This window comes from Choristoneura fumiferana, chromosome 25, assembly GCF_025370935.1.
Source record: "Choristoneura fumiferana chromosome 25, NRCan_CFum_1, whole genome shotgun sequence".
Taxonomy (NCBI): Eukaryota; Metazoa; Arthropoda; class Insecta; order Lepidoptera; family Tortricidae; genus Choristoneura; species Choristoneura fumiferana.
Genome location: NC_133496.1, coordinates 9,871,305 through 9,943,393, shown reverse-complemented (window position 1 = coordinate 9,943,393; position 72,089 = coordinate 9,871,305). Strand labels below are relative to the sequence as shown.

The 72,089-nt window shown below is 35.8% G+C and overlaps 6 protein-coding genes across 6 annotated transcripts in view; 1 reads left to right on the top strand and 5 right to left on the bottom strand.

Annotated features, from left to right (window-relative positions):
* LOC141442180 (uncharacterized) overlaps positions 1–938 on the top strand; it is a 1,424-nt gene extending 486 nt beyond the window's left edge. The window contains exons 2-3 of the mRNA XM_074107088.1: positions 1–219; positions 447–938. The exon at positions 1–219 is cut by the window's left edge and continues 37 nt beyond it. Of these exons, the coding sequence (XP_073963189.1) occupies positions 1–219; positions 447–808 (581 nt within the window). The 3' untranslated portion in view covers positions 809–938. The remainder of the gene's footprint in view (positions 220–446) is intronic.
* A 9,214-nt stretch (positions 939–10,152) lies between these two features.
* Positions 10,153–12,547, bottom strand: LOC141442347 (uncharacterized). The gene is made up of 3 exons (XM_074107311.1): positions 12,346–12,547; positions 11,728–11,974; positions 10,153–11,300 (listed from the first exon to the last, which is right to left on the bottom strand). Exons 1-3 carry the CDS (start codon positions 12,481–12,483, stop codon positions 10,954–10,956), a joined length of 732 nt encoding a protein of 243 aa, XP_073963412.1. The 5' UTR covers positions 12,484–12,547; the 3' UTR covers positions 10,153–10,953.
* An 824-nt stretch (positions 12,548–13,371) lies between these two features.
* On the bottom strand, positions 13,372–15,346 carry LOC141442200 (uncharacterized). Its single transcript, XM_074107113.1, has 3 exons — positions 15,141–15,346; positions 14,487–14,739; positions 13,372–13,818 (listed from the first exon to the last, which is right to left on the bottom strand). The coding sequence occupies exons 1-3, from the start codon at positions 15,273–15,275 to the stop codon at positions 13,484–13,486; spliced, it is 723 nt and encodes a 240-aa protein (XP_073963214.1). The 5' UTR covers positions 15,276–15,346; the 3' UTR covers positions 13,372–13,483.
* Positions 15,347–26,884: 11,538 nt separating this feature from the next.
* LOC141442481 (uncharacterized) lies at positions 26,885–32,128 on the bottom strand. The gene is made up of 3 exons (XM_074107495.1): positions 31,950–32,128; positions 31,122–31,374; positions 26,885–27,768 (listed from the first exon to the last, which is right to left on the bottom strand). The coding sequence occupies exons 1-3, from the start codon at positions 32,085–32,087 to the stop codon at positions 27,449–27,451; spliced, it is 711 nt and encodes a 236-aa protein (XP_073963596.1). The 5' UTR covers positions 32,088–32,128; the 3' UTR covers positions 26,885–27,448.
* A 15,486-nt stretch (positions 32,129–47,614) lies between these two features.
* Positions 47,615–54,208, bottom strand: Osi9 (DUF1676 domain-containing protein Osi9). Its single transcript, XM_074107493.1, has 3 exons — positions 53,997–54,208; positions 53,658–53,913; positions 47,615–49,509 (listed from the first exon to the last, which is right to left on the bottom strand). Exons 1-3 carry the CDS (start codon positions 54,144–54,146, stop codon positions 49,184–49,186), a joined length of 732 nt encoding a protein of 243 aa, XP_073963594.1. The 5' UTR covers positions 54,147–54,208; the 3' UTR covers positions 47,615–49,183.
* An 11,282-nt stretch (positions 54,209–65,490) lies between these two features.
* Positions 65,491–72,089, bottom strand: part of Osi8 (Osiris 8) — a 7,822-nt gene continuing 1,223 nt past the window's right edge. The window contains exons 2-3 of the mRNA XM_074107494.1: positions 69,546–69,832; positions 65,491–65,897 (exon numbers count right to left, since the gene is read on the bottom strand). Coding sequence (XP_073963595.1) covers positions 65,849–65,897; positions 69,546–69,832 — 336 coding nt within the window. The 3' untranslated portion in view covers positions 65,491–65,848. The remainder of the gene's footprint in view (positions 65,898–69,545; positions 69,833–72,089) is intronic.

Below are 72,089 nucleotides of genomic sequence, written 5' to 3'. Positions count from 1 at the left end.
CGAGAAGCATCACGATTACTGATGGCATCATCCTGAAGGGATCTCAAGAAATGCGGGCTCCTAAGAAGCTGGATGCTCTTCCCGTTGACCCCTCGGCTCGTGATGCTGAGGTCAACTACAGACTGATGGACGGAGTCGTCAGCTTGTTCGAGACACACGCCGTCGAAGTCAAACTGAATCCCGCCGACAAGGAGACCCTGCAGAGGTCACTCGAAGAAGGTATTCATTCATGATCCACGCAAAACTAGTTTTAACGCAAGCCGCTTTAATAGGAATCATAAATTACTTAGCAAAACTTGAATCGGAGTTAAACTTGGATAAATATAAACGTGTTAAGTGAAAGCTTAAAGTAAACAACATTAATCGGAGATCATTGACCAAAAAATCTACTGTAGGCACTTAGAAGTGATTAAGTCAGCCGTATAATTTAACTTTTGTTTATTCAGGTCGTGGTAAGAAGAACAAGGGCGGCGGTATGATGGCCATGATGGGGCTCCTGGGAGCCAAGGTCCTGCTCGGAAAGCTGTTCATCGTTAAACTCATCGCCCTGAAGGCTCTCGCCACCGCCAAGATCGCCTTAGTCCTTGCTGTTATTCTGTTCGTCGCATACTGTTTCAAGCATGATCACGCCAAGACCACCTATGAGGTTATACCCCATGCTCATCACCATGAAAGCCACCACCCAGTCCACGTTGAGCACGCCCATGGTGGTGGCGGTGGCTACTCCAGCTATGGCTCCGACTGGAATAAGAATCTCGATGAGGCCCAGAACCTAGCCTACAGCGGCTACGCCGGCCACAGCAAATAGATAGAAATTTACGAAAACATTACGTGAGGACTCAGTCCTTCAGACCTCTGTTGTACAAAGACTTATTTATATTATTTATTGATTAATTTATTTCTATTAACTTATTGAATGAATAAACCGTTGTGTTGAATTTGTGTTTATCATTTTTTCGCCAAAAATTCTAGAGAAACGCATTGAGTAACTCTGTTGTAATATGTAATAAAATACAGCAGTCCAAAAAACAAATGACACGAGATGAGTCTCAGTGATAAACAAGTACATGATCATCTAAAAAAGTAGAAACTGCCGGACTCAATCATGCGTAACAACCTGTAACCATTATAATATGTTGTGGCATTTGCCAGCAAAAGGAAGCCAAAAACAACTGCGGCCGGCTCACCGACACTTTAGAAAACAAAAGTAATTGGTTTATAAAACCGCAATGCAAATGACCGACCATAACATCGATAATATCGTACAAGAGACTTTAAGAGCACACAATTAAAATCGCAAAAAACGAGAGACAAATCCAATTATCAATTCTATTTTAAGCATCTGTATTTAGTTCCGGTGTTTTATCTGTTACTTCATATCCGACATGCCTTAAATCCAGTTTCCACTCTCTCTTATATATTATATTTACGTACGTTCTACATATTTATATATGTATGATTATTAGTCGAGAAATCTCACCACATACCGTGCCAACGGTTAACGAAGCCACTTGTCTCTGGACTGGGTGGAAACGAAAACAGGTTTAAAGTAGAAGACTATACATTTAAGGTTAAACTTTCTATAGATGGGATTTCTCATATTTTCGTTGAATTTCAACTTCAAACCAACAAAAAATGCTAAAGGTTACGCTTTGCATCTAAATTTGAATAGAAATTACGAATAGTATCCTGTTGTTTTGAATGAAACTGCGAGTGTTAAAATAGTAATAATTAGCTGTATAGCGGAGGTATATGAGCATCATGTAATAGATATTGAGGAATAGGATATGAGACCAACGAGCGTGAGAGCAGCAAAAGTGAAACGCTGAGATTTCCGAATGTTACTCAATCACTCTTTCATGGCTTGCCGGATCTTAATGAATGTTTGACCAAGTATGGACGTGACTCCGGATATAAAGCATACGTCGTTTGGTAAAAAGCCGCTAGCGATTTGCAAAGAACGGAATGTACCAGAAAATTCTGTGAATACGACATAAATCTGTGGCCAATGGTGGTTAAAGTACCAACCCTTTTTTAACAAAAGACCGTCAACGTCTATACTAGTGATGTCGATTGCGAAAATATAAATACCTTATGTTTAGTGGCATAAAGGTGTATAGATATTTTTTACGTCTTGGTAACGTATATATTTAATTATGCTTTTGACCGTACTGGATTACTAAAATACTATCGCTGAATATAGATAAACATCTCATTTTTTTACTATATGCCGCTAACGTATGACCTTAGATTGACAGTTGAAAGCGTTAGGTAAATTTTAAATATTTGAAAGTCATTTGGATACAGGCAAACGGTATTTTGCAGTTACTTACCTTTTGAAATTTTAGTTATATATTTACTAAAATTCTATACAAAGAATCTATTTTAAGATCAGTTGAAATCATAGGAGTTTCGATGTTTTCTCAGCTGATGTCAGTGAATACGGGTAGGAATATTCGGTACATCACTAGTCTCTACTGATTCGTCTTAAACTATGTTACGGCCACTATTTACTAGCAGATTTCCTTTGTCCGTGTGAAATTTGAAACGAAATGTTCACATTCATTAGAAGTTGTTCTACCAGGTACGTTGAGATCAATTAAGCTTAATACCAAGATAAAATAACAGAGGAAAGTAACAGAGTTAATTGAACAACAGTCCAAATTGACGATGCGAGCGTGAGACCGTTTGTACTAGTTTGTTTTTCTGGAACAAAATGTGGAACCGCTCTTTTTGATGAGTTTGTATAGTGCTCGATTGTGTTTTGTTTTTATAAGTCTGAGCTTTTGGCGTAACCTTTAAGATACGCTGAAAGGGAAAGTGCGTATAGTACGAACCAAAGCTTCTCAATTTCACTAGAAGTTAACTAAAGGACGTAAAAGAAAGGCTTTAGGAATAAATATTCTTTAATAAGTATAGGATTTTTTAGCAAAAATCAACCTGGCTAGGTTTTACTTCTAGGAAAAAGTATTTAAGTAAATATTTCATTAAAATTTGTGTAAACACACCGAATAATATGATCTTGGTCGACAGGCGCTATTTAATACGACAATCTCCAACTTATTTTTAAAAAATATTTAAAATAAAGCTTTTGCTCCCAATAAAAAATCCTCTGCAAAATTAAAATCTAAACTAAAAACATCACAAAATGTTAAATGCAAATGTTATTTCGGTGTGTCTTTTGACCAAGGCCTCTTCCAACTCCTTCCACTGCTTTCTGTCTGCCGCTATCCTTATCCATTGGGGTCCTATGGTCAACCTCAATTCATCCTCCCATCTTTTTGTTTTGCGACTTTTAAAATTTACTAATTAATTATTCTCCTACTTTTTTTATTAATATTTGTAACTTAATGTGTTAAATTTTAAGTTGCTATTTTTTCAGTTTAGTTTAGGATAGTTTTTACTTCAATTGTACCATTCAATGCTTAATTAAATAAATCACCGTTTCTTGAATTATTCGTCACCAGTCATACATTGAATGAAAATGACGCACGTTTGCTCTAGATTGAAATGCCAAATTGATTTTAGGGCCGCGGCAAAACCATAGCCCAAACCTCCTCATTCTGGGAGGAGTCTTATTCCCAGCAGTGACATGTATAATTACAATGGCAGGAAATTAGATCACAGAATGCATTTACTGCAATACGAACACTATTCGTTGACTGGTGTTGCAGATGTTTATAGGCGGTGGTGATCTCTTACCATCAGGAGACCGACTTCCTGGTTTGCCATCCAGTCAAATAAAAAAAAACCTTTATTGAATGCAGACCACGAACCGGAAGACGAAGCTTTGGCAGGCCTCTCACCACGTGGACCGACGACGTCGTGAGAGTTGCAGGAAACCGGTGGATGCAAGTGGCGAGTTGTCGTTCACTGTGGCATTCTAAGGTGGAGGCCTTTGTTCAGCAGTGGACGTCTTCACGCTGATGATGATGATGATGATGTTGAATTCAGATAAAGTTATCGATGAATCTCAATTAGCCTTTATCTTCTTTATGATAATGACAATTATAAACTGTGATATGCACAAGACGGAGACGGCTGTCCGATCAACAATATAGCTGTATAATAACCTGTGTCTAGAAAGTAGAGACAAAATGGAAACTCTACCTTTAATACGGTATAATTTATAGATCGACGACAAAAGTAGGTTCCTGCTATATCATCATCATGAGACTGGGTTTTTACTCTTCTGTGGAACTTTACCAACGTCTAAAGTATTTGAAACTGTGTCGTAATAAAATTGAGTTTGTGATTTACCCTTAATTGTGTTTATTAAACTTCTTATCTGAATTTAATTTCCTAAAGTGTTGTTTCAACCTTTTACTTGTTAGTTTTAAACTTATTTACTCCTTGACTTTATTTACTACTAGTGGCAACCCATGTGTACTTTAATAATCTCTGGAACTGGAACTAACGGATAAAAATGGAGTTCAAAAATAGCCAACAAATTTTTTCTAGTATAGCAATTATAGGTAGAGTCTTTGAGTGTTTTGTCCTTGCCGATGTTACTTGCTAGCAAACTTGCAGCTTAAAAACAAACTAACATATACAAAACAATAAAAAAACTGAAAGTAATATAAACTTAAACTACATGGTCATAGTAATTAGGCAAGAAAAACACGGGTAAGATATTTTATAATTTGAATTCTAAATATAGAAAACTTTCCATTGTAATATCATTAACTCGTCTTACTGCGCAGGCGTGAAAACAATTACCAGGGATAATTTTGGATCCGGGCGTGTGGCTAAATGTAAGCTTGATATAATGCACTTCAAATGAATTGGCTGTTTTATTTAATATTTGAAGTGATAAATACTTACGAATATATTATAAATACGAAATTGAGAGTGTTTTTTGTTTGGTATGTTCTTACGCCTAATTTATTCAACCAATCTTGATGTAATTTGGTACGACGATAGTTTGATTCCGAAAAGGATATAAAATAGTTTGTCCTAAAGAAATATGGTTCCCGTGGGTATACAGACAAATTTTTCGCAGTCAAAGTCGCGGCCTACAGCTATTTGGTATTTAATTAGTTGGTCCCCTTAACCAAAATATATCATTAAAAATTATAGCATAAGCGATAAGGCCGCTTATTGCTTACTTTGTAATTTTCCATGTAGATACAGTCTAGTGTAAAAATAAATATGAACTTATTCAAAGTTTAAAAAATAAGTGCCACAGACTCTTATTCCGACGCAATAAGGCCGTAGTAACATATTTTTGAGTGGTGAGAAAAAAGAAGAAATATAATCATTTATTTATAACAGCAGTGACACATTACACAGGTTAGAAATAATAATAATAAGAAGTGTTGCCGCTATAAAAAGGTCCCGGCTCAGCATATCGAAGTTGAAAACCAGCACTGGTCTTCTGCCGGGCCACACAAGAGTGAAATTACTGAGTCACACAAAACAGACACAAAAATAGCTACGAGACTAAAATATTACTTGACTGTATAGCCCACACTATGATGGCCACAGTACATGTAAATGAAAAAGATAAGAATAAAAAAAATACATTGACATATGACAATTATGACATCCAGCAGACAACATGCGAAATAAAACCAAATCAATGTAGGTAGAAATTAACTGTAGGTACCTATTTTCTGTATCGTTCATTATTTCTGGTGTACAATAAAGAGTCATTGTATTGTATAGCTTATAAATTTGTACGGAGATTTGGGTTTGTGTTCAATCTTTCAGGTGAATAATTAACTAAACTCTCGAAGAAACTGAACAATCGCGCTGGTTTTTTTTTATTCACACTTTGTGTGAAAATACATAAAATAGAAAGAAACAAAGATACCAATTCAAACCAACCTCACCACAATGTAGTAGCACATAGTCGTACAAAAGGTAAATTACCATAATTCGTTTCTTACCTCACTTGAGTGCGTCTGTTTTTGTTATTAACTAGAGCCCTGTTATTACAAGAAATGTGGCCGTGTTATCGTTTTATTTTGAGAGTAGTCTACCGTAAATACTTAGAATATGGAAATAAACCAGAAACAGCGAACAATATATTGAAAATATACAGGTTGATTCTAGGAACCTAATTTGGAACACAAGTAATAGATATCACTACTAGGCTTTACCCGCGGCTTCGTATGCGTAAACCATTAAATCTGGCAGTTGAATTTAAACTTCGAAATTTTATGAAATTCCCATGGGGATTCCCAAAAATTACATCCCGAATTTCATTGACGTTGCACAAAAAGCAACCGTGCCAAATTTCATGATGCTAATCGGAACAGTTGAGTTTTTGAGATTTTAACTATCAAATTTCAACCAAAGCCTTCTAGCCGGCTTAGCGTGAAGAAGTGACATAAACAGACACACACACAAACACACAGCCAAACAAAGCACACACAATACCTACTAACAAAATGCCCTATTTCACGAAGCTACAAGTTACAAGCGGCAGTCTATGTTGAACAGTGTGCATTGAAAAAGTTGAACCGACTACAAAAACCATGAATATAATTTTCTATCAGTGTGAAGTCGGTGCCTCAGCACGAGCCAGCAGGAGTGGACCTATAGCCGTCTACCACACCGACATACCTACTATGTATAATAATATTGGGTTGCAATCACTCCTGCTGGCTCGTGCTGAGGCACAGACTTCAGACTGGTAGAAAATGATTTTCACAGTTTTTTTAGTTTTTTTTTAAATCGGTTCAATTTTTTGTTATAGTTTTTTTTCACGCGTTTTAGTGTGAATATTCTAAGACACAATTAATAGTTTAATGTCAACTGTTCGTCACCTTTTACGAAAAATTGCTTTTTCTGATGCAGAGACATTCATTATTGAGGAGTCCTGGTCCTGGTGCTTCATCACCCGTTTCATTTCACCATATACATTACAACGAGCTTAAATTGCTTAGCAACTGTGGTAAAGTAATTGAAATTTAACCCATGAAGTAGTCATTGAGTAGTCGCTCTGTTGGTCAAATATGGTCCTCATCATTAGTTCCACTTTACCAAATGATGATTTTCAAGAGCAGATGCACGAGTTACTACTAAATATGTCGAAATTACCATTAGGTGTCCCTAAAATATTGAATCTTGAAATCTTTATTGAATCATTTATTTATACTTAACAGTTAAAACCAAAAAAATCAGTTGAACATTTAATTGACTATGAAATAAAAGTTATTTATAACTAAATAATTACTCCTTTATTATAATCAAACACAAGATACTCAGGAAAAAATATCGTAGCGCCTGCTACACGGAAATGGTAATGTTTTTCGCTAAAGAAATTTCTCTTGCGAAATACGCTTTGGTAAAAGCAATGGGAGCTTTCTATTCAGCCTTAACGCGACTTTCTTCTAAGATGGTTGGAACAGGCGCTTGTGTAAATTTCAACTTCATCGGCGAGCGCAGTGTAGGACGTCCACCAACAAGATGGACGGATGACCTGGTTAAAGCCGCGGGTTCAAGGTGCAGGTCATTTCCAATCGAAGCAACAGGAGGTCCATGGGCAGGCCTATTTCTAACAGTGGACGTCCTACGTCTGATTATCGTGATGATGATAATATCCTATAATGCTAAAAGTCCCTTGTTCCATGAAGCTAAGGATAATGTGGTGATGACCACCTTCAGGAGGGGGTGATGGCTAACTTTGCTGATGTGAAGTTTGCAGTGCATGGTAGTGCGACGCACATCATAAGTGATGTTGTGCCTGTACTGCTATGTAGGGTCAGCTTTACAAGAGGTTGATTATAGTACACTTTTGTTTTTTTTTTTTTAATTGCGCATACCATAACCAAATATCGGGTGTGGCCTGTAATATGAGCAAATAATTAAAACATAGATCATACTCGTCAAAATGAACAACATTAGTTCAGCGACTTTGCAAAATAATTAGTTTCTTAATTTTTCTTAAAGTTTATTCGAAGGAGCAATGTAAAGCAAAATGTTTGATGTTTGTAGCGTGACAGGTGACGTTGTGTTCTAGGATGGCGTACATTGATTGCAGTATTTAATTTTTACGAAAAAAGGAAAATCTAAAAACTCCATTATTTTTTAAAGTGGCTGAACTAATGTTGTTCAGTTTGACGAGTACGATCTATGTTTTAATTATTTCCTCGTATTACATTACAGGCCACACCCGGTATAGATTTCAACAGACCCATCTAAAAGTGTCCCCATGGAGGCTAGTTTCAGTGAGTTTTTTTAGCTTCCGGACTGCGGTCTAATGAGATAGCCAGACACGTAAGGGCAAGTTCCCACAGATAAATAAAGCTCGTCTCATATAGCCTGCAGGTCACCCTAGCTGGGTTATGGGGGCATTTGTTATAATCCTCACTTAGGCAGGTAAGTCCTAACCTCAATAGAAGGGAGGAAAAATATTGTTGTCTTTTGTGCTTGTTCGCTTTAGACTGGTAACCTACTTAGGTCCCAGATTCAGTGTACGGTCGGGCCATAAATTGTAAGAAAAACATGAATATGAATTTTGAATTATGAATTTCTTGAATTTTGAATGGGTCCATATCGGCTTGTATACTTATTGAAAGTCCGAATGCAATGTTTGTCAGAACGATCGTTTGTCATAACATGTTTTTCTCTGAATCTAGTAATTGTTCAGAATTGTCATAAGACAAACCTAACCTTACCTATAGTTTTCAATAGGATGACCATTTAAAAATTTCAGAAAAAATTAAGGTTTCAGTGGAAAAAAAATTATGACAAACGATAATTCGGACAAAAATTACGGTATGAGTATGCGAACTTTGGCGCTCCTAGTTAGGTATATAACGTACGACTTCGATTATTTTTTTGTAGGTTGGCTTTTGTTTGTTTTGCTTATTTGCAGATATGGTCTTCGCGTGCCGATCAGGAACCGGAAGACGAAGCGTTGGCACGCCTCGTACTAGGTACTACAGACGACATTGCGAGAGTTGCGGGGAACTGTACCACTACCACGAGTTTACAGTGATCGTACTCGATAGCGACGGCATAAATTATTTGTATGGAGAATTGTACAAATAATTTACGCCGTCGCTATCGAGTACGGTCACTGTAAACTCATGGTAATGGTACTGGTGGCTTGTTATTCGTTGTGGTGTTCTAAGTGGGAAGCCTTTGTTCAGCAGTGGACGTCTTCTGGCTGATGATGATGATGTTTATTAGATATTTATGCTTTTATTATTGTCTGCGCTTGCCATCTTTTTCTACAACCAACACTGGTTTCACCAAACAAATCCGCCCATCAATTTTATGGCCTACGCCTTATGAGGCGTATATTATGTATAGAGATACGAGTATTTCCGATTTCCTAGAAACTTTCCAATATGACCTAATTATGGCCATGTTTCGTGTCAAGAGTGGGTGTAAGAAGAGACATTTAATTTTGGATCTTAAAAGACATCGAGTAAAATAGCGATTTTTTTTACTTTTTCCTAAGATATGATCATAATTATGAACTACAACAAAATACTGGGTAAAAATTGTAATTTTTTTGAGCCTTTATAATATCGTGTCGAGTTTCTTTTTTCTGTCATAACTCAGACTAAATCGGGTATATTTCAAACAAAAAGTATACTTTATTCAAGAACTAAGATTGTCATTACCGAATTCCTTTGTCTAAATTTGTGTAGATTGTTTTAAATCTTATCCATAGGAGATACATACAAAGTTTTGTAGATAAGTCTAAGTAGGTACTTTACTTTTACCGCTATAGCTTAACGGTAATTTACTGGAAAGAAAATTACCAAAATCGATTTGATGCTTACTTTAGTTAACTAGTAGTGTACGATATGGTTTAAGGTTAACCAGTGACTTTTAACGACTACCTACCTATATTTTTTTGATAGCAAAATGGTCTTAGGATTTTTGGTTTGTATAGTATTGGGGCCCGAGCCCGAAATGATTCCGAAATCATTTTGATTTATTTATACATTATGAATCATCTTACAGTTTTGTTTCTTATTTGGAAACGTTGTCATTGTATTATGATCAATAACCTTTTTACTCGACTACGGCAAAGCCAAAAGGAAGAGTAATGATCTCAGCAGTCTCTGTATTTAGAATAAGAGTTAATTACTTACATTACGTAGATGTAGCGGTTTTAAATTTGTTCAGGACTTAAAAAAACACACTTTGTTAGAAGGGATATGTAGGAATAATGAAATGACCATATAATTTAAAAATGCTGTTTGGTTTATTTGCTTTTTCTATCTTATCATGCACACTAAATAAATACTCAGTCACAAATACATCTTAAAATAATACATTTAATAGTCGTGATACACGATACTACACAAATCGTAGATATTATGTATAAAAAATAATTTCTATTTATAATTACAAAATAAATAAATACGTCCTCAGTTAAAAATAAATAGGTAAAGGAGATCATGATAACGATACTTAAATTATACATACAATACAATTAAGATTAATAATCATAAACAATATACAAAGTAGTAAAACAAAAATAGTTAATAGTTCCCAATCCGCACGGGGCCCGCGTGGGAACTACGGCCCAAGCCCTCTTGTTCTGAGAGGAGGCCTGTGCCCAGCAGTGGGACGTATATAGGCTGGGATGATGAAAACAAAAAATAAATAAACAAACTTAATAGAAGCAAACAAAATTTCTAACAATATTATACATAAAAAGTTACCAAAAACCAAACCAAATAAAAAAAACAAATATCTCAAAATAAAATATAAATTACGATTTGAAGGCAATATCTTCCTTTTAAATCAAATTACTACTAACGATGAAACTGTAGTTTCAGCGTTGCATAAAATGATAGAAAAGAAATTGAAAATAGGCAATATAAATAATAAACAAACACTCACACAGTCACACAAAATAAATAACTGGCAATAAATTATGGCATTAAATATTTGGTTCTAGCCTACTGTCTGATGATCGTTTAGATCCTTTAACCGGTAAGGAACTATTTTACGAATCAGGAGGCCATAATAATAGGTTTACTGTTTTTTGTATGCGGCATAGGCCATGTCTGCGGCCTCATTCCTGGAACGTCCCCAGCCCTGACTTTCCCAGCCACCGTGACCGTGACCGTGCTCTTCAGGAGCGGGGGCCCAACCGTGATCATCGTGGCTGTGTTTCTTAGCCAAAAGCATCTTGATGAGGGCAATGATCTTGGCGATGAAGGCGATTTTGAGGATGACAGCGATCTTGAATAGAGAGAGTGCCATGATACCGAGGAAGAGGACGACTAAAGCGGCGGCCTTGGCTTTCAGGAGCAACAAGATGGGCATCAGCATCTTCATCTTTTTCTTGATGTCTTTCTTCTTGCCACGGCTTTCCTCAGCTGCAAAATAATATTTTTTTATAAAAAGTGCTGATGGTTTTATTAAATGATATTATAACGGATACCTCTCGTCTTAAATCGAGTTTAGCTCGACATGTCGAACTTAATTATGACGAGCTAAACTCGTTTTAAGACGTGAGTTATCCGTTACAATATCATTCAATATGAATAAGTCTCACGGTAGTTTTATGTTCAAAATTGCTGATGTTTTTTTTAAATTTTCGTTATCGCTTGTCATGAACATAGCTTGCATAGACATGTATCTGAAATATTATTACCTAATTTTACTTATTGCACAGTAATTAGTTGTTTCAGTTGTCTTATGATTAGCCAAGTTAAATTTCAATATCTTTAAACTGTCAAATAATTCTTAAAATAAATATATATATTTTAATATATATTTTTTTGTTTTTAAGACTTGACTTACCATCTCCAAGAGCCCTAGATTCTTCATCTTCACCACCGTAGCTGAGCTCCAATTCGCTGTTTTCCAGCAGTTCCGTGCCCTTTTCCCAGAGTCTCTCAGTCACCTGCTTGTTTTTGATGATAGGGTCATCAGAGAGGGGTTCCAAACTCTTAGCTTCTTTAGGACTGTTGTTCAGGATAGTTACTCCTTCAATGATCTTGAGTTGACGAACGGTTCTGAGCCTTTCAGTTGCACGGAGGGCGTGTTCCTATAAAAGATGATATTTTTAAATTCCGATTAGGGATCATTTTATTAAAAGAGTATTAGCAATATGAGATTTAGGAATATTTTTAAATTGTATTATAATGCGATAATTTGAATTTAATCAAAATGATTTTTTTTTTGCACTCGATTACGATGCAGGTGTTGATACTAGAGTAAGTTATAAAAATATGTAAGGAAGTAACGCTACAATTGCTAAAAACCACGAAAGATATAAGTTAAAATTAAATTCGGTTCGAAACACTTGAATTTCACACTGATTAATTTATATGCATCTAATAGGTCACTTTGTAACTGCTAAACACTTTTCCCGTCATTTTACTAACAATGAATGTCCGATCACATCACTCAACATACCTTGAGGCACAAATTCAAATCACTGTTCATGCAGTTCACGAAATTGCCGATCACTAATTTCAGCACTGATTCTTCCTGAGGCACTGGACTCGAGTAAGCCAAAGCGGCAATACTGAGGAACACTAGGAAAAACTTCATTTTGAAGATGCTTGGAGCACTTGATCCACCGGAAACGATTTGATTGTGATGCTGAATCGAAAAGTCAACAGTTTTTTATCCATATCTCCCCCACTCCATTCATTTGGCGAATTAACATTTTTAACTCGTATAGTATTTTATCGTAGAGTTGAACACTATGGTCCGTGTGACACACATATTCGGGTCATCAATATTAATTTTGTTTTGGATAGCACGCTTTTTCTTTCTTTCGGTTGTGATGGGTTTATGCGATATGTCTACCATTATAACAACATATCATACTTAAATCATATCATAATGAATATTTTTTACTCGCATTTTCTGTGGCTAAATTATACTAAACGTGAAACGTTTTACAAAGTTTCATAATTTCAACGTATTATGAAACTTGAAAAGAAATTGATCTTTATTGCAATTTTGATGTAATTTTCAACTGCGCCATTGTCATACCTATTACTCGTTTTACAATTTTGACGGCAATCGACAGTCAATTACAAAGAAAATTTATTTAAAGGACTGAATATTTTTAATCTATATTCTATATATAAATAATCTACCTATATCTATTTATATTATTATTTTTATATTCGACTGGATGCCAAACGAGCAAGTCGGTCTCTATTCTATATAAACAAAAATGAATCGCTGAAATGTATGTACTTACGCACATAACTTCCGAACGACGACACCGAATTGGATAATTATTTTCTTGTTATGTTCGTTATTATCGGGACAAGGTTTGTACTAACAAAATTTAAAAAAAAAGACTAGAACGGGGGCGAAGCCATGAGCAACAGCTACTATTTTCATAAATAACCAAATTTAAGACTTTTAATTAAAAATATTGCGTAAATTAATAAGCAGTCTCAAATAACAGTTAATAAAATAAAATAAAATATATTATTTTTTATTTCGTGTAATAAATTAATTACTGAGGTACTTAAACATGGCAACGGCAAACACAATAAATAAACACACACACACAATCACATGAAACTACTTAATTTAACTGGCCGGCGTACGCCAGAGTTTGGGCATCGCTCGCCTTCCGGCTCCAACCTTGGGCAGGCTCGTAATTGTACCCAGGGTGCTCCTCATGGTGGTGCGCGGGAGCGTAGCTGATGCTGCTGGAGGAAGAGTGGCTGTTCTTGGCCAAGAGCTTCCTGATGAGGTTGAAGGCGTTCATGGCAAAAGCGATCTTGCCGAGGAAGACAGCCTTGACGGCAACGAAGGCAATGATACCAAGGAACAGCGGTATGAGAGCAGCAAGTTTCAGCTTCAAGAGGAGAAGGAGGGGGATCAGCTGCTTGATCTTCTTCTTCTTCTTGCCACGGGCTGTAAAGAAGGAAGTTTTATTAGAGTTAGAAAACTAAGTGATTTCATATTTTGGGCTCGACGACGACTTTGAACTAATAAAATTGAATCAACACTTGAAAAGCAAGCATGATGGCGTAATAAATATAAACAAAAATGAAATGAGTATTTATTTTTAGTCATTGTTGTGTATTATTTTTAGTCTTATTGATTTTCTTATGAAAATTTGTGATGATAACAATGATGATTACTCAGTAATAGCAGCTTATTCAGTGCCTAAACAAATTGCAAGTGTCGTGTCAACAGTCATTTTTCTCCAAACCTTTATAGACCTAGACGTCACGTTTGTCCAGTAACACAATCTCTTAGGATCAGATGTTGACTATGATGTAAACATATGGAAATGTGAAAGAGAAAGTCAGTGTTTGTCGTGAGGTACGTGACAATTCGAGACATTGACAAAGGGACGTCTGCATGTAAATATTATGTTCGGAGAGAAATCCATGTCGTACACGAAAATTTAATGGTTGTTTACTAAATGATCTTCAATAAGCAAACGTTTAAGATAAAGTTAATTCTTAGCTTTGATGAGCTATCAAACAATTTTGGTTTTGATCAATCAGATGTTTATGTTTTTTAACACTCATCAAACTAATGATGTTTTTTTGTTATGTTATTAAAATACGTACCTTCCTCATCCAGGCCTCTGGATTCATTGTCAGGCTCAGACAGACGCAGCTGCAGTACGTGATTGTCTAAGAAGTCTCCAAGGTTATTGGCAATTCTTTCTTCTATTTGTGATTCTCTGAGTTTCGGCTCTTCAGCTAATGGTTCGTAGCTGCGGGCAGAGCGGGCGGTTCCACTGTTAATCAGGGTCATACCCTCGAAGATACTGATGTCCTTCGTGACTGCCAGCTTCTCGGTGAACCTCAGAGCTTTTTCCTGAAATATTAAAATCAATGTCATAAATTGGTTTTGCAGTAGTTTTTTCAGATTATTTTCTAAATCAATTTAACTTTAACGACGCTTTAATGCTCTCAACACAAAAATTTAAATTTTAATCCATAAAAACTTCGTTTCGACAGTGAAGCGTACATTTTTAACCTCTTAACGCCCAGAATCCTTTATAAAAAGACTTATTGTAATTTGAACATCAAACTCTATCATAAATGACATAAAGTTTGATGTTCGTAAATCAAAAAATTGACTTGGGCGTTAGGAGGATGACATGTCATTGACTTTGGCTCTCAAAAATTTGCAATGCAAATCCCGCATTCACTTGTTTTTGCACAGTAGGATCCTCGAACACAATCACTTCACGAAACACAAAAATTCGCAATCACCTTAAGGCACAACGACGTGTCATTTTCTATGCACTCCGAAACCACATTGACTAAATTCTCCGCGATGCCACTTTCCTGCACCGGACTGCACTTTGCTAACGCCAAAACGGCTAAGATTGCAATTTTTGACCACATGTTGCTTTTTTGCAAGTCCGTTGCACGTTGTACGCCGCTGCTGAGCAGGTTATGATGTTCTTCCCAAAAATGTGATGGATTTTATCCTTCGGACCCCCACTACATTGACAATGGTGACGTAAAGTGCGTTGTTTGACGTCGGCACGCCTCTGTAAGGGGTAAGTAGAAAAATAAATATTGGATCTTAGAAAGCGAAGTTTTCGTTTACGACACCCAAACGCTGTTACGCTGTTTGATATGCTAGTGCAAATGAATGAAAGAAAAAGTGCGAATATTTGTATTTTCATTCTAATCGATGTGTGAAGTACGTAACCGAAGATAGGAAATTTTTGTGGACGACTTTATCAGGTGGCAGAGCGGTTGTAAAAATACACTACAGTGTTGTATTGTATGTTAATGGCTGTGTAACAGTCAAACTTGGTCGCGCCTTTTCGATATTTAATATTTTATTTTATGCTTGCTCTTGCATGAGTTCTACCTTATTTAATATGTAGCTATTTTTTAATTCTTTAAAATTTCGAGGTCATTGGTTCTAAAACACGAAACCGGTAAGGTTTGGGTTCGTATCGCACGGCCTCGAAAGCGAACTTTCTGTCACAGTGAATTCCCTTTCTATCGTTTTTGGCGTTTTTCACTGAATTATAAATTTATATATTAATTTTATTAAACCAAAACGGTAGTTAACTCGGTTTTCGTGTCAACTATGGGAGATACAACGGTGACCTTTGTGACCCAACTAAATTAATAATTTAAAATTATGCTCTGTTTATTAAACCAAGATACTGAAGTGACAGTATAAAATGTCAAATGTAAAAATAATGTGACCAGCATATAATACGAATAGTGCTGCTCTCTGATTACGGTTTTCGACATAATTGCAAATAATCGATAAAACATCATATGTTTTATGGAAACAAAAATAAAATTAAAGCATTCAATATTTAACTTTCCATAAGCATTGAGTTTTTAAGCAGAACATGCTTACAATCAAAATGAAATTTAAACATCAACCTCTACAAAAAGTCAAAATATCTCCTAAACGGTGGCATTTTCATTAGACCCATTTTACCATTTATAGAAGGTCTTAAGTGCCCTACGTGTGTTTTCGTCACAGATCCGTTCATATCTTAACATTTTATACATATAACATAGGAACTTACCGAAACTTTTCGGTGATTACCGGTTGTGGCACATCGCTATTTATGAGATGCAAAAAAAAACAGTCAGCCAAGGAAATGTTTTTTTGGATTATTTTGTACCTAGTTCCCTACTATACTTGAAAGGTAATTGTTTTTCCGACTGAAAAAAATATGTAAGGGCGTACGATAATAAAATTTATTGCTTCATTGCGTGACCAAATCTGATAAATATATGGAGCTAGTTTATCGTAGAAGACACTACAAATAGATTCAGATGTTAAATCTGATTTAAGCTTGACTCTATTAGACTAAAGTAAACACTGAGTCTAGATTTTTTTTTGAAGAAAGTGTTATCTTTTTAATTAATGCACTTTCAGCGATAAGGTAAAGCTATTATATACAATATTCAATAAAAAAAGCTTTTGAAGTTTTTGCAGTTGGTCTTGGATATAGTAGATTGTACAACAAGAGCATAAAACGAGCCATTTTACCCGAGACATTCATATAGCCACCCGAGCCAGTGCGGCGAGGGTGGATAGACACGTCGAGGGGAAAATGGGTTTAATGGTTGAGTTTTACACTCTTCTTTTCACTTTGATTGCGAGGAAATTAAAAAACAACAGTGGAAACACTTACTAGGTACCTTTTATTTTTCATGTATTGCTATATCATTATACATTTTTAGTTTTATTGATTTATTTTGATTAATGTGATTGATTTTTAGCTTTAAATAAAAACTTTTTTGTTTGTGGATACATTGAACTACAAAAACTTTTTCACTTCTCAAGCTCGTAAAGTTGGTATTTATGCTGAATCTAGGTGACATAAAATAAATTATTTAATTTTTATATTCTAGTACATAAAGTAAGCAGTTACAATCTTTAAATCGGGCTTAAAATGATTATTTTTGGATGTATGCCTCAAAATGCTTTTGCATTGCTGTCAGACCTTTAAACACCTTAAAAAACCATTTTATGAGACATATCATAAAATAAATAGCTTGTCAATAATTAACTTGTTAATTAAGAGGATGATAATTAGCAATTCACCGCTTACTATGTCAGTCATCGTTGCCTAGCAACACGGCAAGTGGTCGACTAGGCATGAATAACTTAGAAAGAACAAGAAAGTCAACGTTATGTTCATAGACTATTAAATTTAGTGCCTTTAAGTAGTTCTTTACAACCTACAACTAGTTACTACGTGCCGCAGTTTGAAACAAACTTTAACTATAGTTTAGGGTACTTTTTATAGCGGCAACACTTCTTATTATTTTTTTGTTCTAACCTGTCTAATGTGTCACTGCTGTTAAAAATAAACTATTTTCTTTCATTATTTCTAATGTTTTATTCCTATGTACAAAATATCACAAAAATTGTTTTTAGTATTAGAAATGCGATATTTTGTGTAATATGTGGATTGATTTTAATAAAATTTGGTACGTCTTGACTGGAATCGGGACGAAATTTAAAAATCTCAACCGCTAGGTTTAAAGACTGAAATTTGCCTAGGGTTTTTTTTGCAACGTTAATGAAGAGCATGATGTAATTTTTGAAAAGTATCACAGGAATTTTTGGTAGATTCCTGAATTTAATTCAAGAATCATGTTTTATTTAGCTCATGGCTGCCATGAACGAAGGTAAAGGCTAATTGGTAAGAATTAGAGTATTTCTTATCTGTGGAAACCTTTAACTGGCTCTATTGTTACATGTTTTGTATTCCACCTGTATTAGTTAATTTAAGCTGTTGGTTTTCCTATTTTTCAATCCTATTTTTTGTCAAATTTTATAATTCGATAGTACCTTATTAGGTTTGATTACCCCGGTACGAATTTTATTTTAGGAAATTACATTTTTGGATTGCTTGAATTTTCTCATGACTGCATACGATGGCTAGCATAGCATTTGATTATTATCAATTGATACTTCCATTAATTTCTGAAAAAAAGTTTTCAACAGACTGACCGACAGACAACGAACATACTAAAATATATTTATTGCAGCGAATAATTTATGTTCTTTACTAGTCCTTCGGCCACAATAATACTATTAATTGAAAATACTAAATATATATTATTGCAGCGAATAACTTATGTTCTTTACTAGTCCTTCGGCCACAATAATACGATTAATTTTCATTAATTTATTAGGTAACAATATTACATCCTAAACGTCTCTCCATTCATCGCACGAACAATTGCGGTCAAAACGTCCATCTAGCGATTAAAACCGCTAGGAAACTAGACTTTCCTTTAAAACTGTAGTTGAAACCGGACCGTGCGTTTGACCTACTATAGTTGCATAATGACTCAATAATTCAGGCTGAGTGCATCAGTTGTTACTAATCTGACGCAACGCTGCTCATGAGTGAAAGTATGACTGCTTTTCGTGAATTCGTCGGTAAGTGCATGCCCGGTTTTATCTGAGCTACATTGAAGAAATTGAGGTATAAAATCTTCACATCAGCAATGCACAGTGACTCCCATGTAGTCACTAGTGGAAATAGAAAAATCCAGAAAGGAAATTCTGGAGCACGGAATTAAGCACTGGTCGGAAGTGAATCTGTGGTGGTGATACGCGTCCCGGACTGACGAAGAACTGGGTTTGATTCCTGACTCTTAGATTTTCTCTACTGTTTTTTTTAATGCTCCAGTTTAGTTCTACAATTTTTATAAGAAAAATACGTTATGTTCATTGGATGTCAAGTGCTGTAACAAGGTCTAAAGTAAAAAAAAAATCAAATGCCTCACCAACAAAGTAAAAATTCGCAGTCAGCTCCACATTTCTCATTCGGTCTTTTGCCAGTCTAAAAAGCTCCGTGGCGTTCTTAGTGCACATCGTTTCCCGGATATTACGAAAACGACTTCTTTCTACGACCTGATACTACCTTTTTTCTTTTGATGAGACTTATCTATCTATCTATCTTCTATATAAATAGAAATGAATCGTAAAATGTGTTGCTAAGCGCAAAACTCGGGAACGGCTGGACCGATTTCGCTTATTCTTATTTTGTTGTGTTCGTTATTGTCAGGAGAAGGTTTTTGTGGAAGAAAAACTTAGGAAAATTACAACGGGGGCGAAGCCACGGGCAACAGCTAGTTTTGGATAAAAAATGGTAAAAAAATAGTTTTATCTTGGCAGTCAATGGGCGATGTAGCACGCGCCACCGGATGCGAAGCGAGGTGTAAATTGATTTGTGAAACATCTCTGTTGCAACATCAAGTATTTGTGAATGGGAATCATCATCATCATCATATCAGCCATAATACATCCAGTGTTTGACATAGGCCTCCCAGAATCTTCCATTTGCTTTGGTTGTAAGCGGCCTGTACTCACCGTGAAAATTTAATAAGTACCTTTAAAGGAAAAAAATCGCATCGCGTCGCGTTTGAAAACTCATTTCAGAGATTCCGGAAACTGCTCCATTGCTTTCAACGAAATGTGACCGCTTACGAGGGCAAACAATTATTATGGATATACACGTAAAGCCAAGTTTAAACTTGCAAGAAAGATCATGAGAGTTGCATTAAACTGCGGCGCTCGATTGGCCACTACAAACTCGTTGGCTTTACGGCCTTGCAATGTAATGCAACATGCACAATTTTTCTTGCAAGTCAAAACTTGGTTTAACACACTCGTACAAAATGTAATATAATTTTAGTAGGATTTAGAATTAGTTCATGTACAGGGGCATCGACAGCAAAATAAAGATCATAAATTTATTGAATCAGGCGTTACTTTGCGTAGGTCCATATCAATTAACTAAAACAATTAATTTGCTCACTCGCGACTTAAGATCATAAATTACATATCGCGTCGTATAATCAAAACTAGATTTTACCCGCGACTCCATCTGCAAAGAATCACTTTATCGATATCTCGCGGTAACTAATTTCCCGAAATGTAACTCTAAGATCTCAAACTATCCCCATACCATATTAAAAGCGGTTTAAGCGTGAAGAGGGTTACCTCTTGCCTGCCTGCTTGCTTGCCTGTTAAGGCAACAAGACAAACAGAGAGACAAAGAGAGAAGATGACCTATTTTTGAGTACCACTGACATACATCACCAGTACAACCAAGGAATGCGTAACCACGTGACGCAGGAAGTCGCACGGATCCCGCCCGGGCGGCATTCCTTCGAGAAGAAAGTGTTGGGTGAGTCAGGCTGAGAATGGTGACCTTGAACAACGGTTATTCGGATGTTGTGGGCCACATTAGGTGATTTTGAGTTTCTGTATATTTGGCGATTTATTTGTATTATTTTTAAGACAAGTAACGAACGTTATTGACACATGAAATGAAAGAAGATTAATGTATTAAAATAAGTTTAAAAAAAGCCCTCAATTTAATACATTTTGAAATCATCTTGAATTGCACGTACATTAATATTCCATTTCATTATTATGATCATCGTCCTAGCCTATATCTGTCCCATCGCGCCCAGGCCTTCGTCCACAATTAGATGACATTAATATTTATTAACGTAAATTTTAGTGAAATGGCTGATAGATTGGTTTAAAATATGTAGTGCAAACCTGGTGTATCTGAGTAACGCATGTATCTTATTTTAATAAATGACAGTGTGGTGTTTCATTTCCTTTTCCTCACGCCCGTGCGGGTTCCTACCTGCGGGGCTACTACGAAATTCGAAAATCGAAGTTCGTGTCTTTTCGTCCCTCTGACACTTATACTATTTAATAAGAGAGTGGGAGGGACGGTACGATACTAACTTCGAATTTCGAATTTCGAAGTAGGCCCTCTGGTGCAAAGGTTATCCATGGCCATTCAGCGTGGTAACACGGCCAGTTTGATGGGTACCTTTGCGCCAGGGACAACTCGACTCGACTTTTTACTTGTAAATGTGCTGATATTCCGAGAAAAAAAAGCAATAAGTTTATTTGATTTAACTAAGGTTACCGACATAGCCCGAAGAATTGCGAAACTGAAGTGGCAGTTGGAGGGGCACATTGCTCGCAGGACTGATGGCCGATGGGGTCAAAAGGTTCTCAAATGGCGTCCGCGGACCGGGAGACGAGCTGTCGGTAGGCCTCCAACAAGATGTAGCGACGACCTGGTTAAGATCGCGGGATCGCGGTGGATGCGAAAAGCACAAGACCGGTCTGAGTGGAGAGCCTTGGGGAGGCCTATGTCCAGCAGTGGACGTCTTTCGGCTGATGATGATATTTGATTTAAACATACAGTCGAGTTCGTAAATTTCTGCGCAAAAAAAATATATATTAATTATTTGAACACGCTTCTACGCCGTTAGCAAAAGAGTCGTGTTCACATATTTTTGATCAAATGTTTACTTAGAAGTTGAAGATTCGACTGTACAAATTATTATGCACATACATTAAAAAAAAAATCTTTTCTTTTTCGAATGTTGTCACAAATAAAATAAATGTTTTCTTTCCAATAGTTTATATCAAATTAACTTAAAATATACGTATTTATAAATTCCACGGCTGCTATAATGTCATGATCATGACGTTGGTATTTTTATATACTTAGGTAGTGATTTCATAACGTTTTACCGTACAGTACTGATTATTGTCAATTCTCATAAAAACTTTTAAAACATAGGCTTTTCTTCACAGTCCATACAGTAATTAAAGTTTACGTCATTTCACTTGATTGTAATTTCATCCATCAAAAAACCAACCCGTGTATTCCGATGCGCACGCACCTGGGCGCAGCCGCGGGAACTTTCGCGACGCGCCCAGCGGCGCACCTTGCGGCCGACAAATGGTCAAGTGTCGAGTCCTAATTTACACACGATCCCTTAGTAACCCTTCCAGTGCTCGCTCCGTTGTCCGTCTATACGTCTTCCCATCCATCTTTTGAATCGTAATTCTAATCTAGTAAGTGATCTAGTTGTAGAAGGCGTATCGGCGAATAAATATTAAAGTTGAGCATTAGTATATAGAACTTTGATTGTATACATAACATAGATTACTTAAGTGCCTACTAATCATAATCAACTGCGTTTTTTTTTTAATAAATGACATAGTAATCTACTCAACTTATTAAACTAGAACTTTGGCAGTGTGTCAAAGAGTGTGACTGCTATGATTATTACAACGAAAAATAATAGAACTAAATAAAAACAACAAAAAGTTAAGTTAATATTTTTCATAAGTTAAGTCATTATTTTCAATAGAAATAAAAGATTACAGTGTTTTTGCAATGTCTTTAAGTCTTCATTTCAACATTTGCTATTTAAACTTCATCAAAACTTTCATCTGCATTTGTTTTTTGTAAGCGGTCTACTATTGAACCAGAAGCTTCCCCTGTAGAACACCACAATGAACCAGCCAACGCTTTTCCTTCCGGTTCGTGGTGGTCACTGGATGACCTTTCTCCTGTACCTAATGGTTATCTGTTTTTCGAGCGATGTGGCCCCCTTCCACTGCCACTTCAACTTCCATATTATACAAGCTTCCTTTATATTGAAATAATTTAAACATGCTAATTATCAAACATTAACCCTTTTCGCACCGAGCAAACTACTAAGACGTGACCTTCGCTAAATAAATAAGGTGTTCATAACTCATTATATTTTCATAGCTCATTAACTGAGCAGCCATCATTGTTGCTTGCACAAGAAAAGCTTTTTCGCGCAGCTTTCCACGGAGCACACTTACAGCACAATGACCTCACGTATGAGAGACAGGGAAATGTATTTTTCCTTTTCTGTCATTCACATCAGATTAATAGTTATTTGTGTCGCAAGGGAGCAAAATGGTGTATTTACGGCAAGGGGGTACATTGAATCCAGAATGTAGCGAAGGATTCTACGATAGAATCCTGGATGTAGCGAGGGATTCTAAAGTAGAATCCTGAGCGTAATGAGGGATTCAAGTGTTAACGCCCAAGATGAAAATAATTTTGCTCCCGAGTGGCTCATACAACTTTTCAGACCGAGCATTAAGAAACTTGAAAAAACAAATTCTAAATATTATTAAAGAACAACCAGTATAGAAAATGGCGTGGCTGTACAATTATCAACTTCAAAAATGGCATTTGCAATAAAATACTTCGAAAAGCCTTGAACACAAAAATTGCACTTTGCGACCTCTAGTCAGGGAGCAAAAAGTAACTTTTCTGAAGGAGAGATGTGAAAAAAATATCAATGAAAACATATATTTTTAATCAGTCTCGCAGTCTTTCAGGGTTATACATCGGTTACACGCCATCTTTTTCCGAATGTCTGAACTATCTCAGGAGATATTCTCTCAATGAAACTTTCTGTGACATCCATATTGGTGCTAATATCGTCTATTTTACAACTATGATATTTGAGTCACCTTCGTTACAGAGCTTAATGAGCCAATCACAAGCAAGGTTGAAACGTCAAATGGACTTCTCGATACTAACGCCATCTAGCGACATTTCTCTTGTCAAGAAATCGTCATCAATCTAGGAGGTGAAGGAGGAGGAGGAGGGAAGCTTACAATAAAATATGAGCTCTCACGTAAAGTTATGATGGGTACTCAGAAGCTCCCGAAATGACCATAACAGTCATCAAACCGCTTATGAACATGCAGCATCAATAATTTACGGCGAATGATCGAGAGGGTCATAAATAAGAGGAGTGTCTGCGCAAGCGTCCGGTTTGACCGGTACAGTCAGCCTGGGTTTGCTACCGTGAAAAAAAATATTCACCTTCTGTCTATACGTTTTATTCATTAAGAATTAAAAACTTAGTTGTCAGCAATAAAATACATAAATATAAATACCTAGGTAAATCAAATTTACGTAAGTTCTACAAGCGCATTGGCGCACATGAATTTTTATCAAAAAAAATATAATATTAATTTATAGACTTCATTTATTTTAAACTAGTCTTAACCCGCGGCTTTGCCCGCATTAGAAATAGCTTAATGCTGTCTTAACTGAACTGTTGTATGTTATGCTCGTGCAATTTTTAAAATATACAACGACAACCGTTTACTTGCACGATTCTTGTTACCATGGCAACGCAATAAATAAATGTCTTAGAGTTTGGTTTGAAAAAAGGTTACGGTAACAATTAGAAAAGGCAACGTTCGCTCGCACAACGCCATCTATTGATTGCGAACGAAGTTAACACGTCATCTTGAGAGCCGAGGTCCGTCACCGTTTGAGAAAATCACCGTTCTACCGTTCTGGCAAGTCGTCCTTTGATTATTGTTTAAACTTAAAATATTACTGATATATCATGTATCAATGCAGACCTTTGTCTATCTGTCCCCAAGTTTCAATTAGGTTCAGCGTTATTGCGTGATTGTAACAAAAAGCAAATTGCACAAACTTTCACATTTATAATATTAATAGGATTGCACCGTTTATAGATTTGGAAAAGTCGTAAATTTGATTATATTTTTAAGAGTTCCGTGAAATAAAAACTAAAATGTCAGTTTCTCAAATTTTAGGAAACTGACACAGAAACTGAACGCGTCCTTTTGAATTAGGACGGCAGTATTGTTGGAGTGCTGTTTTATAGCGAATTGAAACTGAGGCCAAAGGTGTAATATACCCTACGAGTATTCACTCTAGCCTTGAAGATTTTTTTAACCACCGACGCAAAACGTGAGTGTTAAAAGCTTGACACCAATGTCTGTCTGTCTGTTTGGAACATTGTAAATTTACAACTATGCTTGATAATAACCTAACCAACAAAAAGTTGGAAAACCCCGACTTTGTCACTTCAAAGTTCAATATCTCAAAAACGCCTGAACCGATTTTGATGAAACATGTCTAAGAACTATTGCTAGAAAACTTGATTTCAAATAAAAAAACCTGCATTCAAATCGATCCACCCGTTTAAGAGCTACGGTGCCACAGACAGACACACATAGCGGTCAAACTTATAACATCCCTCTTTTTGCGTCGGGGGTTAAAAATCGGTCAAGCCGTTTTAGGTAGGTACCTATTATTGCACTTTGTAATAGCAATATGGAGGGAACTTCCACTTTTCCAAGTTGGTTAGATTATTTTAGTAATGCACGGTTCGCAAAATATATTATGTAGCCGACTGTACTTTGGTAAACTTCCCACAAACATCGCTAAATTAAAATAAATGTTTCGTGTAAGTACCGTTGGTGAATCTGCAGCGAGGTTTTCGCAGAAACTGCATATCTGACGGCTTATTCCAAATTATAACTCTTTAGTACTCGTATTATTTACTGTTATATTTCTTAAACAGGTTGGTGGCAGGCAGTATAAACACGGTATTGTTGTTTGAGATAAGCTTGCAGAAGTCTCATAGGGACTGTGTTAAAATTATCCTGAAGCCGTGGTGGCCTAGTGGTTCGACCTATCGCCTCTCAAGCAGAGGGTCGTGGGTTCAAACCCCCCTCGCACCTCTGAGTTTTTCGAAATTCATGTGCGGAATTACATTTGATATTTACCACGAGCTTTGCGTTGAAGGAAAACATCGTGAGGAAACCGGCACAAACCTGCAAAGCAATTCAATGGTGCGTGTGAAGTTCCCAACATACCTAGACATAACCATCGCTAGAAAACCTGCTTTCAAATAAAAAAAACTGCATTCAAATCGGTCGACCCGTTTAAGAGCTACGGTGCCACAGACAGACACACATAGTGGTCAAACTTATAACACACCTCTTTTTGCGTCGAGGGTTAAAAAAATGGGTTATTGCTATCCCGCGGGAACTAAAAAAATTTCGGGGATAAAAATTATCCATGTCCTTCGAAGTATTTTAAACTATCTTCATACCGTGTTGAAAGCTTGTCTTTAGAATTCAAAAGCTTAATGGTTACTTATGATTGGTATAGTTCTAATCGCACAAATATTATAAATGCCAAAGTTTGCAAGTCTCTTTGTTTGTTTGTTTATTACTTCATCACGTCTATACCAATGAACCGATTTAGATAAAATTCGGTTTAAGTACAGATAGTTTGCGTCCCGGGAAAGGACAAAGGATAGTGCTTATCCTGGAAAATTGCATAGTTCCCGCGGGATAGTGAAAACCAAATTCTACGCAAGCGGAGTCGCGGGTAACGGCTAGTCTATTATAAAGTTCACTACGTCAGATCGTCAACTGTATTATAAAGTTCACTATTATTGAATCGTTCATTGTTCACTGCGTTCGAAAGAGCTTTAGGTATCGAAATGTATTGGTACTCTGTGGTCTAATTAGCAGTATGGACGTTTTGTTACAGTGAACGTATCAGTAGAGTGATTATTTTGGAAGAGTGACCGTTTTAGTATCAAAGTCATCATCATCATTTTCATGTCAGCCGAAAAACGTCCACTGCTGGACATAGGCCTCCCCCAAGGCTCTCCACTCAGACCGGTCTTGTGCTTTCCGCATCCACCGAGACACGGTACTCTTTAAATTATTATATTTTAAGATGTTTTTGTTGTAATAAATATTATTATCGTTTGTTAATATCACGCAATATAAGTTCAGTTGACTTTGTTTATTAGGTAACTGTAAAAGGTAATAAAAATAAATAAAATAATCAGTTTCTTTAAATAATTTATTGTCGGTTTACGTGGATCCATCGTAAATACATTTTACCTTCAACTATTCGATAACCTGCTTACAACTTTACCATTCAATAAATAAATGGTTCGGTAATAAATACACCATAAATGGCTCATCACACACACGCCTAAAGTTCACATAAAATAATAAAAAAATAACTAAAGAAATAAAAATATCTTTGGAAATAAAAACTTAAAATATTTGGTAAAAAAATATACTAGATGCCACTTTTGCTCTTTCATCAAAGAACTCCATAGATATACGTAAATATAATAAAAATTAAACTAAAAATAATAAGAAGACTACAAATATATCAGTCATCACTTAAAGTGAACACAAAAAACGTAAAAAAATACTGTTGTGTAACTTTCACACTAAAACACACAATCAAATAATTATATAGACAGTAAAACGGTGGTTACTTCAGAAATAATTGAAAAATATATAGGCTATAATACAAGTAAAGATAATCGTGCATTCATCATCTTTTAACAAATCGCATCATTGAATAAGTTAAATAAATAATTTCGATAGGATTCTACTGCTGCTTGGCATGAGCGCCATAAGCCAAGTTCTGGGCATCCTGGGACCTGCCCCAGCCGCCGCCGCCGCCACCAGATTCCCAACCGTGCTCCTCATGAGCGGGCTCAGACCACCCTGAAGATTTCTTTGATTCTAGAAGCTTCTTGATGGCACCGAACGCAGCAGCGATGAAAGCGATCTTTCCGAGGAGGTAGGCCTTGAAGACGGCAAAAGCGATGATCCCAAGGAAGAGGGGGATGAGAGCAGCGATTTTTACTTTCAAAAGGGCGAGGATGGGGAGGAGTTTCTTCAGCTTCTTCTTCTTTTTGCCACGGCCTGGAAGGAATAATAATGCACATAAATTACTCAAGTTTAATACTGGTTTGAGGAGGAGACCTACGTCTAACGGTCAGCTGATAATTATGACGATGACGATGAATATTGAGTTGAAATTTAATTTAATTGCGTAAAACGATGGTAAAGACTATGGGGCTGTTTCACCATCCATTGATTAGTGTTAACTGGCGGTTAGGTGTGATGCCGTCTCTATTCGTTTTGTTCGAATAGACGGAGACGGCATCACATTTAACCTTCGGTTAACGCTAATCAATGGATGGTGAAACAGCCCCTATGTATAGTAAAAAAATACAAACATTGGAACATCGAACCTCCTCCTTTTTTGAAGTCGGTTAAAAATGAACATTTGCACGGGACATTTACATATAAAATTTTCTAAAAAGCTTGTCTAAAAAATAACTCAAAACATGCCTACAGTTCTAAAACTGGTTCAACAGGAAAGACAAATATAACTCATCGCCTTATTGAGTGAGATTATTCTGTATTAGGCCAACTTGACTTCTATTCGACTTTGGCTGCAGTAAATACTACTCGTTCTATTAACAGTGTAATTGCCCTCGTGTACTAAATGTAGAACATTTATCTTTGTCTATGACTAATATTTTATTAGGCAGTTAAACTTCAATCTCAACGTATGACGTTTTACCGACAGTATTTTCATTTTCATTAATGCTCGGTGGTAGGTTGTCTATGACTTCAATTTTGACAGTGATTGATGAGCTAATAAAATGCCGACCCCTCCGGAGCTTGGTCCAATCATTAACTTCTACGTGGTTTTTAAAAACTTCAACAATAGTTAGATACAACAAAGCAACCTGTAAGGCCGATACTTTGAATTGCAAAAAAAAATATATCCTTGTATCTCTAGATAATAATGTCTATGGTAGAAAGTAAAATTATGCAGTATTTTTGTAATTGTGATCAGTATTTCAAATATTGCTCACATTTAAAACGATTTGTTTGATTCTTAAAATCGGCCTAGTAGGCACGATGCAGCTATTTTACAACCAGTAGAAGCAACAGGAGATTTACGTAGGACTAATTTAAATGGTATTAAACTTCAATTTAATCATGACTGTATCTAATTTGATGGTACTAAACTGTTTAGCTGGAGAACAAATATCATACGTGATCGCAGAAAATAAGTGTAATAAGCTCTGTATCAAATCGTGATAAGAAATACCATATTATTAGTTAGTCTCTGCAAGACGTGCCTATGAATGCTTGCAACGTATTAGTAAGTGCAGAAAACGCTGAAGCTTTCACACTTGGCAGTTTTTTTGTAATGATTGGCAGAAAACTATGCCTGGTATTTCAACAATTTATCTGTGTAAGTTACCAATATCTGTATTAAAGAAAATAATGAATATTTAAAGTAAAATATGAATATAAAGATGATTTCGTGAAAATTAATTATGTTGAACTACTCAACTTATACCTTGGGGCAAAACTTAAGTAAAATCCGCGATTGCTGTAAGAAATCCAAGTCATCTTTAGCCTATTACCAACTTGAACTTTGCACAGATATGCACAAAGATGCCAATGACCTTAAGAACAACGTGAGACGAAATATAGAGAAATGGAATGACGATGACTGGCCATTGCCAATACAGTTTGTAATATTAAGTCGTCAACATAAAACTATTTCCTTAAGCAACAGTAAGCCCCCATCGCGTACAATGACTGCGTACACAACAGAAACGCGTTAAAGTTTTAGTGAAGTGAAAATGGTCGTGGAGTGTTTGTTGGCAGTACTAGAGAAGTTGACTTTAGAGAAATTTGTGCACACATGAAGGCGTAGAATTGAAAACGTGTGAACTAACGGCATGATTTTCCATGTCAATTGAAATTTCACAGTTAGTTATTGTTTTTGTGCATTAATTGGATGTTAAAGCTTAATGATTGCAAAAAGGTTTACAATAACGTGGGAAGATAAAAAATCGCCTTTGAGAGCTTGTTCTATGGCTGTTCAGTCTCTGTCTTCTTTCACATACAGGGATCTGCATTTGATGTTATTAGATTTCAAATGAAGAAAATGTTCCTATTTTTTAACGTCAGTTCAGATAATTTTTACCCGACTGCGAAGAAGGAGGGTTATGTGTTTTTACCCAAACGTGAAGAAGGAGGGTTATGTGTTTGACGCGTATGTATGTTTGTACATACATATACAAACATAGGTATCATCGTTGATACTGTAATACCGCGTAACTAGCTTTTTCCATAAGGTATAATTTTCACTGTCAGAACAGTACTAACATTGCACTGATCTGACAATTAAAATTGTACCTTATGGAAAATGCTAATTACGCGGTATTGCAGTATCACCGACGATATGTATGTCTATTCCTATGTCCTCTTGTAACTACTCAACGGCTGAACCGATTTTGATAAATAACTCGTCATTGGATTTGTCTTAATGACGCGAGTGACACCGGGTACATGAAATTCTTATAAAATCAAAACGGCGAATTTTTGGCGCCAAATTGTAAGTTTTCAAAAAATATTTTTATTCAAACCTATCGAGTGGGGTATCAAAATAAAGCTTATACTTAGCCAATTTAAGATATATACGGGTTATAATACTTTTAATATACCATTTTCACAGAAAAGTGTGAAATAAAATAATAAATTAAAAAAATCAAAAAACCCGAGTGCCTTAAAAAATACTAAAAAGAAGAAAACAAGTCTAGAGGGCTAGAACTTTGTTAAGTAGCTAACTTAAAGTTCAACAGTCGGGACCCATTTAAATCGTGGCGCTCAAAAATTTTTACCTAGGTTACCACTGTTGAACTTTAAGTTAGCTACTTAACAAAGTTCTAGCCCACTAGACTTATTTTCTTCTTTTTAGTACTTATTTTTAAGGCAGTCGGGGTTTTGATTTTTTTTTAATTTATACTCGAAAAGGTCGAACTTGCTTTTGAAATGTAAATGCATGTTATAATTATGTACATGTTTGTACAACCTTTTTGTACTGCGCTGTACAAATGTTAACAGAAGTCAAACTTTACCATTACAAAGGACCTTGTAAGTACAGGAGACATTGTCATAAGCCTAATATAAGCATTTTCTTTTTGACTTATTCATGAAGAAACCCGTGTCATATGTGTTACCTAAATAATACAATTACTTGCACTTAGCATAAGATGGTTCCACCTTATACAAAATTACTAAATTTTGGAGTACGGTAAAATAATAATTTGCCACTGCTTTTCAACAGTCTGAAAATGTTTTTTTATTCTTTGTGTCGTGTCGTCGTTTCTTTCTAGTAAATCTATTATTCTGCGGAATTTAAATTATAAGTTCTTTTTTAGACCCAAAAATGCTTTACATACCTTCTTCTTCCACTGAGTTGTCTTCGGTGAAGGATTTCGGCATCCTCAGAGTTAGAACATGTCCATCAAGGAAGTCTACGACGTTGTCCAGGATCCTGTCTTCGACCATCAGTTCCCTGGCTTTAGGGTCGTCGGGCAGAGGGTCGTAGCTGCGAGCTGACCTCGGGCTACCAGTTCTGGAGAAGGCGATGCCATCAGCAACACTGAGCTCCTTGGATACCGCGAGGTTTTCGGTATACTTCATGGCTTTTTCCTGAAAAAATTGAAAATATGCTTTAGAAATGAGTCTGCGTATAATTATTTATTATGATAAAGACGTTGCTTTGCCGGTTATGTGATTGATTTTGGATAACGGCGTTGATTTATTTCTAATTGTTTCAATTCTTTAATGTATGCATCCGCTTAGTTGCCTAAAGATGCCATAAACTCTTAAATGTCTGCCAAGTGCCAATATACTTGGCCAGAATTTGCAAACTACAGGTTTGAATTAAAATCACTTTTAACTGCAGAGAAATTATAGCTTAAACGATTACGTGAGCCAAATATCGTTCACTCTACCTATGGGTAGTACGTATCGAATGACATATTTTATTTTGTACAGTAGGTGTTCCAGTACTAAATAGCCCCAAATTCAAATAATTGAACTATAACTTTAAGACGCCAGAATTCACATTTAACCCTATTATTTGAAAATGGTCACTGAATCATCAAACTAAATTGTGAATATTCAATCCTTTGATTGTCCTAATATCCCAAAAACTTTGAATGATAACGTCTTATTCCCTATTCAAGTTCACTGTTCACTTCACTTCACAACACTTCACACACCTTCAGGCACAGCAGGGTGTCGCCTTCCACGCAATCCCTCAGGTTGGCCATGAATTTGTCCACGGCACTCTCCTCCTTGGCCATGGGAAGGCCATTGGCCACAGCCAATGCCACCACTAAAACCACGAATGCTTTCATCTCAACGACAGCGAATGTACAATTGTTAGGAATTGCCTTGCACCCGTCAGTTTTATTTTCTGTCCCCCCTCCTGCGCGGATGTCTCATATGTCACGCCGGGTGGGACGTATGACGAAATGTAAATAGTCATAGTTTGGGCATAAAGCATATTAACACGCATATGCGAGATTTTTTTATGGACGAAAAAGGGGGTTAGCATAGCGGACTTTAGGGTCACTGGTGTTTGAATGCCACCATTTTGAAAGCATTTACTTATGTTTAGAGTTAGCTTTCTTGTTTTTTTATGCCAGTCAGCTTTGAGTATAAATTTTAATCTTAAGTGTCAACTTTTAAGTTTTTGTTACCGTAGCAAATTTTAAATTTGACTATTATATTTTCAAATTTACAAATTCATAAACGCTCTAAACACCTATTTGAGAAATGTTCCGTCTGTAAGTATAAGTACTTATTCGACTTTAGCAGCAAAGCATTTTGATATAGAGCAATACAGGTACATATATCTAGATTACTAGTTACATTTATCTACAATATCTTAAACTCATAAAGTACATAAAGAAATTGTTCAGTGACCCGGTTTTACCTTAATTGTGATAATTTAGGTGTATCTTTGAAAGAAAGTATCATAATGTTCTTTAGCTTAACAGCTTTTTAAAATAACCTATAGAAAAAGGATTCTATTACAGTTTCGTTTTTAGAATAGAAATGATTTCGGTTTGTCGAAAAGAGAACATTAAAATGACTCTTGGTGCTCAAAATTGACACAATAGTAAAACTATTGCGTAATACCATTTTAGCAATATTCCTAATTTACAAACCTTTGAAAAGACGATCACCGCAAAAAAATCTGCCGCTTTCTAAAGTCATTCATATTATATCCATCACACTTGACCGTACGTGAAGACCAAAAGTATAAGACCATTTAGAGTATTTTCTAGAAGCGAAAGTATCTCAGGATACGCATATAAAGAGACGAATTATGTTAGTTCGTGACGCGTAGGAACTTTAAAGAGGTCACCGATGGTGCTTCGAGCAATGATGTAAGAAGACTTTCTTCTGTTACCCAAGAATTTGGCATTCGGATGACTTAACACACATCCTGTCGCGAATTTTTCGAATTTGAATCATGTAGATTTTTCAAAATTTGGTTTGTAGATTAAAATAATTTTGTGTGCTTTTTTGCTTATATTATCTTATATCTCAGAAAGTCTCTGTGTATAATAATATGTCGGCGGCCGATCCTAAAATCCGCCAAATCACGAAATTCCTAGGCATATCGTGAAATGGCGCCATTTAATGAATAGGCCAAGGGATATACGTCACATCGTTAAAAACTCACCGTTTAACGATTTGCCTAGTGACGTTTAGGCAGATCATGAAACGCCACCATTTCATGATTTGGCCAGTTTATGCAGATCATGAAATTCCTAGGCATATCATGAAACGCCGCCATATCAGTTCTGACACTTCGCCGGCCGCTGCCGCGGCACGCTCGCTTCGCTCGCTCGGCTCGTGCGTTGTGGTCACAGTTCATGCAAACCACTCCTCGCTTCGCTCGTCGTACCTAAATTTTTCCTTTTTTCGGCATATCACGATGTGCCCGGTGTAGAGCTAGGAATATCGACGAATCGTGATATGCCTGGCCAACTTTTAGGCATAATATCAATGAAATTGCACCATTTCAGGATATGCCTAGGAATTTCGTGATCTGGCGGATTTTACGATCGGCCGCCGACATATTATAACTGCGTTTTCTGTACTGCTTGTGCTGTCTGTGTGCCGGTGTGCAATAAAGAGTTATTTTATTGTATTGTATTGTGCATAAATTTGTGCGCACTTAAGTTTTGATTTGATTTAAATTTAAATAATACCTTACACGATTATTTCAAATTATTAGGATGTGTGAATCATCATCATCATCATTATCAGCCGGAAGACGTCCACTGCTGGACAAAAGCCTCCCCCTTAGAACTCAACAATGAACGACAACTCGCCACTTGCATCCACCAGTTTCCCGCAACTTTCACGATGTTGCAGTCCACCTGGCGGGAGGCCTGCCAATGCTTCGTCTTTCGGTTCGTGGCCGCCACTCGAGGACTTTTCTCCCCCAAAGGTTACCTGTTCTTCGAGTGATGCCCATTGCCACTTCAATTTGCATATTTTTCCAGCTATGTCAGTGACTATAGTTCTTCGACGAATTCCCGTATTCCGGATTCTATCGCGCAAAGAAACTCCAAGCATTGCTCTCTCCATAGCTCGTTGCGTGTCTTTGAGCCTCTCTAAGTGGCCAAACAGTCAAGGACCACGTCTCAGCGCCATAAGTCATCACTGGTAACGCACACTGGTCGGTAGGATGCGAATACGCAATCAAAATCCAGAAACATACGGATCTCAAAAACTTTAACGAAAAGCGCCAATAAATACTTTTAATCGATAAGGAAAAAAATCATTACAATATTACCCTGAAAACACACTCCTTCAAACGTGAAACATCAAAGCAATTTCATTCGAGTCTTTAATCAAAACTATCTTTTAACTAAACTATCGTTTTTATTTCTAGTTAAGTATATGCATTTTAATTAATGAAATGACATTGTATAGTTTAATTAAATTAAATTTTACTAATTGATTTAATTTAGTTGATTTAATTATAATTTTATATCTCCTCGGTCACCGATCCCCGGTCTGGATCGTGGCTGGTTCAACAGGTGTCCATTGCTGTACAGAGGGGATATGCTGCCGGGATAATGGGGACTTTGGAACCGGGCACGATGCAGGGAGGGTATTTTTAGTTTAGTTTATTGATTTTTATTCTTTTTGACTACTTATCCTAAAATTACATCGTGGTTTTCATTGACGTTAAATTAATGCCAAATTTAATGACTCTAAACCCAGCGGTTATTATTTCGAGATTTTATCCCTATCCCGTGGGAATATCGGGATTAAAAGAAGCCTGTGTTATTCCAGACGTCAAGCTACGCTACCTACACACCAAAATTCATGACTCTAAGCCCATCGGTTGTTATTTAGAGATTTTATCCCTGTCCCGTGGGAATATAGGTATAAAAAGTATTCTATGTTTTAATCCAGGTTATAAACTAACTTTTTGCCAAATTTCATGCAAATCCGTCCAGCTGTTTCAGCGTGAAGAAGTAACAAACATACTCACTCACTCACTCACTCACAAAATCACATTTATAATATTATTAGGATTTAAGTATTTTGTTAATTTAATGAAACTGTTTAGTTTAATTTTATTTTGTTTTATTTCTATAGACTTAACTAGTTACTTACTTAATTTTGATACATACTTAAATAGATGTTTGTCTTATGATGCGAGCTTGAATGAATTAAATAAAGATATACTTAGCAAATATTTTGTAACTTTACATGTATTATTATATTCATTGTAATGAAATAAATAAACTTCTAACTGTAGATCAACTGTGAAAAAGTATAGTAGGTCGGTACAGTTCCTATTTGGTCGACACAGTAAAGACCAAATCGTAATCTTTACGAAATCAATGCGTCAATCCAACACTTAAGAGCTCACCTTTGTCTAAATCTAAACTGCATACGAACAGACAATCAGTCTTCAACCGCAAATACAAAGCCCTCAATGCCATATAATTGCCGGCGTCACATAAAAGGTACTATTGACAATCATGCACAAACAATGAAACTAGAGAGAGTTCATCGTACATATTCATCGAAGATTCTTCAAGGGATTTTACGCCTTAACCCTTTAGAGGACAGGTTTGTTATTGGCGTATAAGATCTCAGGTTGCAAAGCTTGGCGGACAGACAAATCCGTCTATCGCTTCTGGGCACAGTCTGAATGTAAAATGTAGGGTTTAAATGGGTTTTCTCCTCATTGGTAAGATCTGTGGGTATTTTCTTTCCGGGGTCGTTCGGTTGCAGTGGCAGTGTTATGTTGCTTCCGGTCAGCTTGAGTTTAAAACAAAGCGATATTATATAGTCTTACGTTAGCCTGTCGCAGGGCATTACATTGTTGCAGTTTGACTTGTTAACAGAAACACTTAACTGTTAAAGAGGTAAATTTTAAGAGTTTTTTAATGATTCATTGTAAGTAGCTGTTATCTGTGACTCTGTGAAGAATTCGTTTATCGCAGTCTCGCGGGTACTGTGCAATTTTCCGAAATATGAATTAATCCTATGTTATTCCCTGGATTTCAAGCTATCTGTATTACCAAATTCATCTAAATCCATACTAATGTTATAAATGTGAACGTGTGCGTGTTTGTATGTTTGTCCGCCTTTCACGTCGAAACGGAGTGATGGATCGACGTGATTTTTGGCGTAGAGATAGTTTTTCGGCCAGAGAGTGACATAGGCTATTTTAAAATTAATGCACAGTTCCCGAGGGAACAGCTCGCGATAACCAAATTCCATGCGAACGAAGTCGCGGGCAAAAGCTAGTCATTATAATAAACAGGGCGCAAGGCAGACGAAGTTACTCTTGCATTTATAATATTAATAATCATCATCATTCCAGTTTATATACATCGCAATGCTGGGCACAGGCCTCCTCTCAGAATAAGAGGGCTTGAGCATTTGTTTATTAGGGATAATTATAATCATCATCAGCCGCAAGACGTCCAATGCTGAACAAAGGCCTCCCTCTTAGACACACACACAACACACACAAAAAAAACCACACAGTAAAATTGTTTGGTCGAGGAGTGAGCGCAGGAGCGCAATGGCTCTTGTGCCCAAGCACCGGACTGCAGCATTCCGCGGAAGTTTTAAGTTTGCGGCGTCCAAGTGCTGGAATGATATTCCTCCCCCTATCCAAGGAGCGTGTAGTGGGTATACCTTCAAGCGCAAGCTGAAGGATTACTTGTTGACGCTCCAAAAATCCTTTCCCTATCCAGCACTTTGACATGCCAACCACATTAATGTGCCGGCCTGATGTTTTTAAACAATCCATTTTTTCTTCTTTCTTTAATTATTGTTCGTTGTAATTTATTTATTTCTTGGTTTGTTATAGTTATTATTATTATTTTTTCTCTTAAGTTTATTTGTGTATGTATAGATAAGTGGTTTATTTATTTATTATATTTGTGTATCGTTCCGTGAGTCACAGACGGTTCTGGCAGAAAATCAGCGCTGCAGGCGTTTAACGCTTCAGCATAATGCTGAGTCAGCGACCGTTTCACTTTCGCGGGGACACACAACATTGTGTATATTGTATTTAATGTTTTCATGTGTTTTTCTGTATTTTTTTATTTTATTTGTGTTAATTTTGCTGTATATGTGTGTCTTCTGTGTAAGTGAATAAATGTCTTCTTTCTTTCTTTCTTTCTTTCTTTCTTTTAGAATACCACAATGAACGACAACTCGCAACTTGTATCCACCTGCTGCCCGCAACTCTCACGATGTCGTCAGTCCACCTAGTGGGAGGTCTGCCTACACTTCGTCTTTCGATTCGTGGTCGCCACTCGACCAATGACTATCTGTACGGATATTTTTATTTGATGTGATTTGATTAACATAATATCTACCCTAAAGTTATGCAATATGAATTCGGTAATGTTATAACTATGCCAAGCGAAAAGAGATTATAACAAAGAAGGAATTTTAAAACATATCGACAAAGACAAGGTACAATAAACCTGTAGGTACCTACGAGTAGATAAAACCCTGCTTTCAAATAAATAAAACCGCATTAAAATCGGTCTACCCGTTTAAGAGCTACGGTGTCACAGACAGACAGACACACATAGCGGTCAAACTTATAACACCCCTCTTATTGCGTCGGAGGTTAAAAAGTATGAAGTGCCTTGTGACTTGATCTGATGAGGAGAAAACGGAATTAAAGCCGAGAACACATGAATCATAGTTTGTAAATTATTTTACAAGTAGGTAGCTTGCATGCTTCTGCCCCATCTGTATTAAGTTTGATGTATGTGTGTATGTACGTTTGAGGCGTGTGTGTTATTGGCCTAATACAAGTATGTGAAGTCCCCAATTCCCACCATACGCTTGGGAACTGTTACTCGGTCTATTTTATAGGAAGTTAGATTCAGTGTAAACGAATTCGATGTATGAAACAAAGAATGTTTAAATGAAATAAAAAAATCACACAATAATCAACATCATATTTGACGACCGGAGGGCCAAGTGGTTAGAGAACTTGACTACGAAGCTTGAGGTACCGGGTTTGATTCCCGGCCTTGGCAGATATTTGTATGAATAATACGAAATTGAATGTTTGTTCTCGGGTCTTGGATGTTCAATAAATATGTATTTAAGTATGTATTTATCTATATAAGTGTATTTTAATAGTATTTCTTTTCTAAATTAAAATTAAACTAGTAAACTAAAAAATACCGGCCACGTTCGAGTCAGACTCTCGAACCAACAGCTCCGTACAAATTTTTATAAGTCGGCGGCCGATAGTAAAATCCGCCAGATCATTTAATTCCTAGGCAAATCATGGAACGCCGCCATATATTATCGGTCGTCGGACGCTGCCGCGGCACGCTGGCTTCGCTCGCTCGGCCCGTGCTTTGTGGTCACAAATCATACTAACAACTCCTCGCTTCGCTCGTCGTGCCTAAATTATTCTTTTTTCTGCATATCAAGATGTGCTCGGTATAGAGATTCCTAACTCTTACGTACGAATTCGTTGCTCTAATCGATCTGCCGTATTGTTTTTCAGGCACATCGTGATATACCTGGCCAACTTTTAGGCATATCATGAATGAAATGGCGCCATTTCACGATATGCCTAGGAATTACGTGATCTGGCGGATTTTACGATCGGGCCCGACATAAAATTCTATCAATATTCCGTGTCAGCAGACCCCTGGCTCCTAAGCATTATATTAAAATCACTTTAGATTGGTAACGGACATACCTAGACCCCTATCAATGCTGGTTATGTAAGATGGTCATGTACGGGAAACAAGGAAACATTTTGCACGAGAGTTCTTCTTAAAACGTTTGTTTGTTTATTGATCTTCATTATACAAAAAGGTCACATAAAAAGAGCGCTAAATATAAAGGCGTACTTATCCTGATGGGAAAACGTAATGAAAACTGTAATTTTCGAAACACACATGTACGGAAATTTGGTAAAATATTTGGTAACATATGGTACACGAGCGATGCTGCAGGTAAAGGCTAGTCCAGAACAATATTTATATGACAAACAAACAAACAAACTGTTGTGTGATAATTCAATTCTCGTACAACAGTTTTTTGCAGTTGTTTTCCATTTACAATAAGCCAGTTTCTCCACGTGCACCAAAACATGTTTCAGTATTGTTCACTGTGACAATCCCAAGATCCGGTTCCGCCCATATTAAATACTATGAAGAAAGTAACATGTCATAACTAGTAAATACTACTTAGGTACAATTGTAAGAGTAATTCGGGGGTTAAGTCATGAGCAATAGCGGTCTACAAAAACAATACAATACAATACAACTATTATTTATTTACAAACCACAAATCAGTACGAAAATGTTATACTTACTCGTATTAACAAAAATTTTAGGGTAGACCATGGCACCATAGCTCTTAAACGGGTGAACTGATTTGAATGCGGTTTTTTTATTTGAAATCAGGTTTTCTAGCGATGGTTCTTATAGACTACTCATGGTGGTAGCCTAGTGTTTATGACGCGCAAAATAGGTAGGTCGACTGGCGTAATCCTTTTACGGCTTCTTTGACCAATTATTTGTTTATCTATTACTATCAGTTTCTCGCGACTTCATCTGGGAAAAATTGGTTTTCCTATCCCGAGAGATCTTTCTATCTTTTCTAGATAGATATAAACTATCTTAAGCCATTCCCAGGAATTTTAATTATCTCAATTCCAAATGTCTTCCTATTCGCTCGATTACTTAAAGCGTGAAAGCTTTACAAATAAACATACAAACTCACTTTCGCATTTACTTTACTTAGAATTTAATTGTAACTCAGACTTTATTACAAACTTATACCGCGACTTCTCATCACTTGTTATCACAGAGCATCACTGTTACAGTGATGCTAATAATTCGTGAATGCAAAAGTGATAATCATGACTTGACACAACTCTGTCCTTTGTTTTGTTAACGCTATGGACGTTATATTCTGATTTTTCTTTACACTAGCCAGGTTTTCTGTTGTTGCCAACTCATTGTGAGATGTTGTGATAAACCGTAAGTGTTGTTTCTCAAACATGCAATGAAGTGTTTGTTTAAACTTGTATATTTTTAGTTTAATTTCTAGTCACAGGCCCGCGACGTCGAAGTTCCCAAGAAAATACCATAAGTAGGGAAATATTTTTTTAATATTAGAAAATCATTTTGAAAAAAAAAAACTTTCTGCCAAGTTTCTTGCGGCGCATTCTTCTTGGCAATGATGGTCTTTCCGAAAGCGCTGGTACTCGTAGTTTTAAAAACCGGCCAAGAACGTGCCGGACACCCCCAATATAGGGTTCCGTAGCCATTACGAATGAAATAAGTAATATTTTTCTAAGAATTTCGTATTTGATACGGAATCTTCCAAGTTTAGGTATATTTTATACCTAAAGCTGCTATTTACTCTTAAACTACTAATAGTTCTCAAGCAAACTTAGCCGTTATAGTTTTCCTTGAAAGTTTGATAAACTTACTACAATTCTGAATTTTTCCAAAATTTTCCACCCACCGGTTTAGATTTTAGAGGGGGGGGCGCTCGATTTTAATTAAAATTTGCACTTTAAAGTTGAATATGTTGCAAACAAATCACAGAATCGAAAAATCGTTTCAGCAATCCCCTAATGATTTTGAAAGACCTATTGTTATTGGGGGCTCTCATACAACAAACTTATACAAGTACTACTACAACTACTAGTAGTACTAGTAGTACTTTATACAAGTATCTTAAAGTTTGTCAGTTGTATTTTGTTAATTTTCTTTTGTACAATAAAGAGTTTACATACAATACATACTTATTTTTTTGCCGTTTTTTACTAATGTCTAATGTTGTATAGATAATGATACGGAAACCTTCGTGCGCGAGTCCGACTTGCACTTAGCCGATTCTTTATATCGCTTACCTACTATTGCGGTGTTCAGTAAACAGTAATTGGGGCTATCGCGTATAAATTCGCCACTAGAGGCGCTAGTGTAGCGTGAGGTCTCCGAAATGTCAAATCTCATAGTTTTTGGGTGAGCTACGCGGGTTTACTTATAATTAGAATAATTTTGTGAATATTTTGCAATATCTGAAATTAATTATGGCAAATATGCGTTCCGGGGCAATGAATGTCTGTGTTTTGAGACAGTTTTGTCTTTCGGAAACCTTTTTCCTCCCTTTTTTCCGAACAAAACGGGGACTATGCAACACTGTGGCATGCTCGATATTTTCATGGTACGGTTTTAAGGTGTATTAAATATGATTTTAATCTAAACTTTGTTTTCACGCCCGTAATAGTAGACTTTGAAAGCCATACTTAAAAACCTCACGCAACAGTGCGCCATCTAGTGAGACAAAAAACGATAGCCCTCATTGTATTGCATTGTATCCTGCAAGTTTTTTTTTAATGCCGCGTAGTCAGTTATTTTTTACACCGGGTCTTAATGATATTTCATTTAATAACCTCTGCAACTACAAAAGAGTTGATAATATTCAAATTTTCTTAATTCATAGCTAAGAACACTGCCGATTAAGACTCCTTACAAAGTTCTTGAGTTTCTTGCCGGATTCTTCTCAACAGAGGCTTTTCCGAACCGGTGGTAGATTTTTTTACGTTCATAAGAACTTGATTAAAAAAAATGAATAAAAATGTTGTGACTTATAAAAATAAATTCAATGTTGCCACTAAGAAATCACCAGAGTATACATTTATGTATTGGAGGCTATTAGAGGGCTTGAGCGCCTACACTGTGTTTTATAGCCAACATTCGTTCGAATGCAATTTTATTAGAGCAGTGAGAATTTAATCGAAGGCAAAGTGTAAAGTGTTAATTAATATGGACTGCTGATGGCGTGTGTTTAAAAGAACATTGTTCAAATATGTAATGACAAAATCATAATAAAAATTAAGTGAAAAAAAAAACTAGAACATGACAGGTCGGGGCAAGTAAAATGTATGAAATATGGGGTGTAGTTAATGAACTTGTTAATACACAACCTAATACAAATCTATGGTCATTATCACTACGTACATTACAGCGCGCGCAATATTTTGTACGCCCAAATAATGCATGATAATCGGAAGTCAAAGTCAAAGTCAAAATATCTTTATTCAATTTAGGCTATAACAAGCACTTATGAATGTCAAAAAAAATCTACCACCGGTTCGGAAAAACCTCTGCTGAGAAGAATCCGGCAAGAAACTCAACGAGGTATATATATATTTTTTTAAAACAGATTTACAATATTATTAAATGATATGTATACATCACAAGTATTTAACACAACTTTATTTTTAACACAGTAGGTTCGCTATTTGAAGGGATCGCTAATGCAGATCGGAATTATTTCCAAATATCCCTGTCCATGATATAATCATTAACTTTATAATACGCCTTTGATATAAATGTCTTCTTGACAATAGATCTGAATTTTGTATCCGTTTCATTTGTAATATTTTTTGGAATTTTATTATAAAAACGTATGCAATTTCCAGAAAAGACTTTTTGGTTTTAGCCAGTCTGTAAGATGGAACTTTAAGCTTCCCTGTGTTTCTAGTAGCCTTTGGCTTATCGACGTTAGTGGGAAAATCACATATGTTCTTCCTAACATACATGATTATTTCAAAAACATAAAGCGACGGCAGGGTTAGGATATCTGTTTCCTTAAAAAAAGATCTTAAAGATTCACGCGTCTTCAAATTATAAATTGCTCTAATTGCTCTCTTTTGTAAGATAAAAATTGACTCAATGTCTGCAGCAGATCCCCATAAAATAAGGCCGTACGAAATAATGCTATTAAAGTAAGCAAAATACACCAACCGTGCCGTCGCCACATCGGTTAGCTGCCGTATTTTCCAAACTGCAAAAGCAGCAGAGCTCAATCTACCCGCGATTGCTGTGACGTGAGGTCCCCACTGTAGTTTAGAATCGAGCGTTATTCCTAAAAATACTGTTGATTTTACAAATTCAATAGTTTGAACATTTAACTTTATATTAGAAACTGAATTCGAGCTAGATGAATTTATCAACGAGAATTTAATACATTTGGTTTTCTTAGGATTTAGTAACAAATTATTGGCAGCAAACCATGCGGATATCACGGACAGGGTTTCATGGGGTTCAATGAAGTTGGTATCTTTTCTACTAACCTTGAACAGTAAAGACGTGTCGTCAGCAAACATAACTATACCCGACTTTTGGCTTACCATATAAGTAAGGTCATTTACATAAATAAGATACAGGAATGGGGCAAGAATGGATCCTTGAGGCACTCCCATTTCGACCACAGATCCCTCCGATACCGTTCCGTTAATCGCTACCTTTTGCTTTCTTTGTGTGAGGTAAGATTTAATGAGTTCTAAAGCGAGGCCACGAATGCCATAAAAATTTAACTTACAAATTAAAGTATCATGATCCACACAATCAAAAGCTTTCGAAGGGTCGCAGAATACACCTATAGCGTCATGTGATTCCTCCCAAGCTTGCAATATGAATTTAACTAAACTATGACCCGCGTCTGTAGTAGACCTGCCTTTTGTGAATCCGAACTGCTGTGGATGCATGATTTTATGCGTATTAAAATGCGAGATCATTTGCGTCAGCATTATTTTTTCGAATATTTTGCTAAACGCTGATAGGATGGACACAGGACGATAATCAGAGGGATTATCTTTATCACCTGATTTGAAAATAGGAACTACTTTACTATATTTCATCAAATCTGGAAATACGCCTTCATCTATACAGCTATTAAATATAAATGCTAAAGTTGGAGCAACGACATCTAAAATGGAATGTAGAACCTTAACTGAAACGCCCCACAAGTCTTCGGTTTTTTTTACTTTCAATAATCTAAAAGTCTTAATGATGTCACAGGGAGAGACATGCGTGAATTTAAAATTACTTAAGTTTGGAATAGATACATTTTGTTTTAAGAGCGATTCAGCTAACTTTGAGGAAGACGCGAGACATTTTGTCGTTTCGATGGGGATTTTAGAGAAGTAGGTATTAAACTCGTTAGCTACTTTAACCGCGTCCGTTTCTAATACGTTGTTAATCTTTAACGATATAGAGGACTCCGCGTTCTTACGTCGACCGGTTTCAGTATTTATAATTTTCCAAACTGTTTTAATTTTATCATCAGAGGACTTAATTTTATTAGTTACATGGGCTGCTTTTGCTTTATTACATATAATTTTGAATAATTTTGAATAATCCCTGACATACTGGTGGAAACGTTCATCAGTGGTACACGATTTCATATCATAAAGATCATATAAGACGTCCCTACTCCTACGTATTCCGGGTGTAGCCCATTCATTGAATGATAGTTTGTTTCCTATTTTAATACGTTTTTTACTACTCGTTTTATCGTATTCCTCGCATACAGTATTTAACAATATCTTGAAATTTTCGTTTGGATTTTTAGTATTTACTTTTAAATTGTTTACTTTTTGCGCGATGTTTGTTTTGAGACGGTCAAGTCTTTGTTTGTTCAACGGCCTAATTTCTATGATTTGATTAACACCGCCCCTAGCCCGAGGTAACTTCACTGTTTGAGCTTTGTGATCCGATCGTACTCCACTGATAACAGCTTTTTCTAAACACTTACAAGTTAACCAAATGTTGTCAATACATGTGGCCGAAGTGGTTGTGACTCTGGTGGGTTCATTAAATAAGAAATTTAAATTAAAAGATTTTAAAACAGACCAAACAAACTGGTCCAAACCAAATAAACTGGTCTTTTTCAACGGATTGTGATAAAATATCGATATTAAAGTCCCGCAGACCACCAGCGCTTTATTACGTTTTACTGATTTCCTTAGAACATCTTCCATAGTATTTATAAACAAAGGAATACTCGAGTTTGGTGGTCTATATATACATAAAATTAAATACTGTTCCGTTTCCGCAGAAGCGATCTCGCATACACGTTCAACAGAAAGGCTGGACAGGTCTTTGCGTTCTTTGAACTTTAAACCATTTTTCACTAATATGAGAGACCCGCCACCTGCTGCAGATTCTCTGCAGAAGGCGCTGGCTATTGCATAATTATGTACATTAAATTGCATTGAATCTTTTTTTAGCCAGGTTTCTGTTAAGCAGATAATATCTAAGTTTAACTTTTCAGAGAGTAATTCTAAATCTAATATTTTGCCAGTGAAGCGATTTATATTTGATGTAGAAATGATAGACTACTTTGCAGAAAGCAATAATGCTTTGGATTATCACGTTATACATTATTGCGCGTACATTAGGAGTATTACATTATTGTTTCCCTAAAATATGTTCCTGTCTTTCAGATAATCCGATCCGATATCGTATCATATTTCATACATTTTACTTGCCCCGATATCGTATTGGCGTCCGATACCGATATCGGATCGAATAATCTGAAAAAGCTCTTAGATGTGCCAATCGCCTGTCAGTGCCAACCGCCGCCGAAGTTTGAATCTTCGCACCGCTACTTTTGGATGCGTTCTCAAAACCTATTTGATGAAGTATTTTTTGATATATTTATCAAACTTTGTTGTTTTTACAGTGGACTTTAATTTAAAAGACACAATAAACATTCGATACATTTTTGGACTCCGCAAGTACGACCACGTGTCTAATTTCAGGGTAAGGCTGAAGTGGTTGCCTTTGGGATGGTAGGAACATCCACGTTCTATCATTACTTTTCAACACAGTTTTTAATCCTTCTGCTCCCATATACCTTTCCGAACGTTTGATCTCCTTTTAGCCTGTCCTTCTACCTCATCCAAAACATACTCTAAATCCTTAAGAGTGCAATCTGCCAGGCTGTGGAATCGGCTACCGATCTCCATCAGGCAATCTCCCACCGTGGGATCATTCAGGGAAGGCTTGAGAAGGATGTGACTTACACCTTCTCCTTATTTAATTTGTTTGTTTAATATGCTTTTATATTATATGTATTATGGGATAGGCCGCCTTTATACAAGAATCTCAGTTTGTCAATTGTATTTTGTTCATTTTCTTTTGTACAATAAAGAGTTTACATACAAACATACACAAAGAAACAGGGTTTAGTAGTAGGTAGTAACCCAGACGATGCCTAGACGCCAGTAGATCGTTACCTAACTGGTTATATCGATCAAGTTTGAATGTGACCTTAGCCGTGACTGCTGTTGTAACACGAGTTGCTCCTAGATGGCGTGGTCGTGTGCAAACTTTAAAATTAATTGACCGACGTGAAGTATCTTTGACTTCTGTTTTTTTACATCCCACTGATCCCACAATACGAGTATTATAAATGCGAAAGTTTGTAAGTCTGTTTGTTTGTTACCTCTTCACGTCTAAACCGCTTAACCGATTTAGATGAAATTCAGTACACAGATAGTTTAAGTCTCTGGAAAAGAGAGAGAGAGAGAGAAACATTTATTTACACATATTCGATACACATAAAAATACATTAGATGGAAAGAATAAAAAAAATCACATCGAATAGTATAAAGTGGGCCCCACTCAGCATAATGTTACGGCAAGCCGCAACGCTGTTTTTCAGTGGGACCCATTTAGGACATGGAATAGTTTTAATCCCGGTGAATGATATAATTCCCACGCTACAGGATAGCTATAAAGAAATTCTACGCGGACGAAGTCGGGGGCAACAGCCAGCAGTATACAATCAAGTCGTTTCCTGCCTTCTATTCCTCTGTATGTATGTATCTATCGTCATACGTGTATACGAATACAGACGGACAGAGGGCTGGAAGTGATTTTGTTGTATATTATGCATGTAAAGGAAAAGAAGGTTTATAAAGAAAGTCAAGAAGTTCATATTATACATAATACGTATAACAAGCAATGTGCTTCGGCTCGTCGCAATTTTAGTTTCGGTAAATGGAGGTGAAAAACGTGAAGTAACTTTAATTACAAACTTCTTTTGTTTCTTCGCCCCTTTTTCAAAATTGCGCCCGTTTAAAGCTGGAACTACAAGCTGGAAGACGAAGCATTGGCAGGCCTCCCACTAGGTGGACTAACGACATCGTGAGAATTGTGGGCAACCGGTGGATGCAGGCGGTGAGTAAGGGGGAGGCCTTTGTACAGTACGAGTAGTAGACGTCTTCCGGCTTGATGATGTTGATGATGATGAAAACCGGAGCGGGTCGTTAGCGGGTGTTTGGCGATTTCAATACAAATTCTTATAACTGACATTTATGTAAATTATAATGTAATAATGTTTTGAATTAATAAATAAACTAAATTAAACTAGTAAAGATTATTGTGAAAAGGAAGACAAGGTTGATTTAAAATTCTGCGAGTCATTAAATAAACGTGACAATGGAAGCGCATTTCAAATAATGGTACCAAATGAAAATGTAACTGGGATTGTTTGATTCCAAAAAAAGGAACATAAAGAAATAATTGGCTGACTGATTACGGTTTTAATATATTTATTTATTTAGGGTTTTTTATGTCAAATATTTTTACTTAAATCGTGTAAATCAACATTATTAAGATTACAAGCCTGATTCAATTCAACGTCCTTACTTTTATCCTACCTGTTTGCTACTGTTCATTGTTAATCCTTCCGGATTAGCTTAGATTAGATTATATGAAGGATGAATAGAAAAGAGGAAGGAAGAGAACTCATTGTAACAATCGGATAAAAACCACATAAATTATAAGTTTACACTATCATTAACCTTTTACTGAAAGCTGTCTATCATTATGTTATTCTGTGGTTGGTCAGACATAAGTGCCTATCTTAAATTAAATCTTCACAAAGATATCGGTGTTGCGGTTTTTCCCAGATAAAACGGTTTTTTTCTAGATGGCTTATCTTAAGTAGTTAGTTCAATGGTTTCAGATAATGATTATTTGATCGTATTCCGTACTCAATACTTGGTAAACTAAGTTTTCTTCTGTGTTTGTAAAATCGAAAAAACGCGTTTTCCCTAAGATGAGATATATTTTGATCTAATTTTCCTTAATCATAACGTAATCGCACAACCATAGTTACAATATAAATTTTTAAAAAAGTTTTAGGGACCTATGTTGTTTAATAAGTATAAGCCTGTTTGTTTCTTATTAATAAATAAACAAAAAAAAATATTACAATCATCATCAAAGACGTACACTGCTGAACAATTTTTCAATAAAATAAATATTTAAAAATTAGGTAGGTAAGGTAATTTAAACTTTGCTTTTGTAAGTTTATAAAAAAAGAAATGATGAAATAAAAAAACAAAATTAAATTGAGTTCTTTATTTGTACGAATCGTAACAAATACGACAGATAGGTAATTTATATAAATGTGCATTTGAACTAAAAATGGTAGATATAATGAAATGATAATTTATATAATGACAAATATATAACAATAAAATAATATATAATTATGTGAAATGTGCTCATGATAATAATAAATAATATATAACAAAATATATAAACATGACATAATTTGAAATAATATAAAATGGAAATGTATAAAAATATTTAAATTTTAAATAAAATAAAAATGTAAATAATAAATATCACAGTCGAAGAATATAACAAATAAAATAGAGGGTGCGAACTAACTTACAATGATAAAACAAGGATAAAAAATTAAACAAATAAAACTTAAATCGAAGGACTAGAATAAAAAAATAAGGTATGATAAAATATTTACAAAATGAGTATCAAAGGCTAACGCAAAAATTAAAATACACATATACGGATACCGTATAGGATCTGAAATAAATACTAATATAGTACAACAAGAAGGACCATACAAACTCAGAACAACCGTTTATGAAAACAAAACAACATCGCGCAGCATCCCTCACAAAGGGATTGTCAATAAATATTCAATAAATATCTTAAGGCTAGTAATAAATAAGCCTGCTTAAATATTTCTTTAAAGTACATGCCCGCATTCTCAGTAAACAAATGGCTGCAATAATAGCGGCCCTAGAATAGAACCTTGTAGAACGCAAGTGTGAGTATGTCGGAGATTAGTCTGATTTAACATGGGCGCCGTACGCTAAGTTTTGCGCGTCGTCGATTGTTCGTCCCCAACCGTGCCCACTGCTGGAGTAACTGTGCTCTTCATGGTGTGGGTGGGCGACAACTTCGTAACTAGTTTCGTGGTGCTTGCTAGCCAACAGCTTCTTCAGGGCGAGGATACCAGCGACCAGGAGGGCAACCTTGGCGAGGAGTACAGCCTTGGCTGCAGCGAAAGCGATGATGCCAAGGAACAAGGGAATGAGAGCGGTGATCTTCAACTTGGCGAGAGCAAGAAGGGGCAACAGCTGCTTGATCTTCTTCTTCTTGCCACGGGCTAGAAAGAAAATAAAAAATCAATAGTTACTAATAACGGTACAAAAATACTTTGTCATTTGGAACACGCTACGCTTCTGGTGTCCGCCTGCAGCATAATCATTACTTAATTTTACCGTTCGCTTGACGCATTTTTGCATGTGCAGACTTTGGAGACGAGACTTTAAAAATTAAGCTTGTTTTTGAAGTCATTTAGAAAAAAATTACAGGACCTCTTAATAGACCATCTAAAAACCATTAGCTCTGATTATGAGGTCAACGAATCTCATAATCAGGGTTAAGCTAAAAGTTTTTCTAGTCTCAATTAGAGAGTCTACATTGGAAGTTCAATATTTACTTAATTCCGCATTGTAACCGCATTCCTAAGCTATTTGTTTACTTCAACTAATGGTCTGTACCAAGAAAATAAGAAGGTGCATTTTTAAAACTTGACCTTGATTGGTTTTTGACTTAAAAATACGTGGATGAATTCATTTCAAATAATTGTCACTACAATTCTTCTACCACTGTTATTGAACGTAAATTTTTTGGTAAAAAAAAACCGACGAAACCAATCCTTCCCATTGTAAAAAACAATCACTCCCTGTTTTGTATTTATTACAAGTTTTCTATTCTTCAAAGTATGACTAACTTTAACAAATTTACAATACTACGGTGAAACATTACTTATAATAATACGTACACATAGGTATTCTTGTACGTCTGATTGACAACCTCCTGCCGAGTTTTCATTGGTAAAAATAATGCAACATTTTTTTGGCTACAAAAAGAAAAAAACGTTTGTGTCGAGCAGATTACTACCGTAATATAATCGGACCTTTATTGACTTTAAGATTCGCTGTAAAAGAATGTGTAGCCAAAAACAGAGCTACTAGATAATCACCATTAACAATCGTTTGAGTTTGACACAGTAATTTTGTAATTAATAGATAAAGGGCGATGACTACTTGTATTCGAAAGCAATTACAACTTTCAACGTTAGAAGCGGCCAGTTATGGCTAGATTTCACGATGACTTGCTCACTCGAACAGGTTCCACCATGAAAGTTCAATTTGCGCCAGAAGGACTCGACTCGACCGCCAACTCGACTACTCTAATGACCGAAGCAAGAATGCAAGTGCCACTTTCACGACCCAATGACAAGTGTTAAGTGGCAAGTGCGTACTTGTACTTGTTCAGAATATGAATGGGCTTCTAATTATGGTAATATCAGTAGCAAGACAATTTTTTATATGAAGTGAAATCAAAACATGAATCAACGTGTGGGTTTAAAATGGTGTTTAATGAAAGCAGAGTAATGGTGTTTACATTTAAATAAGACTGAAAATTCTATAAGAATTTGAGCAGAGAAATTGCTACTACTGGTCTTATTAAACACCATGGTTTTCATTGTTGTTTTTAAGCCAATTTTTTCAAATTTAATCTACTATATTACAATTTCTTGTTTAGAATTATTTTTTGTGTGGATTGGTATATCTTTTTTGCATTTTAAAATAGCATGACGTAACTACTGGAATTGGTGCATAATAATGAAAAAAAGTGTATTTGTATAATAGTGCATGTTTACTTTGTTTTAATTTTCATTATGTTAACTCTATCAATTTTGACTTTTTCCGCTTAGTTTTACTTGATTCTCCAACAATCTCTTTAAAATATTTATAAAATATTTAGCCATGAGGTATCAAATTTTTACAAAGTTATTTATTGACATAAGCATATTATACTGTAGAAGAACTATTTAATGATAATGATAGAACTTGACATAAAAGTTTTGCTTTAATATAAAATTGATATTGTATACCTTACTGTTAAGATTATTTAGGTACTGAGTTAGGTTAATTTACATGACATTGCCATGCCCGCCCAGGGCCCATATGAAACTTAATGTACATACTTAGTTATTGGGATCTGCACAACACTAATGACTAATGACATTTGCCCTCATAAGGCGTATGCCATCTAACGAAGGGGCAAAAAACTTTACTTCAACACAATTATAAATTCTTGTACATCCTTAAACCTACGCATTGAACTTAACCTCACCGCAAACGGAACAGTTAAATCGGGTTGCATTTTACATAATGAATGCGTTGAAAACAAGTCCTTGATTGCAAGTTGTTTACGACGCTGTACCGTTGCAAATCTCCGCTGCTTCAATGTTGCAGTTTATACTCTAATCCAGCTTGAAAGGATAGCTTTTGAACTTGCTCTGTACAGATTGTTTATTTTTGATGTAAGTTACACATGACCTGATAGAATCTGTTCAAGCGTGTCTAGAAATCTACGAGACTTTGAGACCGGTGGCGGACATCGATGCCATGTATGTGTCTTCATGGAAGCTATAAAGGTAGAAACTAGTACGTGTAGTACAAAGTAATGGTTCACTGTTAAAATAGTTCGCACATTCATTGAAATACTAAAATCTGCGAAAATAAATGAATTTGATCCTTGTCAATTTGTTAACTAACATACTTTGTCATGGTGTTCCCATGATCGGTTATAAGAAATTTTATAATAGGTACTTTGTTGACTTATTTTTTATTTATTATTAATTAACGTTTTGTTACGTACATTCCACTTAAAAATGACTATTGATATAAACTTTTCGGCAGAGTAGAAATTACCGTTAATAAACTAGCAAAGTGGTGCAACGATGTGTGAAATCTTTTACTAACACCGAACAAGTCTGGTTAAGAGACACGTTGCATGCTAATATAAATATATGTATTTATATCAATTTAGATCACTTTCTGACATTATAAAAATCTAAGTAGCGTTAGTTACTTACATGACATACTTACTTATGACTTACGTTACTTGTATGTTATCTGCTAAATCAACAGAAACCAAAATTACGGATTGAAAAGAATGAACTTTTCTTTTACCAACGAAAATACAAACTGAAACATGGATGCACAGAAAAAAAAAACAGAAAAAGAGACCAGCGCTGGGAATCGAACCCAGGTCCTTAGCATTTCGTGCTGCGTGCCAAACCCCTACACCACCACTGGACAGGAGTCTAGACACAAATTTCTCGCATGCACCACACATTTCAGCCTGCTTTTTTCTTAGTCACTTAAACAGTGACACTAGCGAGATCTATGTTTTAGCTCTCATCGAGAGACGTTGACCTTCCTTCGTAAAAGTAACAAATTTGGAGTTAAAATAAAAAAGACTCCAATAACCAATCTTAGTCTTTCTTTTAATTTTGTAATTAAACCAGTTTCAAGATGATATTTCAACGTTGAAAGCTACCAATAAACGAGTGTATAAGTAAAAGTTGTTTTGATCTCACTTAAATTGGCCATCGTTATTGGCTTACTTAGATCAACCGCCATGATCATGATCATCAAATAACTACTTATTTTAACCACAAATCGTTTTGTTGTGCTCCGTTTATTTTAGAAGAGCGTGAATTATTGAATCATTTCTCAGCGCTAAATTTCTTTTTCTATTTGCATTTCGTAATCTTGTTTGGGCGGTTTGGTAATACTCGTAATATGAAGATGATCGGAAAACGAAAGTTCTTGGCAGGCGTTTCCGAGTGTTAAGGAAATATTCGAATCACGACCTTTTAGTCCACTCAAGAGTTACAAAATAGTAATAATTTAGTTCAACATTGAATTTATGTTTTATGGATTGTTATTTTTATGGTTTTTTTAGTACTTTTTCAAACTACGACGCATTGAGTTACAAAAATATAAAAATAAATTTATATCAAGTTAATTTTAATAATCAATTTCTTTGCATTTCTAGGCTTGTAGAAAAGTCTTCCGTTTCCGGCAAAGAAGTAATGCAATGAGCTTAATAAAAATATGTGGCTAAGTTTCTTTAAAATCTGAGCAAGTCAGCTCAGAAGTTCCGAGCCTTTGTTTTTTAAAATAATTTATATTTATTATTACAAATATTTGACAAATAATAGACAAAAAATTAAAAATCTTTATCAGTGTTAAACAGTCCATTCATTATTTGCTTTGGCATTATTTGTGGTATTAGTTCTGCTTGACTCGTAATTAATACCCAAAAAGCAGTAATAATCTCAGTTTATATCTTAGACTTGTCAATCTATTTTTTTACTAAAATTCTAGGACTCAATCATAATGCTTAGCTCTGTAAACAATACGTTGTACTTATAATCAAGATGCTTACCTTCTTCAAGAGACCTCTTCATTCCCTCGACGGTGGAAGACGGCAGCCTGAACTGGATGACATGGTTCTCAAGCAGGTCAGCAGCAGAGTCCAATAGCCTGGCTTCGACCTGGGCCTCCCTGGCTTTGGGTTCCTCTGACAAAGGCTCCAAAGCCCTCGCGGACCTCGGAGACCCGTTCCCTACCAGAGTCACCCCATCAGTAATGCTCATCTCCCTCGCCGACGACAACGTTTCCACATATTTTAATGCCTTCTCCTGCAACCAAAATGAAAAACTTAGAACTGATTTAGAACTTATGGCACGCACTGTACGCACTTTTCACAACACTAAAGTTCAACCTTTAAGCACAGAGACACATCGCCTTCAGAACACTCCTTGACGACTCCTAGAACACTCGCAACCAGATTTGGATCGTTGGATTCTTTTTCTATCGTGGGCATGGCCCGCGCTACCGCGAGGCAAACTAGGGCAGCTAAGTAACACCTCATGTCGTCGGCTGGAACTACCCTTACAGAAAGTTAAACAGAAAGTGTGCCCACGCTGTATAAAACGGCCTGTTTTAAGCCTGTCACCCCCACCACGGTATTCCGTGCCGGACGAGAAAAGTGAGCCTAAAAGTCAACGATTAAGGTGCTACGAAAATGATATCATGTTAATGCGGGCAGTGCGTAGACGCACGTTTTTTGGGGGTTCATTCACTTTTTGTGCGCCAGTGTGTGTCATTGTGCATGTGTGCTCTGGTCCCGGATGAGTGGACGCCACTAGAGTGGGATGACGGGGTTTGTTCCCATTAGGGCTGTGTTCGTTGACCCTTCAACTTTTAATTGAGCTTTTAGACGCATTTGAAGAAAATGTGTACTTTTTATTATTAAGATGATTAATATAAGAACAGTGGTTAGAAACTAGTGTATTTTAAATTTATTGAAGTCACTTGTATAATTTGATATTTTTGTCACGTAGTGGCAATGGAATACTTATTCGCCGCTTAAGCTCTATTCAAAGTAATGTTTCTTTTAAAAACGTACCTATCTAATGATGCTTATGTTTATTTTAAATAAGGTTTTCAATTATTTTTTAGCAATTCGAAAATAGTATCATTCGATGTTTCACGTGAATTTCTTATAATTACCTGACATCATGTGCTTATAATGCATTTTTTTAAAAGATAATAAATAAATCTATCTATCTATCTAATCATAAAAGGCTCCGAAACCGTAACGCTTCGTGTGCTCTGCCTACCCCATTTGAGAATACAGGTGTGATGTTTGTGTGTGTGTTGTGTATAATCACAAAAGTATTTTATAATAAACATGTGGGTAATTTATTTTTGATCATCCCTAGAGAATTATTAAAAAACGTGAATATTAATTACTTTGCTGCTTCGCAACCACACGTTAAAAAAAGCTGCAGTCAAAACGATCTATATCTGACTACATAAAAGGAACATCAATATTTGGTCGTTAAAAGAGGTTGGTCGTTATAAATAAAATAACTATCATGGGACATTATTGACACCAACTGAACTAGTCCCAAACTAAACAAAGCTTGTACTATAGGTACTAAGGCAACGAATAAACATACTTAAATATAAAAATTCGTAGTACCCGAGACCAAAAGCCTCGTAGCTATTTTTGTATTTGTTTTGTTTTGTGTGACTTTCCGTAATTTCACTCTCCTGTGGCCCGGCGGAAGACCAGTGCTGGTTTTCAACCAGCGATATGCTGAGCCGGGACCTTTTTATAGCGGCAACACTTCTTATTGTTATATTTACTAATTATGTGTCATTGCTGTTATAAATAAATTATTTTCTTTCTTTCTTTCTTTCTTTCAAAAATTCGTATTATTCATATCAATGTCTGTCTTCGCACTCGGGACCTCAAGCTTCGTAGTCAGGTTCTTTAACCACTTGGGCATCCGGTCGTCAAACCTAACCAGTTACAACCGTTTTGTTTTGATACATAAGATCATGTTGAGACTTCTTTCTTGGTCATTATATTATTATCATCCGATATATTGTTACAAATGACGTCGCTATAAACGGTTGTGACTGTGCAACACATTTGGCTTCATGCTTTAAATTCAGTCTCACATGTTCTTGAATATAAGTACTGCCAGAAATTTCAATCAATTAATGAAAATGCATCAAGTGCAGTTGAATGTAGCTAGAGCAGTGAGGAGCGCGGTGTGACCGCACGGATGCGGCGCCGCATCGCAGCCGGTGCAGCTTTCTGATACCAAAGAGGAAGGCAGCTTCAATTAGAAAAGATGTTTTCCTTTGACGTTTTGTTTAGAAGTGGAAATGTATAGGACAAGAACAGAATTGTGTAGTCTGTGTAGAATAGCATGATGATGATGATGATATGTAGTCCAAGTAGGTAATAAAAAAAGCTGTTGTTGAACTTAAGTGTAATCTTGATGTTAAAAGTCGGTCAAGTGCCAGTAATAAAAGTGCACTGAGGGTTCCATATAATAATATGTTGCTATTTTATAATATTTCTACAAAAAAATAAGTTGTTTTTGATTTACAGTGATATAAATGGCTTTTACCCTTTATTTTGTGTTTTGAGGCTTTATTTGCCAATTTTTTTTTCGACTGGATGGCAAACGAGCAAGTTGGTCTTCTGATGGTAAGAAATCACCAACGCCCATAAAGATCTGCAATACCAGGGGTATTGCAGATGCGTTGCCAACCTAGAGGCCTATATAAGATTACATAATTTCTAAGTTTTATTTACACAATACTTAAAATTTCAATAACAAAGTACGCTTTCAAAAGGTCGTATATTTCTATCGTGTACAAACTTATTTTTTCTCAGCTTCAAGGGATTATGGGCATATATTTGATTTGATTTGATACGTCTTTATTAATCCGAAAAAAAAAACTGAGAAATCATTATTCATATTTTATCGTATCAAAACCAGAACCAGATAATGTTTTTAAAGAGTCCCTTAATAACAGCACCATTTTTAGGGTTTCGTAGCCAAAGTGGCAAAAATGGAACCCTTATAGTTTCGCCATGTCTGTCTGTCTGTCTGTCCGTCCGCGGCTTTGCTCAGGGACTATCAATGCTAGAAATCTGTAATTTTTAAAAATTACATATATATATATATATAAACTATGCCGACAAAATGGTACAATAAACAAACAAATATTTTTTTAGGGTACCTCCCATAGACGTAAAGTGGGGGTGTTTTTTTTTCTCATCCAACCCTATAGTGTGGGGTATTGTTAGACAGGTCTTTTAAAACCATTACAAGGTTGCTACGACAATTTTTGATTCAGTGATTTGTTTGTGAAATATTCAACTTTAAAGTGCAAATTTTCATTAAAATCGAGCGTCAAAACTTGAAAAAATAAGTATATCAAACTTACAAGGACAACTATAACGGTTAAGTTTGCTTGAAAATTAGAGTTAATAGCAGCCTAAGGTATAAAATATAACTAAACTTGGAATATTGCGTACAAAAAACGAAATTTAATTTTTTCGTAATGGCTACGGAACCCTATTTCGGGCGTGTTCGACACGGTCTTGGCCGGGCTTTTTTTGTTTACTAGAGACGTCACATTTAGCGAAGCTTATTGGTTTAACCTATGGCCTCCCAAGCATATAGTAGTGCCTGCGACTCCAGGGTGGCATCGTTGAGTTCATCAGAATATAAAAGCGAGCTTATGTGTCACTAGAGTTTACTCGGCTTCGCACGCGTAAACTATTCGATCTGGTACAAGTGAAATTCCGGGATTTTTTACATTTCCCCTGGGAATTCCTAAAATTTTATCGTGGTTTTCATTGAGGTTGGGTTAAGAACAACTGACCAAATATTCAAGACTCTAAGCTCAGCTACCTACATACCAAATTTCATGACCCTAAGCCCAGTAGTTGTTATTTCAAGATTTTATGCCTATCCCGTGGGAATATCGGGATAAAAGTATCCTTTTGTGTTATTCCAGATGTCCAGCTATCTACATACCAAATTTCATATAAATCCGTCTAGCCGTTTCAGCGCGAAGGAGCAACAAACATACACACACACACACACACACACACACACACGCACACACACACCCACAAACTTTCACATTTATATTATTAGTAGGATTCCAGACATCTACATAACAAATTTCATCCAGGTCAATCTAGACGTTTTAGCGTGAAGGAGTGACAAACACAAACATTCACACACACGAGCACACATACTTACAATTTTTCGCATTTATAATAGGAATACGTAGAAGAACAAGGGTCACCGACATAGCCGAGCGATTTAGCTCGTTGAAGTGGCAATGGGCAGGCCATTATAGCACGGAGAACAGATGGCCGTTGGAGCTGAAAAGTTCTCAAGTGAAGACCGCGGATCGGCAAGCGCAGCGTAGGACGTCTACCAACGAGATGGACGGATGACCTGGTTAAGGCAGCTGCTAACCGATGCGACTGGAGGCCTTTGGGGGAGGCCTATGTCCAACAGTGGACGTCCTACGGCTGAGATGATGATGATGATGATAATAGGAATGTAGCTAGTCATGTAGAGTATGATTATACAAAGTCGTACTAATATTATAATCACTAGAAACCGTCCGGTTTCCCTTAGCATGTTACATCATTCGAGTTTATGTGATTCCGATTCTAATTTTGTTAATTGTACACAAATTAATGTAATTTTGGGGTGAAAGCCAATTTTTTTTATATAATTTATTTTTTAATTAGGCAACATACTTGCTTTTGGTATAAAATTATATGTTAACAAGCTACATGATAACATACGAGTAATAAGTAGTTTTCTTGTAGGCTGTCATGTACTGTTGTTTTTTTTGAATGAATTGTCATCTTGAAGGCTTTTAACAAGTTAGTTGAGCAAAATTGTATCAAAAATATCAAGATTATTTCATTATTTTGTGTGTGTGTGTGTATTAAAAATATTCTTAGTGAACAAGTGTTACTATAGCTTAAAAAACGAGTTTTTTAATGAAGATTATTCTTAGTTAATTGTCTTATGAAGTGTATAATTTAACCTAATGTGTTATACGAAATGCTTAAATAGGCGTTTAGAATTTGTATAATAATAATATGAAGCCCTAGTCCTAGAATATTTATGTTATGTTGCCATGCCCTTGCAGGGTGTCACATGTGTACTACTTAATTATATTATATTTCCACCTTTAAATTGTAATGTGACTTGCAATAAACGATTCTAATTCTAATTCATATTGTAATGGCTCAAGCACCTATAAACGAAAATGCCAAAATACCATGTATAATTTTGGTTACATATTTGAATATCGAAAGTTAAAATATCTACGGGTAAAATGTCGATGTTCAAAATATCGAAAATTAAAATATCGATTGTATCACAATATCGAAAGTTGTTATACCTATGGTCAAAATGTCTAAGATTGAAATGTCGATTGATTAAAATATCGAATGAGTAAAAATATCGATAGCCAATATATCTAAGTTGTAAATGTCAACATATTTGAATGTCGAAAATTAATATATCGTACATACAAATCGGCTTTATTTATTGCTCCTTTCTCTTAATAGCATTTATTTTACATAATCTAGTCATTTTTAGCACTCGCCGGCCGCTGCCGCGGCACGCTCGCTTCGCTCGCTCGGCTCGTGCGTTGTTATGGTCACAGTTTTAACCTAACCGAACCAAATATTTTTGGTAATTCATGTTCAATAGGTTAGGTTAGGTTAGTATGACGTCAAGGCGCGAAGCGCCTAAACTGAGCGGAATAGGAGCTCCGCGAAGCGGAGCTCCGTCGACCCCGTCACGTGATAGTTCATACATAGGATTTTCGATACTCTGTACTTCGATATTTTGGACTTCGATGTTTATATCTTTCGATGTCACTTTTGTAGATAAATATATTTTCGATATATTGGACGTAGATTATCTAACCATTCGACAATATAAACTTTCGTTATTTTAATTTTCGATATTTCGATACAGTCGATATTTTAATTTTCGATATTTTGGACATCGACATTTTACCCGTAGATATTTTAACTTTCGATATTCAAATATGTAACCATAATTTTATATCATAGGCAATAATACGCAGGCAGGCAGAGGATAATGACAGAGTATTTACCCGCGGCTTTGCACACTTAAATCATTAGATCCAGCAGCTGAATTAAAATATATAGGGATTTTAAAAATTCCTGTGGGAATTCCCGACGTTACATTAAAAACAATCATGTCAAATTTCATGACTCTAAACCCAGCGGTTGTTGTTTCAAGATTTTATCCCTATCCCGTAGGAACATCGGAATAAAAAGTAGCCCATGTTTTATTCCAGATGTCCAGCTATCTACATACCGAATTTCCTCTAAATCCATTTAGCCGTTTCAGCGTGAAGGAGTAACAAGCATATTCACTCACTCATTCACTCACAAACTTTCGCATTTATAATAGGGTTTAAGCTCAGCTAGATATGAAGAGGGTTATGCTCGAGATTTCTCTACTGGATCGAATCTGGAATGGAGACATAATACACGTAGAATAACGAGATCACTGATATAACCAAGCGGATCAGCTCGTTAAAGCGTCAATTTTAGCACGGAGAACAAATTGTAGTTGGGGCGAAAAGTTTTCGAATGGAGACCACAGATCAGCAAGTGCGGCGTAGGACGTTCACTAATGAGATGGACGGATGCCCTGGTTATAGTTACACAGGCTCACGGTGGATCCAGGTCGCTTCCAACCGGAACAACTGGAGATCTATGATTAAGGTCTCCAACAGTCGATGTCTGATATGATGAATATTCAAACTTTTTTTTCATCACACTTGCTCGTAAACAGTGTCGAAACATGCAGGCTACCTTGGTTGCAACCCCCCAAATAAAACCCTCGACCTTAATGTGCTTGTCATGAAACCCGTGGTCGGTAAATGAGTCCGTGCCCGTACTGAAGCTGCTGCGCGCGCTGCTGCAGGACCACATGCACACGCACGTTGCGGCGGAGAGCGGCGCTACAAGAGCGCAGCCTAAGGTATCGCCAATACTTATTTGGAAGAATTATATTTTTCTTTTAGAAATATAAAATTTTACTCGCAAATGTGATGAAAAACATTGTATGTCGCACGGGCGGTACTAGAATTACGAACATCGACTCATTCTAATAGACTCTCGTTCGTAATTCCTTATTTACCGCCCTTCAGACACAATGTACTATTATGCATTTCTATTGCTCTTACATACATATCTATGGACGAATGAGCAAGACCTGTAGGATCGCATTTGAACTCTTTGAATAGGGAACCCAGAAAAACCTCGGGCCCTTGAATTCAAAGTAAAACGAAAATATACGATAGCATAATGATGATGACAGTGACAAGTAAGTAACTCTTTTAAGTACAGAGCTTGTTTGTCTTAATAAAAACAGTGGCGATAATAATCAGTCAGTAACAATGTTAGAAGTCGTTGTTTGTGAGAAAAATAATTATGAAGCTGGGCTCGGCAAAACAATAGAAAAAGTAAGTAAGTAGTTAAATAGTACTTTTCTTTACTAATGTTAGGGATCAGTTATTATCTATTAAAAGTCTATTACCCATTGTTATGTTGGTAAAAGTGAAAGCACGTTAGAAATATTACTTTTTTATTTTCGTTAAAATAATAAACTTGTTTTTGATATGTTTATTTTATTATTATTTTAGTTTAATTAGATAAGTTCGGCCCTAAAACTAACTGAAATGAGAAAGAGTCTGTCACAAAAAAAAAATACGGTGGTCAACCTGTCTAAAAGCTGCTTGTACGGCCGCCCAAGTCTTGACGCATAAACTTCTGCACGAGTTTTCACCGTCTATTGTAAATGAAGACCAAGATGTAATATCTCAAAATTCCTATTGGAATCGTAAGTCATGGTAGCCTGATGGTTTGACCAATGGTATCTCCAGCAGAGGATCGTGGGCTCAAATCCGGATTCAAACCTCTCATTTTTCGAAATTCATGTACGAATTTACTTACATTCGGAATTTACCATAAGCTAAAGTGAAGGAAAACATGGTGAGGGATCCTACAAAGTAATTCAATGATGTGTGTGAATTTCCCAATCCGTAATGGGCCCGCGTGGGAACTACTGCCCAATCCGTTCTCAGAGGCTTGTCCCCGCAAAGGGACGTATATTGGCCAAGATGTGTGAGTTTAATATGATAGTAATTTAGTAAATTTCTAGAATTTCTAATCGACTGCTAGTTATAATGTTTTACGCATGCGTTCTGGGTGTAATTGAGCTGCAGGAAGATTACCGACCTTGACATTGCTTTAAAATTACAGAACTAATTGAGATAACACCGCCTCGTAATAAGGTCAATGTCCTCTGACTGTGAGTGCAGTCAATCTTCTATTCTCTTCGCTTTATCATAAACTTAATCATATGCGAGATACAGTATTGCATCACTTAAAACATTGTGCTAATCTTTGTTTTGTATGTTTGTTTAAGTAGCGTGTTTTTGTGTAGTTATTAAGATCTTAAGTTTTGTTTTAATTATTTTCTTTTGCAAAGAATATAACATTTTCTTGTATTGTAGCGTGTCAGTACCCACTTTATCGTAGTAGGATTCTCATTTCAAATAACTTTGACTTCAAATTCACGTCTTTTTACTTATTTATTAGGTAACTGTATACCACAATATTTTTTCGAATCCATACTAATATTATAAATGCAAAAGTGTGTGTGTTTGTATGTTTGTCCGTCTTTCTCGTCGAAACGGAGCGACGGATCGACGTGATTTTTGGCATAGAGATAGTTTATGGACCCGAGAGTGAGTCAGCACCTCAAACAGGCAGGTTTTGCTATTAAAATCAGTGAGAAAAATCGCATTTTGCTTATTCACTTTCATATTGATTATATTTTATATTATTGTTTTTTTTTGTGTTATATGTAGTTTTATGTTAACCTTTAAATTATGTTCTCGCTGCTGAGGTGAAAAGTTGTATGTATCACTCAAGACCAAAGATTTTTAGCATCTCGTGTGTTTGAATCCCTTGCTGCTCTCAGGATTCTAACCTAGAATCGCTCGCAACGTTCGTGATTCAAGTATAGATTTGAGACGCTTACTTGGGATTAAATACCCGCAGCAAAAATCTACTTTGCTGTCTTGTTGCACAAATAACAATTTTTTTACACAAGAAAACTACTGAAATACTAGTCCGTGAACGGTAAAAATTGTATTAAAATAGCAAATAGTGCAGTGGATTATTGCATGTCATTGCAGCCAGGCCTTTTGATGCGCTTCGATCTTAATAGGATTTTGTATAATATATTATCTCAACGTTTGTCAATTGTGTTTGTTTCTTTATATTTGAACAATAATAATGTAAATAAATAATGGCAACTACGAGGATATGGCGAGAGGCAGCGTCGGTAGGTCTTTTACTAGGTGGACTGATGACATCGCAAAAATTGCCGGCAAACGGTGGATACAAGTGGCGAGTTAAGTTTGTTTTTACAAGGGTAACCTTTGTTTAATAGTGAACGTCTTCTAGCTGATGTATCAACACACATAAAATTAGTACGTAACTTTTGGTAACTTTGTAACAAATTTGTGTTTTCACTTGTACACGAACGGCAAGCTTTTGCCTAGCCCTTCTCCAAATACACGTGCAAAAAGCTAGTTTGTGCAACAGAAGCGCCAAAGTTTGCATACTCTTCGCTAGTTATACCCTAATTTTTATCCGAATCATCGTTTGTCATAATTTTTTCCCATTGAAAGCTTAAATTTTTCTGTGAATGGTCAACCTATAGAAAACTATGGGTTAGGTTAGGTTTGTTTTTATAACAATTCTGAATAATTATTGGAGCCGATATGGACCCTTGTGCAACCAATATCTGTTTTCAAGCAGCACATGCATCAATAGGATTCCCTATCTAATGTAATAGAAGTAATTAAAAAGTTTCGTTGCTCCAATATCGATTGCAGTGATTCATTACGATAAGGAATGTCTTGGTGGCCATGTTCACGGTGCTTTCTTTTTTCAAGGACTTCTATTATAATTGAATACGCAGCGGAGTGCGGTGATGAAGATATAAAATTAGAACCTCTTTCTGTATTCACTACTGTACTTCCATTGTTTCAGTTTTCATAGTATTATTTTTTCTTTATCGTGTTGCTTTTTAACTCCCGACGCAAAAAGAGGGTGTTATAAGTTTGACCGCTATGTGTGTCTGTCTGTCTGTGGCACCGTAGCTCTTAAACGGGTGGACCGATTTGAATGAGGTTATTTTATTTGAAAGCAGATTTTCTAGCGACGGTTCTTAGATATGTTTTATCAAAATCGGTTCAGCCGTTTTGAGATATTGAACTATGAAGTGACAAAGTCGGGGGTTTTCCAACTTTTTTTTTGGTTAGGTTATTATTAACTCTCTAATTTAAATTTTGTCCAGGCTATTACCCGTGATTTCGTTCGTGAGGAATTATTTACCGCGCGCCCGTGAACTTTACAATTTTTCGATATAAAAACTTTCTTAAAGGAGGAGGTTCTCAATTCGATTGCATGTTTTTTTGTGTGCTTGTTGCGATAATTCTATTTGAAATGTAAGACTACCAAAAAGTGTGTCAAATAACTTAAAGGTTTGTCACAATACACCACAACTTGTGTTTTCAACGACACAATTTCTTCGTGCCAATTTTTGCATATATTTTCGGCAAAGCGGAACCGTTTGCATAATGCATGAGCCCGCGTTTGTGACATATTTAGTAATGAGTTGAGTAACAACGTGTGCCTAGCTTATGTTTGTCGGTTTATAGGTCACGAAGGTGTACAGAAGAAACAAATTGTGAATGTGAGTCATTATCTTGGCAGAAAGAATTACAATGTGTTAAGAAAAAAATATAATGTAAGTAACAAAGTAATAGTGGTCTATGATCCTTCTAATATTTGTTTAAATGCGGAAGTTGAGTGTGTGTGTGTGTTGCTATTTTATGATAAGCTATATATATACCTTGATGTCTGGAATAAGAAAGGTAATCCCAATTTTCTCACTAAATAAATGCAAAATCCCCAGGCTTTTTCCGCTATGTCTAGAGGCATGAAATTAATTGCGGGTATTCATCATACAATTTAAATAAATAACACGATGTCATTTTTGTAAATCCCCTTGAGAATTTAGCACTCGAATAATCTTGGTATTCCCAATTCGACTGTTTAGATTTATCAGTTTTACGTAAGTAAGGCTTAGTAATAAGTATACAGTAGACAGTGGGCAATAATTCTTGATAGGTAATTTTCACCGTGTTTTACAAAATAAATCGACACTTGAGTAACCAACAGTTTATTGATAACAATCTTTTTTTATATTAAGTTTCAAATTAATTATTTGGCTTGAACACAACAAATTCATAAGTTAAATAAATAATATAACATATTAAAAGTAATATTTACATTATAAACAGACATTTATTTTAAAAAAAAACAGCCTGAGATCAAAACTGTAATATAAAAGTTAAAAAAATAATATATTTACCATATTATTAATAATTTAATACACATGTGTTAATATACTAAATAAATGCAATATCGTATTTACATTATGTACAATAAAACAATGTCATATTAATTGAACGCAATTATTAAATTATATCGATAATAATTACGGTAAAATATTTATATACAATATGATGAGAACGTATAGTATAAATACATAAATAATATTATTATATATAAAAATACAAAATATAATAATAATATCGTAGTTATTATTTGACACAATACTTATACTAAATAAGCATAAAATAAAAATAAAATAAATAAAAATTAAAGCAAATTCCAAAGACTATAATTACACTCATACGTTACTGTTGGATAACTATCATATAAAATCAGTGCGTAGTCAATAAATAGAGTATTCCAAGGTACTGTTCTGCTTAAAGATATCTTTGCGCAGTCGCCCAATTCATGTTTCATTGTACCCTTAACCAGCCATCAATATTATATCGTTTAATCATAGGATTCGAATGTAACGTTACTTTTAACTCCTTGTTCCAGACGATGGCTCCTCGCAATACTGACCTTCAACTGTTACATTCAAAAACTATAGCATTCCATTTTCAAACAGCGCTCCGACTCGCACATTTAAAATTTCGAATTTACCGTGGATAGTTCGGAGCGCGTACTATTCTATGAATAAGTTAATATAGACATCTGTTCCTTATAACGCGCTTAAATAACATTTGGTGGGTTTTGTTTGGCTATTGGGCGTACGCGTTGTACGCTAGGTCGTGGGATTTCTCGAGAGACCTGAAAAAATAAATAATATTATTAGAATTCCGTTCTACGTTTCTCACAATTCATCCCTTAAGTTAACTTTATTCCATAACTAGTCCGCGTAGAGTTCTTTTATCGCTACCCCGTGGGAACTAGGCAATTTTCCAAGATAAAAATTATCCTATGTCCTTTCCCGGGTCTTAAACTATCTGTGCTGGTTCAGCGTTTTTGACGTGATGGAGTAAGAAACAATCAAGCAGACTTACAAACGTTTGCATTTATAATATTAGTGGGATTTCTTAGTTAAAAACGAATCTAAGCTATATATAAATGTCTTCAAACGCAAAAAATCAAGAAGATTTGTCATTATATAAGAGTATTACGCGCTGGTCAAAATTTGTACAAAAAATCTTGTGGTGACAAGGCATTTGGTTACACTATTATAATCATCATAATTTAGTTTTGGTCGGGTACCATCAGCCAAATATGTGGTCTACCCTAAAGTTGATAATCGTTTGCATGTCACAAAACAATAATGCCAATAGACGTGTCTGTCAACTTGAAAGTTCGACTTTAGTGACATATTCATTTGATAGGAACTTGTTTAAAAATTGATAGACCACTGATTTGGCTGATGTTACCTATAAATCGATGGCAGCAAAGTAAAAGAAGACATCTACAAAATAGCTACTTTACAGGAGAGCGTATTTAGTAAAAAATAATGACTACTTTGAGATTAATGGACTGATTACCATGAAATTTTCTATGATGCATTAAAATAATGTTCTTTGGTGATTGTTCAACAGATTTTATTTCTGTAACATTATTTTAATGAAAAATTGTAGATGTCTTTTTTTACTTTGAAAGAGCTTAAACGTAGAGGAAGACATCTGCCTGATATCCGTTTATGCGTTGTAATGAAACAAACGCCTATTCCGTTATAAAAAATCGAATAAGCTAAGGTAAGAATATCCAGTAAAACTTAGAGGAGTGTTTAGAGATAATCTAAACAACATGCAACGAGTATTCACCCTTTTTTTGATAAAATTTTGTAGATGTCTTTATTTACTTTGCATTAATTATTTTATTCATATTATTAAATGAGTTATCTACCACTCAACCTCATCGCTGTCTATCATATAAATTCATTTATTTCGTTAAAAATCCCCAAAATATGTGTAAAATTAAAAAAATATTTTTTTGTTTTATTTTTGTTTACTCATAATTGTTTTTACGTACTCAAAAACTAAGTTATTTTTTATAGTTTTACACTAATAAATTAAATAAATCAACAGTAGGTACAAGTAATAAAATTACGTACAAAATATATCCCAAAACAAAACAATATAAACTGTAAAAATAAAACAGTATGTACTATAATAGTATAAATAATATAATGCTATAATGAATGTGGATAATACCAAAATTGACATCAAAGGCCACATGGATCAGAGGCCCGTCATCGTTAGTGGAAATCTTCTTGATTTTGTTTCGGAGTACACATACCTCGGCCTGATTTTGCAGTTAAGGTACCAACACATGCTAGTTACTAGCACGAAAGCATGCTACTATTCAGCAAATGCTACTTACTAGCATGTGTGCATAGGGATGTGCTACTATTATAATAATAATAATCCCAGCCTATATACGTCCCACTGCTGCGCACAGGCCTACTCTCAGAATGAGAGGGCTTGGGCTGTAGTTCCCACGCGGGCCCAGTGCGGATTGGGAACTTCAAACACACCATTGAATCGCTTCGCAGGTTTGTACAGGTTTCCTCACAATGTTTTCCTTCACCGTAAAGCTCGTGGTAAATTTCATATGTAATTTCGCACATGAATTCCGAAAAACTCAGAGGTGCGAGCCGGGGTTTGAACCCACGATCCTCTGCTTGAGAGGCCATAGGTCAAACCACTCGGCCATCACGGCTTGCTACTATTAAGCGTGCTTTTTCTGTGTCATACAGGTACAGCAGGTACTAGCATGCTTATTAGCATGCTAATAACGAGCATAATGAAACAGTAGCCTTAGGTAGAACACAACTTTGAGAAGGAGGCCAAGAGAAGGATTCAGCTGGGCTGGGCAGCATTCGGAAAATTATGTCGAGTTTTTTCGTCAATTATACCGTAATGTCTGAAAACGAAAGTTTTTAACCAGTGCGTCCTACCCGTCATGACATACGGAGCTGAAATGCGGCCCTGCCAGCTATGGAACGAGCTATGCTCGGAGTTTTTCTGAAGAATAAAATCCGCAACGAGACTATCCGACACAGAACTAAGGTCATCGACATAGTTCATAGAATTAACAACTTGAAGTGGCAGTGGGCTGGGTCATATCTGTTGAAGCACCGACAACCGCTGAAGGTATTGAGTGGAGACCGCGTCTCGGCAAACGTAGTCCAAGACGCCCTCCGTTCAGATAGAGGGACAATCTGCGAAAGGCTGGTGGTAAAAGCTGGATGTGTCTAGCCGAAGACAGGGCGCAATGACGGTCTATGGGGTAGGCCTATGTCCGGACTGCTATTGCCTGATGATGAATAGTATAATCGATATTCTACCTACTACTTATATACCTATTAGGAAAAAACAGATTGCTCGTCATCATCAGTCAAAATCTGTTCAGGCGTGTCGTTTCCAAAAAGCGGTAAGCTGCAAGCAATAGAAACTTAAGTACTTACTTAGGTTAGGAATTTTAATTCATTTGCTGTATAAATAAAAAAAACAAACAAGTGTATGAAACCAATGTTAAGTAATATATCTATTTGTTTAAATATTTTAAGAAAAAACAAATAATTTCCTCATAGAAATTAGAAATAATAAATTTGTAGATTGAGACATATGCAAAAAGTATGACGTATAAACGGACAAGTGGCATGTGACTTTATTGACGTCACAAGCATCCTGTCAAAGCTCCGAAGTAAAAGCGGATAAATTCAAATGTCCGTTTCTACTGCGACGTTTTTTCAAAAGCTAGTGTAGATGTTTTCTTTTACGTGCCAAATTTTCTTCATTATTTTGAAATTTGAAATATTTTTTTAACAGACTTATAGATATGGTTGAAATAAGTTATTTTTTGTAAAAAAAGCATTTTTGAAAAAATGTAGATGTCCGTATCTACTTTGCTGCCATCGAAATAATGAGAATACTTCAAAAACCGCTCAAATACAAGTCGGGCTCTCACAGTTTTCCGCAAAAAAATTAGAATGTAACCAAAAAGTAAATTTGTACTTTATGGTTTTCGTATGAAAAACTAGGTACTTTTTCGTAGCCTTCCTTCTTACTAAATCCAATAATCCTGCGTCAAAGGGAAGTACGGTATAGGTTTTGATTCCCACGTTTTTTAAACAAAAGTAAACTTTAAAAGATTGTATTTTGTTTGATCTTGGGGTTTTTTGTACGCAAGATTTTAGAATTAAAATGTTTCGTATGCTCTGTTTTTCTTAAAGTTAAATATGAACTTGATAACTCCACGCATTCTTAAAAACAAAGGATCTTAACAAACAGAGAGATGGACACTCATATATTTTTTTTAATTTATGAGGTTAATGAAAAGTAACGGACATTATTGATCATGTAAAGTAAAGTGTACTTGTTAGGACACTAACTCTAGTATTTATGGTGTTGCCAGACTCAAGTCAAAAAAATATTTATTAATTGTTGGTGTTGCCAACATAAAACCTACCTGCTCCACCCAGAACCACCATGTCCAGCAGACACGACGACTTCATGAGCTTCGTGACCACCTCCTGAAGGAGACAGGAGCTTCTTCAGTCCAATGATACCAGCGAGCACCAGAGCCAGCTTAGAGACGATGAGGGCCTTGCCCGCGAGGAGGGCCAAGGCTCCAAAGGCAAGGGGCACCATCATTCCCCCGATGAGGAGGGGAATTGCAAGGAGGGGAGCGAGCTTCTTCCTCCTGCTGCGGCCCTCTTCGGATGCACTAAGGTCGCTGGCGGTCGGGAATTTGATCTGGAAATTGAAAAAAATATGTTTATTGATGATGTTTATTTTACAGCGAGAAAAGCTATATATAGACGATGACGAAGAAATATAATTGAACTCAAAGTTACATGACTCCAGTTTGTCAATCTAAAATTTTCAACGACTTCTGGATATTACCAAAGTAGCATGTCTTAGCGCAGCAATAAATATCGATGCATATCAAAATTATCACGATACCTAACATGCAGCATTAGAACTGAAACCCGGACTTTGTGTTTACTTATTCCGGATATCAGTTTACACGCAATATTATTCACGAAGAAAGCTATTACGCAATTATGTTTAATCTTTTCCTTTATTAAACTTTTGACGAAGGAATTGCAAGCAAAAGGAACAATGCATATCGGTAGCTAAGACGCTTTGGCAACAGGCTATTATTTTATAACATTTGAAATTATAAAAACATGCTGAAACGAATATAATAGAGAAGGTACGTAGAAATTTAATTAAAAGGAATGTTAGTTGAACTTAAGTACAAAGTAGCAATGTGAACATTATTTGAAAAGATGGAAATTCAAAGTATTAAATCAAAAAAATCAAGTCCAATCAATCAAGTAGTTAGTAATTTTAAACATTGATAAATTATCACCGCAACTGTGGTTTTAATCATCTAAGGCATGACAATACATAGTAAGCTATGTAACCGTTGAATGATCATGCAAATGAAATCTAAGCGAATAACTGAACGTTAAAAAACAATGAAACCCATGCATTAGAGCAGAAACTTGCTCATTATACGCACACGCATTTGCTGACCAATTAACGAAAGAAAACCAATGCTCAAGTAGGTCGGTGTAAGAAAACTGTTTAATAGACTGTGGCATTAAAAAAAAGTGAAGATGCATTAATTGCTGTTGCAGATGCATCGAGAAAGCCGTTACGGTGCGTCACCTTACGGTATGTTGTATTTTGTGATAATACTTAAGAGTTGATTGATGTTGCAATTATTGAAAAAAAATAAACGTAAGCTATGTTTAGGGCCTATTTCACAATTCTTATTAGTTTTTGATACTTTATTCGATAAATATTGTAATTTCATGCTTCAATTTACTATAATTGAAGCATCATAGACAAATCTAAAATTAGGATAGGGCTTGGGTATTTTGACCCAATAAATAGTAGTTAACTTTGGCCTTTGGAAACTATGTACCAGCAGCCAAATATGTGGTCTACCAGCCTAAAGTTGATAATCATTTGCATGTCACAAAGCAATAATGCCAAATTGATAGACCACTTATTTGGCTAATGGTACATATAAAAACGTAAGCAGTCAGCTAAAACTAAGCATAATAATGGCAATCTGCCATAATTGCGATGCATATTTAAACCTGGACCTAGATAATATGCAGGACCAAACTAAGACAACTTTACTGTATCTGTCACATGAAATGCCAGGAACTTATCAAAGAATACTAAAACATAAACATCCTAAAAGAGTATACATTTCGTATTTCAGTCAAGCCTTTTAATTTCAAATCTTTTCTGTCATTCTATGTTTAACAGGACAAGATTGGTAGGTTTGTGGCCGGCCTTAGAATACACATTTACTGTTATTCAGTCAATCAGTGACGTTACTGTTGTAAAGGAAAAAATATAGAAGATATTGGCAGATTACGAGGTCAAAATTACGAGAACAGCCATAAACATAATTCATTAGTTAATTGCGTTTGTATTACTGCAAGTTACTATCATGCGTTTGTTTTATTAATCAAGCAAAATATTGTAACATTTAGATTTACAACAAATTTGTTACGATGAACACGATGTACTTTTTTTTCTTACCATCGGCAAATTACGTGGCAAGTCATAATTATTAAGATAATTATTAGTTATCCTTGATTGCTTTACTTGCGTGTTCTCTTAACAGCATGCCATTTCTTTTTCCATTAAAAATATCAATTTATAAAGTGGAAGTAAAAGTTATACTGGTTTATTGATTGGAGCGTCATCATTATGATCGATAAGTACGAACGGCATAGTAACAGGATACTGACTGACGGAAATTAGTATTGTATAGGCATTCGACATAGTTCTTGCTTTCGCTATGTACTGTTTTGCATCTGTGCCCTTTAGTGAGTGTTTGTATACGGATGAATATGTCGGCCTATATTCTTATTAACTGTTCTTTCCAGAGTCTCAAAAACATGAAAAGCTAACAAACACACTGACAGATAGATGGTAGATAGATTTACTTTTGCATATAAAGTGATTTTTAGGATAGATG

Excerpts from the sequence above, each read along its gene's own strand:
- LOC141442481 (XM_074107495.1), bottom strand. The coding sequence starts at position 32,087 with ATGAAAGCATTCGTGGTTTTAGTGGTGGCATTGGCTGTGGCCAATGGC. Across the intron at positions 31,375-31,949 it reads ACACCCTGCTGTGCCTGAAG|GAAAAAGCCATGAAGTATAC; the intron begins GTGTGTGAAGTG and ends CAATTTTTTCAG. Across the intron at positions 27,769-31,121 it reads CAACTCAGTGGAAGAAGAAG|GCCGTGGCAAAAAGAAGAAG; the intron begins GTATGTAAAGCA and ends TATTCCTTCCAG.
- LOC141442347 (XM_074107311.1), bottom strand. The coding sequence starts at position 12,483 with ATGAAGTTTTTCCTAGTGTTCCTCAGTATTGCCGCTTTGGCTTACTCG. Across the intron at positions 11,975-12,345 it reads ATTTGAATTTGTGCCTCAAG|GAACACGCCCTCCGTGCAAC; the intron begins GTATGTTGAGTG and ends CATCTTTTATAG. Across the intron at positions 11,301-11,727 it reads ATCTAGGGCTCTTGGAGATG|CTGAGGAAAGCCGTGGCAAG; the intron begins GTAAGTCAAGTC and ends ATTATTTTGCAG.
- LOC141442200 (XM_074107113.1), bottom strand. The coding sequence starts at position 15,275 with ATGTGGTCAAAAATTGCAATCTTAGCCGTTTTGGCGTTAGCAAAGTGC. Across the intron at positions 14,740-15,140 it reads ACACGTCGTTGTGCCTTAAG|GAAAAAGCTCTGAGGTTCAC; the intron begins GTGATTGCGAAT and ends TTAATATTTCAG. Across the intron at positions 13,819-14,486 it reads CAGAGGCCTGGATGAGGAAG|CCCGTGGCAAGAAGAAGAAG; the intron begins GTACGTATTTTA and ends CCTTCTTTACAG.
- Osi9 (XM_074107493.1), bottom strand. The coding sequence starts at position 54,146 with ATGAGGTGTTACTTAGCTGCCCTAGTTTGCCTCGCGGTAGCGCGGGCC. Across the intron at positions 53,914-53,996 it reads ATGTGTCTCTGTGCTTAAAG|GAGAAGGCATTAAAATATGT; the intron begins GTTGAACTTTAG and ends TTTTGGTTGCAG. Across the intron at positions 49,510-53,657 it reads GAAGAGGTCTCTTGAAGAAG|CCCGTGGCAAGAAGAAGAAG; the intron begins GTAAGCATCTTG and ends TTTTCTTTCTAG.